At 34.3% G+C, this 72089-nt stretch overlaps 2 protein-coding genes and 1 pseudogene across 2 annotated transcripts; 1 reads left to right on the forward strand and 2 right to left on the reverse strand.

Moving 5' to 3' along the window:
• Nucleotides 1–1066: 1066 nt before the first annotated feature.
• Nucleotides 1067–8393, reverse strand: LOC105761923 (uncharacterized; annotated as a pseudogene).
• Nucleotides 8394–27568: 19175 nt separating this feature from the next.
• On the forward strand, nucleotides 27569–29108 carry LOC105762964 (NAC domain-containing protein 6). Its single transcript, XM_012580965.2, has 3 exons — nucleotides 27569–27979; nucleotides 28077–28345; nucleotides 28460–29108. The coding sequence occupies exons 1-3, from the start codon at nucleotides 27796–27798 to the stop codon at nucleotides 28883–28885; spliced, it is 879 nt and encodes a 292-aa protein (XP_012436419.1). The 5' UTR covers nucleotides 27569–27795; the 3' UTR covers nucleotides 28886–29108.
• Nucleotides 29109–47047: 17939 nt separating this feature from the next.
• Nucleotides 47048–47959, reverse strand: LOC105762966 (uncharacterized). Its single transcript, XM_012580970.2, has one exon. It carries the CDS (start codon nucleotides 47957–47959, stop codon nucleotides 47048–47050), a length of 912 nt encoding a protein of 303 aa, XP_012436424.1.
• Between the last annotated feature and the right edge of the window lie 24130 nt (nucleotides 47960–72089).

Consider the following 72089-nt stretch of genomic DNA (forward strand, 5'->3'; position numbering starts at 1 on the left):
CACCTCTCGCAATATGAGTTGAATTTTTTTTTTTTAAAAAGTAGTAATTGAAAAATACCTCGGCGTGTGACCCGGGGCTCAACTCACCTCTGGCAATATGAGCTGATTTTTGAAAAACAGAAATCGAAAATAATTCTTGAAAGAATCAGGGTTTCAGAAACATCAGGTGAAACTAAAGCCTTCTTCTTCGTTGATTCTGTGTAGCTTTTTCCCAAAATTCCTTGCTCTATTGGTATACCTGTATATGTCATGTATGATGTTATTATGATATGCACATGTTTGTCTTAAATGCTTTTGTGTCTAAATGATCATGTCATGCACCCTGGGCTGTTTATCACGTGCCCCACTTTTGATTTTCGTGAGGATCTGCATTCATTTCCTCGATTCTTGACTTTCTCTCAGGTTTTGTGCCCATCTCCAAGTTTGTTGAGTGACCCACATTTCCTCGTATATCACCTCTTGCCCCCTCGTTGAACTTTGTTCTTGCTTCAGGGTCCTTGTATTTATCAAATTCTCATCCAGGTAATGCTCAACATTCCTTTTGTTTAGAGTATGTCATCTTACCATTTATCAGTTAAATGAATCAAACACGAGATGCATGAAGAATGGTAAAGTAGGCATGAAAGAAATACCTCATATTCAAATTATTTCAAAAGCAACAAAGAAAATTAGCAAGGAATAGTTCAATAAAGAAAGCATCACAAAGAAAGGAAAGTGAATCCAATGGCTACAAATGCTTTAGATATCCAACGCATGAACTTCTCCACGTTTCTTCGTCCTGGATCTTTTCCGAGCACGGTTTCTTGTGTAGAAGATTTCAAGCTTCTGAGAATGCTTCAAATATTGTAATCTCACCATTCGACTCCCCGTTCAGGTCGTCTTGCTCCTTAAGTTCGAATCTGCTTCATTAGGACGCCCTTTCGGGTTTTCATCCTAATCCTTTTGTTTATCAAGACGCCCTTTTCGGGTTTTGATCTTGATTTTTCTTTTTCTTTTTTGTTTTTTTTTTATTTTTTTGTTTTTTTTTGTTTTTTTTGTTTTTTTTGTTTTTTTTGTCTACTTTTTTTCAGGCATAATATTTCTTCACAGCATCTGAGTTCACTGGATTAGGTAATTCTTTCCCATCCATCTCAGTGAGAATCAGAGCTCCTCCTGAGAATGCCTTTTTTACAACGTATGGCCCTTCCCAATTTGGCGACCATTTTCCTCGAAAGTCTTTTTGTATCGGGAGGATATTTCTTAAAACGAACTCCCCTTCGCGAAATTCTCTTGGCCGCACCTTTTTGTCATGGGCTGTGATCATTCTTTTCTGATACATCTGTCCATGACAAATCGCCTTCAAGCGTTTCCCTTCAATAAGGTTTAGCTGATCATATCGAGCTTGAACCCACTCTGATTCTTCTAACCTTGTCTCCATCAAGACGCGCAGGGATGGGATCTCTACTTCGATAGGCAGAACGGCTTCCATCCCATAGACCAGAGAAAAAGGCGTTGCCCGTGAGCGTCCGTGCATCGAGGTGCGATATGCGTACAAAGCGAATGGCAGCTTCTCGTGCCAGTCTTTATATGTCTCAGTCATTTTCCCGATAATCCTCTTAATGTTCTTATTAGCCGCTTCCACTGCTCCGTTTATCTTCGGACGATAGGGTGAAGAATTATGATGCTTTATCTGAAATTGCTCGCATACTTCTTTCATCATCTTGTTGTTCAAATTTAAAGCATTATCTGAAATGATTCTTTCAGGCAGACCATATCGACATATGATCTCCTTTTTTAAGAACCTACAGACTGCAGCCTTTGTCACATTAGCAAACGAAGTGGCTTCTACCCATTTTGTGAAGTAGTCTATAACCACAAAGATGAATCTGTGTCCATTGGAAGCTTTCGGGGAAATTGGCCCTATAACATCCATGCCCCACATAGAAAAAGGCCACGGAGAAGTCATGACATGAAGGGGCGACGGAGCTGCATGAATTTTATCGCCATAAATTTGACATTTGTGGTAATTTCATGCGTAACCAATGCAATCCCTTTCCATCGTCAGCCAATAATAACCAAGTCTCATAATCTGCCTGGCCATGGTGAAACCACTAGCATGTGTTCCACAAATTCCTTCATGAACCTCTTCAAGTATCTTTCTAGCTTCAACAGCGTCCACGCACCTCAGGAGCACTTGATCTTTTCCCCTTTTGTATAGAATATCCCCGTCAAGAACAAATCCAATCGCCATTCTCCTGATTGTTCTTTTGTCATTCTCGTTTGCTTGCTCGGGGTACCTTTGATTCTTGATATACTCCAATATATCATGGAACCATGGTCGTCCATCTGACTCCTCCTCAATACTAAAACAATGTGCAGGGGTCTCATATATACTCATTTGGATAGGCATTATCTCAGTTTCTCTGTTTGCCTTGAACATCGAAGCCAAGGTGGCTAGGGCATCAGCCAGTTGGTTCTCTTCTCGTGGAAAGTAGTTAAAAGTCACTTCTCTGAATTTTTTGACCAATTTCACAATGAGATCGTGATACTTGACTAATTTTGGATCTCTCACTTCCCAATCTCCACGAATTTGATAAATGACTAATGCTGAGTCCCCGTGTACCTCTAAAATTTTGATTTTCCTCTTGATGGCTGCACGAAGTCCCATGATGCAAGCCTCATATTCCGCTATATTATTTGTACAGAAGAAATTCAATCTGGCAGTATGCGGGTAATGGTCCCCTTCAGGTGACACTAAGACTGCTCCTATCCCATGCCCCAATGCATTTGATGCACCATCAAAGCTCATCTTCTATGACTTTCCTTTTGATGACTCGCCCTCTTTTTCTGAAATGCACATCAAATCTTCATCTGGGAACTCAAATCTCAAAGGCTCGTATTCCTCCGTTGTTCAACTTGCCAAGAAGTCAGCTATTGCGCTTCCTTTTATCGACTTTTGGCTCACATATACAATGTCATACTCAGTCAATAGGACCTGCCATCGGGCCATTCTCCCTAAGAGTGCAGGTGACTCCATCATGTACTTTATTGGGTCCAGTTTTGAAATTAACCATGTCGTGTGATACAGCATGTATTGCCTGAGCCTTCGAACCGTCCAAATCAATGCACAACAAAACTTCTCAATTGAAGGGTACTTTGCCTCATATTCTGTGAACTTCTTGCTGAGGTAGTAAATTGCCTTCTCTCTTTTCCCCGACTCATCATGTTGTCCCAGTACGCAACCCATTGAGTTCTCAAACACGGTCAGGTACAATATTAAGGGTTTTTCAGGGGTCGGCGGTACTAGCACAGGAGGATTAGATAGATACTGTTTTATCTTGTCGAAGGCCACTTGGCACTCCTCGTTCCATTCTCCGGACACGTTTTGAAGGAGTGAAAAATTGGGTCACACTGATTGGTAAGTTGAGCAATGAATCGAGCAATGTAATTCAACCTTCCAAAAAAACCTCTGACTTCCTTTTGTGTACGCGGGGAAGGCAATTCTTGTATAGCTTTTATCTTATCTAGATCAACCTCGATACCTCTTTCACTAACAATGAAACCTAGCAGTTTTCCTGAGGTAGCCCCAAATGTACATTTGGCCGGGTTAAGCTTCAACTGGAACTTTCTTAATCTTTCAAACAGCTTCCTAAGACTCCCAACATGCTCTCTTTCTTCCCGAGATTTGGCAATCATATCATCGACATAAACTTCTATTTCTTTGTGCATCATATCATGGAATAACGTCACCATGGCTCTCTGATATGTTGCCCCAGCATTCTTTAATCCGAACGGCATTACCTTGTAGCAGAAGGTTCCCCACATTGTTATGAATGTAGTTTTCTCCATGTCTTCAGGAGCCATCTTTATCTGATTATATCCTGAGAAACCATCCATGAAAGAAAACAGAGAATGCTTTGCCGTATTATCCACCAAAGTGTCGATGTGCGGTAAATGAAAGTTATCCTTAGGGCTTGCTTGATTCAGATCACGATAATCCACGCACATTCGCACATTGCCATCTTTCTTCGGCACTGGGACTATATTAGCTACCCATTCTGGATACTTTGAGACTTGTAGGAAGCCAGCGTCAAATTGTTTCTTGACTTCTTCTTTTATCTTTAACAGCATTTCGAGTCTCATCCTTCTTAATTTCTGCTGAACGGGCTTGCATTCTGGTTTCAGTGGGAGCTTGTGGACCACGATATCCATGTTCAATCTTGGCATATCCTGATAAGACCAGGCAAACACATCCTTGTATTCATGGAGCAAGGCGATCAAATCTTGCTTGTGTTTTCTGAAATAGAAGTCCCAATCTTCACTTCTTGTTTCTCTTCTTCACTCCCCAAGTTCACTACCTCAACAGATTCTTGATGGGGTAGGATTTGTTTCTCTTCTTATTCCACCATTCTCAGTAAGTCAGGAGACGAGACACAATCTTCAACATTTTCGTCAGCTTCGAATTCTCCTAAACAAACAACCTTCTCAAAATTGATTTCAGGATTCATAACGGGATTATTCATGCCATTGATATCTGAACATCTGAAAGGTGAATGGAAAAAGGCTATAGAAGAGTATTGAGGTATTGTAATCAACACACAATGATATGAGATGATATGAGACATATGCCAGAAGAGGATATGAACAGAAGGAGTAGTCGCGAAGTTAATGGAAATGAAAAGAACATGACAATATAAAACAAAATGCATCTTCATTAATGTTCATTGAAATGATAAAGAGCAAACATAAGCTCTTACAAAAGAAACCCTACTGTTTAAGGACACACAAAATGAAGGGTTAACATTGAGCATTACTCTAAAGGGACTTAAAAACTACAAGGAGGTCCACAGCAGTCCAGTTGTTCAAAACATATCCTGGAGGACAAGGGCGTATCATTGAAGCATTCTTAATTTCATCATTCTCATTGTCAATAGCATTTAGGCTGATATTCTGAAGACCCTTTTCAATCAATAATGTGACTTGCGAGTTGGTCTGCCCTGGGTACATCACTCCTACTGATGTAAATGTTCTTGACAAATGAGGATACACTAACGTCTCCCATCCCAATTCCTGGCCTGAAGCCCTTGCGATTCTTCTCTTCCGATCTTTCTGCAATTGTTTTCTTCTTTGATGTATATTTGGCTTGAACCCCAGACCGTATCGACCCTTATGGTGCGTTGGTTTTAAGGCTCTAACCATCCCTTGTTGATATTTTCCCAAATCTTTCATCGCTCGAGCTCCTTTTCCCACAGTCAGCTTAATTCCTATCTTGGTATTCTTTGACAGTTTGGGAACGGGGATTTTATTCCCTTCAGCAACAAATGCAGCATTGATAAATTCCAAGGAGCGAAAAGAACATTCTACTGCATCCTCGCTTATTTCGATATAGGGTGCATCAGTAGAGATAGATGCGATGATGTCTTCCTCACCATCAACAGTAATCAAATGGCCATCCATGATGAACTTTACTTTTTGATGGAGAGATGAAGGAACTGCCCCAGCAGAATGGATCCAAGGTCTTCCTAAAAGGCAATTGTATGAAGGCGTGATGTCCATGACCTGGAACTCGATATCATATACACATGGCCCCACTTTTAAAGGAATTTCGATCTTTCCCATGACCTCTCGCCGTGTCCCATCAAATGCCCTTACTATAGAATGACAAGGCCTCAGATAAGACATATCAACCGGCATCCTAGAAAGCGTGACCAAAGGCATAACATTGAGTGCAGATCCATTATCGATGAGCACATTTGGTAATATGTAACCTTTGCAATTGGACGTGATGTGCAATGCTTTTACGGAGCCCCTACCATTTGGCGGTATTTCGTCATCACTAAAAGAGATAAAATTATCTGCATTCAGATTGTTTGCCCACCTATCAAGCTTTTCCACAGATACATTGTTCGCCACATAAGCTTGATTTAACACTTTTAGCAAGGCGTTTCGATGTGGCTCCGAGTTCAACAATAGAGATAGTACTGAGATTCGGGCCGGCTGCTTGTTTAATTGTTCTACAACGCTATATTCACTGTGCTTAATAAACTTTAAGAACTCATGTGCTTCCTCCTCATTCACAGCCTTTTTAACTTCTTGCTCAAGTTGTGTTTTAACATCATCCTCAACCTCATACATTGGTGCTTTTCCTTTTTGGCTCGGGCCAACAACCTTCTTCTTTGGTTCAACTGTCTCGGAAGAATAACACCTTCCGCTGCGAGTGAAATATCCTACTTCACTAACATCTTCATTCATAACTTTTGATTTTTCCCCTTCAGGCACAATGATATTGACATCATACTTCTACGGCACTGCTTTGTTGTCCTTGTAAGAGAAAGGAGCAGGTACTTCGATTATCAAACTTGGTTTCACTTCTCGACTAACCTCTTCCTTCTTCGCCTTGTAATAAATCACCAAAGGTCTATCGGCGCTATAAGGGGAAGCCATCGATTGATTATCAGAGGCACATATTTCTCCTTCTTCGGCCCCCTCCACTCTATCAAAGACCTTGACCTCTTTGTTGTCCATCATGTCCTGAAGTAATTTTCTAAATTCCCTGCAAGATTGGATGTCATGCCCTTGGACGCCATGAAAATCACAGAAACTCTGGTCTTCTGTACTTTGTTCTTTGAGAATCTTACTAGACGGACAGAGCAAGCCATTTTCGATCATCATCTCCCATACCTTCCACAAAGGTGTCTTTATTTCGGTAACATAACCTTTGGCTCGCCAATTGTCTTCATTTGTCACCGCATTTACATTGCCACTAGTATGGTTAGGAAGAGGATTCCCCGTCACATTGCTAACACCATCGAACCGCAGAACACCAGCATCGATGAGACCTTGAACCCTCCTTTTAAAGGCAAGGCAGTTTTCTGTAGAATGCCCCTGATTTCCAGCGTGATACATGCAATTAGCGTTAGGATCATACCACTTCGGAAATGGAGGCTTCAGGGGTGCCATGTAATGTAGGGAAATTAATTGTTTTTCCAACAGCTTCGGGTATAACTCTCCATATGATACAGGAATTGGAGTAAACTGAGGTCTTTCGGGATTGGGTCTTGCTGGTCTTTGTTCATTTTTGGGTTGGCTTTGTGCAGGCATGGTGTTTGGCGGGAACATGGTGAATGACCTTTGGTTATTCACAGCATAAACAGGGTAAGACGGAGGTGCCTGGTAGTAAGGACCTTGAAGAGGAAAGTAGAAGTTTGAAGGTGGGCGGTAATGAGGTCGTGATTGGGCGGAGTACGAAATGGGAGCACAGTGGCTCTCGGTTCCAACCATATGGGCCTCTGCCTCCTTTTTCTTTACAGGTACCACCCTCTTCGAACTCTCGGGGCCTTCCATTCTCCCACTCTTGACGGCGTTTTCGATAAGTTCCCCGGATATTACAATATCCGCAAAGTCCGTTGTGGCGCTTCCTACCAATTTATCGTAAAATGGCGCTTTGAGAGTATTAATGAAGAGGATTGTTATCTCTGTCTTAGTTAACGGAGGCTCTACCTGAGCCGAGATATCCCTCCATCTTTGTGCATATTACCGAAAAGTCTCTGTCGGCTTCTTTTCCATCATTTGTAAAGTTAGTCGATCAGGCACCATATCTGATACATGCCTATATTGCTCACAGAATGCTGAAGCCAAATCCTTCCATGATAGGATTCTCTCTCTACTGAGTTGATTATACCATCGAAGGGCTGAGCCAACCAAACTATCTTGAAAGCAATGCACCAACAATTTATCATCGTTTACATAACCAGTCATCTTTCGGGAAAACATGATCAGATGCGCCTTTGGACATCTTGTTCCGTCATACTTCTCAAAATCAAGTGCCTTAAATTTTAGGGGTAGGACCAAATCAGGTACCAAACTGAGCTCTTTGGCACTCAAAGCAGAGAAAACTTCAGCGCCTTCTACTGCCTTGATCCTCTCTTCCAGGATCTTATACTTATCCTGAGCGTTATTGTCATCAATTCTCACCTTGCTACTTTACGAGGATCATCTAGGTGCGGAACAATTGGATCTCAAGGATTAGCCCCAGGGTTCGATACAAACATTCCTTGTCCTAAATGAGCAGATGGAGCAGGATGTTGTTCCAGGCCTGTAGGTTTCCTTTGGGGGTATCCTCTTTGCATTGCGTGGACATGAGGTGGAGTAAATCCCGGGGGATAAAGTGGGTCTTGATTAGCTCTTAACTGAGGCGGCTCTACGACATTAGGGCTCTGCATAGGTCCCTTTCCTTTGACCAAGGCCGTCATCATTTCCATCATTTTGGCCATTTGATCCCTTTGCTCGAGCGATTCCTCTCGAGATCTCACCATCAAATCTCTTGCCTCTTGCTGCGACTTGGCCAGTTGCTCCTGCAACTCTCTTTGGGTTCTTTCCATCCTTTCCATCCTTTCATTGAGTTCGGCATCCATAGTTCTAGCTCTTAAGCGCGTCCTATAGGAGTGACGTGATTCCAGACTCGTAGTGTGGTAACTGTGGATTAGATGGTTTTAACCTTAGCGAATGATTAGGGAGATATGAGCATGTAATGAATGAATGAATAAATAATTAATGAATGTTAATCATGCATAAATATGCAAAAATAGGTGTTGATTCCAAAATGGCCCCATACTTGGGCGTTTCATTTATCAAAAGAGTCCATTACAAAAAGTTTTACCATATTAGTTTTACAGTTACACAAACTTCTTAGCCACATCGCCTTGCTTCTTTATACGTTCCAGGAACTCCGATATGCTTGATCTTTGGCTTGGAGGGTATTGGCAACTGAGAACTTTCGCTTCATCTGACAAATGTACTACATGCGCAGCCGCCCTACGAATTTCATTGATCAAACTGCCGATATGCATATCCTTTTCTTGGAGGGCTCTTTCATAGGCGCGAACATCTCTGTCATGCTAACCATTCGTCTCTTCTAAAGCTCTCAAGAGGTCATCCAAATGTTGCTGATGAGCTTGCAGTGTACTTTCTAGACTTCAATTTTTTCCTTTTAGCTCTTGATGCTCAGACTGACTAGCCGTTAATTCTGCAGTCACAGTTTCGTATTCAACATTCTTTTTCCTCAACTCTATCATAGTACGTGCAGCTTTTTCTTCTTCTTTCTTCGCCTTGGCTTTCCAGAATTCCATCCCACCTTTGATATTGCTTAATTCCTCCTTCCATTCTGCTGATGCTTTGCCCAATCCACTATTTCTTATAGTGCCCCTTAATTTCTTGTTTTCCAAATGAAGGTCCCTTAAATCCTTTCTCGTAACTTCAACCTCTTTTTGGACTTTTTCGGTTCTGGATTTTTCAATTTCGACATCAATCTTCAGCTGGTAGTTCTCCTCCTGGAGAGAACTAATATCTCGCAACAGTTTGGCTTTTTCACGTTCAAATTCATGTTTTGCAATTTCTAGCTCGGATGTGATTTTCTCTAAGAACGGATTCTGGCAAACTTCATCAATCGATGGGGTTACTTGACTCTTCACTCGTCGTTGCCTCCATAGGTCATAGTCTACAGTGATAGTATCAGCATAGAGAGCTAATTCCATTAGGTAGATTTGCCTCCAAGAATTCGCAGTATCTCGAACCTTTTTCATGTAACCCTCACCCATAAAGGCAAACTCTGATTGTGCCAATCCATGATGAATCGGTACAAACCGTCATGTTTAACCTGTCTTTGAACCAACAATGAAGCATATCCAACTCCTCCCCATAATCCTAGTAAAGGCACCCAGTCTTGGTTTCCACACTTGTATAATAAGACAGAGGGACGAATCCAATGTGCTCTCCAAGTTATATCTTCGACACGGAGGTTCTGAAAAACCGAGACCCAATGTTGTTTAGTGACATCCTTCGGCCAATCTTTTTCAAGGTGTGCTTCCAACGGGGCGAATGTCTTTGAAAACATGTGGAAAGGCGTGCGCTCCACCTTCCAAAAATGGCTAAAGATCCAAACATTCAGTAACTGAGCGCATCCGATAAAACGTCATTCCCCTTTTCTCTTACAAGCATTTAGAGATCTAAAAGTCTCAGCCAAGATGGTTGGGACCGGGTTGACTCTTTGCCTCAGCTTTTCAAAGAAATCCACAACCGCAACTTCAATATGCCGAAGAACCTTCGGGAAGACGACTAGTCCGTAAATGGCCAAGGCAAATAAATCCACTCTTTTTAACACATCTGGATGATTCTGAACTAACTCCCGCAGAGAAAACCATGGGACACAACTGACTTCATTCTTTTTCTTTATTTGTTTTTCAGCCCATGTATCAGTCATCCCCGTCAACTTCATTAGCTTTTTCTTGAAGGTCATTGGTTTAGGCTCCTTCACATATATCTTGTTGAGTTGCGCATTATCGATGCGAAGCAAAGCGGCATACTCTTCTATGGTCGGAGTCATATCTTCCTGATTGAAAGTGAAACAATGATAGGCTGGGTCCCAGAATCGAACCATGGCTTGGATCAACTGCTCGTTCACATCGATTGCTATCAAGTGAGCTATATCCCCATACTTTTCAGTGAAGATGCTTCTAGTATCTGAGTCCCACTGCTTCCAAATCCTAGTCAAGTCTTCGAGATCATTCTGACGAGCATTCAAAGTCACACGCTAGAGAAGATAAGAGGTGTATCCTTCTTTCAAACTGTCCCCTTTCACTTTTTGAGTTCTCAAAGACCAATCTCGGACTACAGCATTTTTCTCGGTTACTCGTGTAATTGACTCCTCCATCAGAAACCCGTTTTTGGCAACCAATATTTAACCAACACCTTCCTAATGAGATGTCTACGATGCATGATGAAAATAAGATGAAAAACAAATAATCTTGGTTAGAGATCACAAGATGTAAATGTAAGAAAGAAGAAAAATAAATACTATGGAAAATTTAACGAATTAAGCTATTCAATCATGCGATTTGGAGGAACAGACCCACATTTTCTTTTTTTGCCCCAGCATGCTTTACAAAAACCTACCCCACATACTATCAGACAATCTACCCAACCCAATTTATTAAATAGACTCAATTCATTTGCAAATAAGTGTAAATGTAAAAGAAATAAAAGGTAAGAGGCGTTTCTCCCGTGTACTTATTTTGGTGACTATTCAATGGACAGAGGTTCGGCATGGCTCTAATTGGATGGCTCGTACGGTTCACTACATGTGGTTCTGGTTCTAGAAAGGTACTCGAATTGTCCATACTGTCACCTACTAAGGTAAGTATGGAGCCTCGGTTATCGCCTGTCAGGGCTCGCGAGCTCAATTCGAGGGATTACATTTACTTATGCCTATGCGGAGGGACGAGTTAACTCACGAAAGCATAAGTCGTATGTAACCCGGAAGTATTACACTAGCCTGTGCGGAGGGACGAGTTAACTTACGAAGGCGTAGCGTTTACTTCCACTTAAACGGACAGAGCCCGGGTAGAGAGCTCATGTTATGCAAGAATGCCAGTGCACGGTGTGTGGGGAGAAACTCACAAACCTTTTTATTTTTATTTTTACTAAAAAAAAAACTAAAACCATAAAACTTAAAGCTAAAAAAAACGCGAAAATAAAATAGGTTAGAAAAATATTAATTTCAAAACCGGATGCAGATGCATGATTTTTCAAAACAAAATTCAAGGATCACGATTAAAATTAAATTGAACAAGAAGTTTTTAAAAATTTTGACAACACGCGTTTAACACGGACTCGACTCTCAAAAGTCCCGGTGGACGGTGTAGCGACCTAAAATTTGGGACAGTGCAGGCGCTAATTGAAGTGATTATTGAAAATTTGAAAATTGAATCTCGATTTTATTTGAAAAAGAATTAGCACCGATCTTTTTTCTAGGTGTGATCGGACACCTACAAAATCCTCATTTTTAGAAAACTTTATTTTAAACTTTTCTAAAAAGAGGTAATTTAGATCTGCGTGAAAATCGAGAGAAAATTAGGGTTAAGAGTCGATTCTGTGAGGAAGGTATTAGCACCCATGACGCCCAAAATTGGTATCTCGTTAAGCGTGTTGTCTTCATTTTCAAAATCGAGTTCAATTTAATATTAGTCGTGATCCGATTAAAGCACGAGAATTTTAAAGCACAACAACTTTTTTTTTTTTTTGAAAACACAAATTTTCGTTTTAAAAAAAAGAGTTTCGTGTTTCTAAAATGCTTGTATTTAAAAAAATTTGTGTTTTCAAAAAAAGTTGTTGTGCTTTAAAATTCTCGTGCTTTAATCGGATCACGACTAATATTAAGTTGAACTCGTATTTTGAAAATGAAGACAACACGCGCTTAACGAGATACCAATTTTGGGCGTCATGAGGGTGCTAATACCTTCCTCACAGAATCAACTCTCAACCCTAATTTTCTCTCGGATTTTCACGCAGATCTAAAATTACCTCTTTTAGAAAAGTTTAAAATAAAGTTTTCTAAAAAATGAGGATTTTGTAGGTGTCCGATCACACCTAGAAAAAAGATCGGTGGCGACTCCTTTTTCAAATAAAATCGAGATTCAATTTTCAAATTTTCAATAATCACTTCAATTAGCGCCCGTACCCGTGTCCCAAATTTTTAGGTCGCTACATCTATCTTTGATCTTCAATTTAACAAGTACAGCAGTTTGAACTCAAGACCACGTTACAACTTTTGAAAGTCTATCTTTGATCTTCAAATTAAAAAATAAAGCTTTCAAAAAAAACTTAACAAAGGAAATGATCTTCAGGGTGAAAACTTATAAATGGGCAATCTTGAGTGACCCCAAAACAAAAAATAAAAAAAGAAGACATGAATTGCATCTGGGAATAATGAAGATCCTCAAAGAAAATTGATCCCTTGCTTAAACACACACATTAGCCTATCTTAGCCTTTCTTTGGCAACCAAAATCCGAGCCAATGTTACATACTTTGAAATACCATTTTAATTAATTGTGAATATATACTTGAATTGAAGATTCATTTAGTGAAAGAGAATATGATTTTGATGCAAGCAAAGCATGAAAGTTTGTGTAGGATAGGGAGATCAACTTTTTGAGGATGCATTAATTTCGGAGATGATTTGAATCTAGATGTTGTGGGGTTGTTTCTACTTGGAAAAAAACAAAGGAGAAGAAAATGAAAAATAGGTGTTAGAATAAAGGAAAAGAATAAATTTTGAAAAGGTAGTCATTTTTTTTCCTTTCTTTTGGGCATAGTACCAAAAAAGGCCCATTTCCTAAATTATTTATAAAAATGGACCGTTCCAAAAAATAATTACTAGAATGAACCGAAAATATTAAAACGCGTTGACATGGACACGTTTTTAAGGGAAAACACAAAAAAGCATGCTGACAAGGATGCATTTTTTCCCATGTCAGCAAAAGCACATTGATGTGGACATGCTTTTGCCCGTGTTCAGACTAAATTTTCAAAAAATGTCATTTTTTAAATATTACAAAAATAGACATTTTTTAAAAAAATTACGAGGATAAGCCTTTATAAAGACCCAAAGTGGCAGCACCATTTTTTTTTGTGCCACCAATTAATGTGAAAATAAAACTTACAAAACAAATCTTTATATAAACCTAAAGTTTCATTTCCCTTGTTTTCTTAAGTAACGTGGGATGCAAGATATGTGTATATATAGACTCATGAATAGATTTGCAGCTTGTTCTTAGACAATGTGGGATTCATTCATCTTTTAACTAACAACATAAAGATTAAAAGGTTACATTATATTTTATATATTTTTTTACAAAACAATTTCTTTTTTATATATATATTTTGTTAACATTTTTCTCATATTATAAAATTATCTTTTGAGATCTATAATCTTGTTGCATTTTAAAATTGTTAACATACACAAAAGGACCATTAAAAAATAGAAGAACAAATTGCATATATAAAATTTGTACATGCAGTAATCTTCTATTCAATTTTAAATGTTTTAAGTTAATATTCATGCAATTCTAATTTTTAAAATAATTTTCCATTATTTCAATTTAAAAGTTAGACTTTTAATTTTTATTTTATTTTATGTTATGAATGTTTGATTAATAAATAAATGGTGAGTACTTTGGTACTCAAATAGTATTTTTTGTAATTTTAAAAATTGATATCTCTTTTTTAAATATATTTTTTAATATTTAACTATACTCATTAATTTTTAATCCTAATTTTAATTTAATTTTCATCACCTAATGAATGCAGATAAAATTATTTCGATGTATTTTGACTAGATAGATAATCTATTAAACATAGTATATAGTTATGTTAAATAAGTTTTTATAGAAATATATAATATACATAAAATATAATAGTTTCTTTTCATATTTTTATATCTAGATTAAATTACATTAGTAGTCACTTAACTAGGGTTTTTTACTAAATTATTATAAAAAATATCCAAAATATTATAAAAAAATTTTATTTACCAAAATATACCAAAAAAAAAACAAAAAACAGAAAAAAAAGCTGCGCCGATGTGAAAGGACCCTGGTGGAGGGTTTTCGATTGGCGGCACCGATGGTGCCATACTGGTTGGCGGCACCGATGGTGCCATACTGGTTGGCGGCACCAACCTTATAATGGGGCCGATTGGTGGGGGGGAGAGAAGGAGAGGGAAAGAAGAAGAAAGAAAGAAAGAAAGAAAGAAAAGGAAAGAAAAGGAAAGGAGAGGAAAGAAAGAAAAAGAAGGAAAGAAAAGGAAAGGAGAAGAAGAAAAAAGAAAGAAAAAGAAGGAAAGAAAAGGAAAGGAGAAGAGAAAAAAAAAGAAGAAGAAGAGGGAAGGAAGAAAAAAAAGTAATTTTATTATTAAATTAAATTTTTGTAATATTTGTGTGTTAACAATTTATGTTATGTACATTATCGTGTTTTATTATTTTATTTAGCATATATATTTTATGAAATATATTTAGCATGAAAAATTCATGGTATGTACATTGTATGTTGATTAGAATTTTTTATGAAATTTACTTAGGATGTTGAAATTATTTTTTAGGAAAATAGCATTAAAAGTAAAATGATAAAAAATATATTTAAGAAAGCATAAAATACGAAAAGAAGAAACGGAAATTGTACATTCACGAAAGTAATAAAATGCGAAAAAATATATATATTTAATAAATTTCAAACATAATGCCTTTGAAATAATGTAAAATGATAAAATTAAAATTACGATATTTTTAAAATAATATAATGCGGATAAAAAATACGAACAAATGGTCAAGTAAGAGTGTATTACTAACTTTTTAAAATTCAGAAATAATTAATACAAATATTTCAAACAAAATGCAATGAAATCATATAAAATAATAAAATACGAAAATAAAATATTTTTATTGAAAGTAATAAAATCGAGAAAATAATATGAGCAAAGGGCAGGGATAAGGGTTTTTTCTTACACCAAATTAATTTAAAAAACACACTAAATTAATAAATTTCAAACAATGTAAAATTATAAAATTAGAAATTAAGATATTTTTAAAGTAATAAAATGCGGAGAAAAAAATACGAACAAATGGCCGAAGTAAGAGTTTTTTACTAACTTTTTTGTTCAACTTGCAGGCATCGCAATGACTCCATTGATTCGAACCGATAGACACATCTGATGCGGCTAATAATGCGGTATGATTTATTATTTATTAATCATGGGTTCTATTTATTTAAAAAGGATATACGTAGTATATACAAATAAATCATGTTATCATAATATTTTTTTATAATTTAACACTATCAGGATTCGTACCGAGTATTAAGGGGCCGTGTGAGAGGTTTAAAGAAAGCTCCGGATGCACGATTGATGCCGTACCTGGAGCAAGCTGGATTTGGGTCAGCAGCATTGATCCGGTCCTCCGACTTGCGCTATGATTTATTACCTGCGCTAGTGGAGCGGTGGCGCCTGGAGACCCACACTTTTCATTTTCCGTGCGGGGAGTGCACGGTGACCTTGGAGGATGTTGCAATGCAGCTTGGGCTCCCAATTGACGGGAGTCCCGTAACGGGAGTATCTTCATTTACCGATCCGACTGCACTTTGTTATGAGCTCTTAGGGGACTCGCCAAGGGACGGTTAGTCAAATTTTACGGGCTTACAATTTATACGGCTGAAAGCCAAATTTGGACAATTATCAGCGACTGCCATTGAAGGTGAGTTGATGTGCGCTGCTCGAGCGTACATCATGCATATCGTAGGGGGAGTACTCATGCCTGATGCAAACAAAGACAATGTGCCTTTGATGTACTTGCCCCTGTTAGCTGATTTGTCCACTGTTAGCTCGTATAGCTGGGGCTCTGCCGTTCTAGCAGTGTTGTACTGGGAGCTTTGTCGGGTGACAAACCCTGATGTTGTAGACATGGGCGGATTCCTCACACTGCTGTAGTCCTAGGCGCTTTATCGGATGCCATTTTTGGCATCCGTTAGTCACCAACCATATGTCTATCCACTGCTGAACATGTGATAAAATATAAATTTTCATTATTTGTAGTCATAATATATTGACTAATGTTACCAACCCTAAACCCTATATTTTTTTTTGTAGGTGGAGTGTTCGTCCGGGCATCGGGAGGTCGTACACTGTCCCGATATACCGCCTCATGATCGAACAGTATGCCAGAGAAGGGGTAAGCTGCTATTCTAATATTCATGACATCTTACTTTCTATATCTTACTCACACGTTATGGCTCTAACTCGTTACAATGTTATTAATCATGCAGTTTATATGGATGCCATACCGTAGGCCAGAAATTACAAATGTGGTACCCTCGTCCGCATACGTTGATTCCCACATATAGTGCACTAACGCACCAATTATCAATTTCAACATGGTCGAGTGGTATCACGGAGATCGAGTGCTACGACAGTTTGGCTGCATCCAACCTATCCCAGATCCGCCGTGCGAGGTGGGGGAAGTTCACGACATGAATAAGAGAGGAAAACCGATGTTGGATTAAAGAATTAAGCACCGAAAATTTGTGACGATGTGGAACGATTGATTGTGTCGAAGACCTTAGATGGTTATGGCTACTGACCCGCAACCATCATTAGAGTATATACAATGGTACTATAGTTGCGGGAAGCCATATATACTTGGAGGCCAGTCGACTGTAGTCCCCCAGCACGTGCAACAACCTGGGGGATCGACCGCAGCGGGCCCGATGGATCCGGATCCTGTGGAATATTATTCTCCGCAACCACCAGAGCCCGAGCAGGAGCCTCAGCCAAATCCTGAACAATCACAGTCACATGTGGATTCAGATGGCTATCATTCAGATTTGGCAGGCGGTGACTATTTTTTGAGCTTCTCAAGGGGCGAATACGCCATGAGTTTGAACTCTTTGGATCCTACCCGCCGCAGTACGGCATGCCCGACCCGTCCGACCCCTATCTGCAGCATCATGGGACTCATTTCGGATCAAGTTCATCGGTGCTGAACCAGCCACAAGATTTTTCCTCTATGTTTGCCACACCCCCACCTACGCCGAATGATGATGTTGGTCGTCGCCCAGAATATGATCATCGACCTCCGAATAGGTATATCCCTAGGACAACACCATCGAACCATCAATTTTAGGGGTTTAATGCACTTTTTGTATAAATTTAATATTTCTAATTTAATCTTTGCTTACTTCTGAACTTTTTTGTATAAATTTAATTATTCTATTTTTTCATTATATTAAAGCTGAATCCAATTATAAATGCCTCCATTTTCGATATAATTTTAATAATTCCAAATGCGCACATGGTATTTTATAACTTAATTTGGATACAATTTAAGCATAAGCATAAGCTGAATAATAAAAATTATTTCAAATGAATTATACTTTTTATAACACTATACATAAAAATTTTACAACACTAGGTCAATTCCGACCCGATCTGGACGACTATCCAACATGAAAGTTTCGGTTAGGGCATTTATTCCGACTATGACCACTTAACTGCATATTCCATAACGCTTTCACGATTTCTCCTAATGTCCATCTCATTACGGATTACGCTTGATCATGCAGACGACCCTTGGATTCCTCCAGTAGCCCTCATGTCTGGAGAAGCTCGAAAGTCATCGGCGGCACCTCCCACGTAGATAGGTCAGGCAGGACGGGGAACTCATTCTCCCAGACACGCAATGTGCGCTCCAGCGTGTACACATCATCGACATATTGTTCAACATCAAGGTTGACTTTAGCACACGCTACCACGACATGTGCATAGGGATAATGAATTGTTTCAAACCTTCTGCACTCGCACTGTCTGTTCCGGAGATCAACTCCGTAGGACCTAGTTGGTATACCAGGTCGAAGACTGATGGTCTCAGTAACTTGAAACGTTTCCAGTCGTCGTGAATATATTTCTACATTTATTGACCTCGCCAACCGACGGTTTGAGACCATTGCATCCCTGACATGTTTGACAAACACGTATCCCGCTTGAATCTACTCGACTTGCTGCTGACCCATTCTTAGCATCAAAGTAGCCAGCCTGTAAAAAGTAGCAGAAAATACAGATGCAATCGGAAGATGACGTGTTTTCAACAAGACAGCGTTGATCCCCTCGACTAAGTTTGTGGTCATTTGGCCATAACCAAAGCCCTCGTCAAAACTTTGAGCCCACTGCCACGGCTCCATTGTGCCCAACCATTGTCGGAAAGATGTGTTTGTCTGCCCCTCCATGTCACTCTCAAGTCGGATCATTCTTTGTCAGAAAATATGTGGCTCTAACTCGTGCGCTGCATACGTATTAAGAAAAAATAAGTTCTAGTAAGTCGATAACATAAAACATTACAACTTATATTGAAAATATAAGGTTATCATTTACTCATTGCCACGACTTGTCTCTTCCAGTCTGCATTCTTATAATCTTTGTGAAAGTTAGCCGCAATGTGACGGATGCAGTAAACGGATCTCCACGGTACACCGGAATGCCTAATAGCTGTAATTAAACCCTTCCCTTTATCAGAGATGATGCATATGTTATCGTTGCTAATAACATACCTCCGTAGATTTGTGGGGAAGAATTCCCAAGACTCCATGTTCTCTTTATCTACGATAGCAAATGCTATCGGGAACACGTTTCTGTTGCCGTCTTGAGCAACCGCAAGAAGTAGGATCTGTGTATATTTTCCATATAGCCAGGTCCCATACACCTGCACAAGTGGCTTGCAGTGGGGAAATGGCTGCACACATGGATCGAACGTCCAGAACATCCGATGGAAAATCCTTTTTGCCGGCTGTAACTGGTCGTTCGGGCCGTAATATGGCATTGTCTGCAACTCAATCACAGTCTCCGGTACGTACTCTCGCATAACAGCTATCCAACCTTGAAGCTCGTTATACGACGAATCGTAATCCCCATACAGTTGCTCCATCGCCATCTGTTTAGCTATCCATGCCTTCCGATATGAGACTCGTCATCGAATCGTGCTTGCATTTGGAAACCAAGATCAAACTTTAATGGTCGGCATGTCCTTCACCATTGGCATGATACACGTCTGAGATAGTTTTGAATCAAGTTTTCCATTATCTTCATCATACGTGTTGATGTGCATGTATGAGGACCAACAAATTTTCGTATCTCCCAATCGAGAACTTCTAATAAATGCATTTCGTACCGCCAATTGCGACCTTCATTTGCCTTCTAACACTCCCCAACATATATTGTCGGAGTAGACACTGCGACTTTATAATCCACCGATATGTTCATACTGTACCGTTTAATGGCATATACGCACTCTTCTTTACAGCTAAATCTCTGGCCTATGAACAACTCCTCATCATCAGATGTTACGGCCAGCCCGTGAGGATGAACTATTTCAGGGTACTCCGGGAACTCAGCTACATACGCTGCGTCGAGGTCTATGAGCGACATGTGTGGCCCAGGATTAGTGTATCAAAATACGCCGCATCTGCTCCCCGATCGAAGAAGCGTTAATACCTTCAACGTTGTTGACATCTTCATCGTCAATATCATCAGGTACATCGTCCACATGAGAATCACCGTCACTATCGACCTCTTCATCCCAATGATCGCCGCCACCTTCTTCTTCGCCACCACCTTCTTCTTCACCACCAACCATATCAACATCGTGTGTAATATTCAGGTCGATATCAATCCCACCCATAGTCGATTCACTATCAACGTATGATATTGGAGCCACCATCCACGGTTCTTGAGCTCCGTGTTCTTCATCAAATACATTGACATCTTCATTTTGCTCCATATCGGCTAACTCAGCAAATAAATGAATCAGTGCATTCTTGTCAGTCTCATTCCCACAGTAGAGATCGACCATTGTCTCCACGTCTTCGTCGTCTACAAGTTCCATTTCGACGAATTTGACTGGATTTGTCGAAACTGGAAACTTGTAGAAAATTTTTGATATCCTTCTCCCACAACGTCTAAGAATTTTTGCATTAATCATTGCCTTCATTTCATCGAACTAGACAATTCTATTAAATCTTATTGCTATTTGTTGCCGACATTCAAATACACAACCAACACTTGTTGTCAAGATGACTTCATCGAAATAAACGCATACAAAAAACTTAGCATCCATCTTCAATATTTAATCTGTCAAAAAATAAATAAAATCTCATAAAAAATCTCGAAGCGGTAAATAAATTACTTAATAAAAATTAATGTTTCAATATGCAATTTTGTACATGAAAACCGTTTAACCACTAATCCTAATAACTAACACAATAATAATATTAATAATTTTATACTCAAAATAATACTAACTAAAATTATTAATTAGGGTTTTACTAGAAATGATAGCTAACTAACTATAATAATAATACTAGTTTTTACTAACTAGTTTATTTTGGTAAATAAAAATAATAACTAACAATAATAATAATACTAGTTTTTTACTAACAATAATACTAAGTAACATTTTTATACCTTAATAACATCTTAATACTAACAATAATAATAATAATAATAATAATAATAATAATAATAATAATACTAATACTAACTAAAACTATCAATTTGAGTTTTATTAATCTTAATAACTAAACTAAACCAAAAAATAATACAAATTATACAAAACAATAACAACAAGATAATCAATTATTTTTAAAAAAATACGTTCTTTTTCTCTTCTTTTTCTCTCTTTTTCTCTTTTTTTCCGCAGCACCTCTTCTTCCTCTTCTTTTTCTTCTTATTTTTCTCCCTTCAGCTGGACAGAGCTCGTGTTTATAACACGAGTAGTCCCGCCAATCAGTATGGCACCATTGGTGCTGCCAAGCAGTATGGCACCATCGGTGCCGCCAATCAAAATCCCTCCACTAGGGTCCTGTCAAATCGGCGCAACTTTTTTTTTCTGTTTTTTGTTTTTTTGGTATATTTTGGTAAATAAAAAAATTATAATATTTTAGATATTTTTTATTTTTTTATAATAATTTAGTAAAAACCCACTTAACTATGATTTTTTGGCCATCGAATTATAAAACTTACAAAATGATCACTCAACTATTAGTAATTTTTTAATATTTATCTTTTAGGAATGAAAATAAAGAAAATGAGACTTTGAGTCTATATAAAAATCTGTTTTGTAAGTTTTATTTCCATATTAATTGGTGACACTTTATAATAAAAAAAATATTTCGCTCCTTTGAGTCTTTATAAATGCTTATTTTCGTAAATTTAAAAAAAAATAGTTTGTAATATTTTTAAAAAAATAACCTTTGTTAAAAATTTAGTCTAAGCGCATCCACATCAGCGTGCTTTTGCTAACATGGGGCAAAGCGCATCCCTGTTAGTGTGCTGTTGCTAACGTGTTTTAGTATTTTGAGTATTTCCAATAATATTTTTTGGAGCAGCCTATTTTCATAAATAATTTAGAAAATGGGCCTGGCCCTTTCTTTTCCCTGTATTAGTCTTTCAAAAATTTGGCATGCATGGTCGAATAAGGTAGTGGGAGTCTCTGATGAAGCAAAACCATCGGGCTTCGTGAGGAGAACAGGAAAAAAAAAAAAAAAAGAGAAGGAAAAGGAAGAGGAAGTTAAGTTTATTGTTCAATTTTGTTTTCGAAAAGAAAGATAACAAGAAGGTTTTCGTTGGAAAAAATGAGAAGAATTTTTTAAAAAGTTTTGCAATTTCCAGCTACCATAGACGATGCTCCACCACGGGAAGCCAGGGACCCTTGGGTTCTTTGGCAACAAAGCCGACCAACAGAAACGGAGGAAGCACAGAGGAAAGAAAAACAAGTTCTCTCAACAATGAAGGAAGAAATTAGAAAATAAACTGGGTTTTGGGCTTAAATGGTGGGGAATGGGAAATTTTCTTCTCAGTCCCTCGTGTTTTGTTTAAATTTTTAAGGCTTTTCACCTTTTGAAATTACTTCATTGGTCCCTGCACCTTTTAATTTAATTCAAAATTTGAAATTCTGACTAGGAAATTTACCAATCAAGTCTCTCTTCTTTTTACATTTTTAATTTTTAAAATCAAGCCTTTTTATTTTTAATATTTGGTTGAATTTAATTTGGTTTTTTTTAAATTCAATTTTAAATTTTAAATATTTATTTTAAAAGGAACAAATTTTGGTAATTAAATAAAATTTAATTCCTCTTTATTTTGATTATTAATATTTATTTTAAAATTATATTTTTGGAAATATTCTTGGAATTTTGGTAATTTGTTATTAGTGAGATTCTTATTTAGATTTTAGGTTTCTTCATATTTGATTTAATTTTTATTTTAGACTTTAATATCCTTAGATTTAATTTATGTTTGATATAAATTTTAAATATTCCTTAGATTTACTTATTTTTAGATTTTAAATTTTTGGTTTTAGGTTAAATTAGATTCCAATTTTAGAATTTCAAAATTTTCCTTTATTTAGATTTCATTAGATTTTAGTTTAAAGGTGGATTTATTTCATTTCTAACCGTAGAATTTAGATTCTAGGTTAGAATAGAATTAACTAGATTGTTATTTTAGAAATTGGGTAAGCTTATTTTTTGTCACATAATTAAGAAAAGTTACAAAATAGTTAATTAACGATTTAATTTTGTATTTTGGTCACCCAATTATCTTGGATTTTTAGTATTTCCATTTTACGTTAGCCGTTAGTGATAAAAAATAAAATTAAATAATTGGATGATTATTTTATAACTTTTTATAATTGAATAAAAAAAACTATAATTAAGTTCTAGGATTGTTTATCCTTACATTATTCACGTTATGAAGTATATTACAAATACATCATTTTGTTTATATATTTAATTATGGATATACAATTGTTAACACTTCAATCTTATCAAAATCTTTGATCATAAGTAACATGTCTTGGTGGCTTGGCTTAAAGGCTTGTCTGAAAAGTGGGAGTAATTGGGTAAAAATATAGGTTCGAAAAATAGATATGGACAAAAAATAAGACTCGTTTAAAAAATGGGTCGGGCCTCGAGTAAGGTTTTTTGGCCTGACCCGGATATGCAAAAAAAAAAAAAAAAAGCTGCTGCTTTTCTTTGTTGTTTTTTTACTCTCTTGTTTTATACTATTTTCTTGTTATTTTTTCACTATTTTGCTATCATTTTACTATTATGTTGTCATTATTTGGATATTGTATAGCTCTTGTTTTAGTGTTAATTTTATTACTATTTTAGAGGCATTTGCTTGTTAATTTGCATCAATCTTAGTGTTATTTAAAAATACATATGTATATTTTAATTTATTTTCAATTTGTTGGGAAATATTTATTTTCATATTTTTAATATTTTTGATGTATTATATTTTTTAAAAAAATTTGTATAATAAATAATATAAAAAATTAATACAGGCGCGCCGGGCTGAGCCTTGATTTTAGCATTTTATTCGGGTTGAGCTTAGACAAAATATTAGGCCCATTTTTCGAGTCGAGTCTAGGTCTAAAATTTTGATTGGACCTAGCTCGGTCCATAGACACCTCTAATCATAAGTAAACATATATAAACAAAAATCCATACTTAAACATCAAAACAATTAGCATAAAATTTAAGCATTTGACAATATTTTATTTAACTTTTTTATTAAAAATATTTTTTGAAAGTATTAAAAATATTGATATTTCAAGCACAAGTAAAAAAATTGTATATCGAGTTGTTGCTTCAACAAGAATATTATCCATGTAGACAGACTACTTGACCTAATTTTTTTTAAATAAGATCGTGCTGATAATAAATTATAAAACTAAAATAATAACAACAAAAATAAGAGAATATTAGACAAAATGAGATGGTAATCTTCCTTTTTATTTGTATATTGTATGAGCTTGTACATGATCAAATATTATAAAATAAAGCAAAAAATTTGAAAATGATATCCCACCTCGATTAATTACGGGAATGGATTGTTTGGGGGGTGGAAGGTGGTGTAGAGGCGACACTACCCATTTTTTTTTGACAATGACAGAAATCAGTTAACCAACAAAATAATAATATTATATTTATGGAAGGTAGCTAGTAGGCAGCACCAAAATAACCCGTATAACCCAATACAACCTGAACTGGTGGTGCCTACTTGACAAGCGGCACCAAAAGTGTCTACTTAACAGGCGGCACCAAAGCCTAAATAAGAGTAGGAGATTTTATCAACCTTGGATCTATTTGAGAAATTGGTCCTCAAGAACATATGTTTTCTCAAGGGTTTTGCCAATCAACTTCTCCTACAGGGCGATGAGCTCGTTAAATGAATAGGTGTTCTTGGAAGACCTGATGAATAGAGTCTTGTTCAATGTTCTGGGGTCATTGGCAACTTTGATGGTGTAGGTTCCAATGTCAGCTTCATGGTTGAAAACAACTGCAAATGGTGATAGCAGATGTTTTGTTTAATCTCTAAAACTAAGCGGTCATCAAGTTTCTGATTAGAAATGCTTTGTTTACCTTAGGCTTTGGTGCTGCCTGTCAGGTAGGCACCACCAAATCTCAGGTTGTGTTGGGTTATACGGGTTATTTTGGTGCTGCCAACTAACTACTCTCCATCAATATAATATATTTTTTTGGTTAACTGATTTCTGTCACCGTCAGAAAAAATAAGTAGTGTGGCCTCTGCACCAATATCCACCCCTAAACAGCCAATTCCCGTAATTAATTGGGGTGAGATACTGTAATAGGCCATTTTAGCCCGGGCCCAAATGCATAAACCTTAAAATAAAAATACAATAAATTACAGACCCAATTTTAAACCCAATAACACACCGACCCAATAACTGAATTATAAGCCCATTTTTTGACCCAATTACAGAGTGGCCGAAACAAAACAAAATCAGAAACCCTAGCAGTTAGCAAGCCGGCGCCGCAACTGCCCACGTTCTTCCCTCGTAAACAACGCCCCACGTCGTAGCAACTCCCACACCTGCATATACCTGCAACAAAGAAGCCACGAACAACACTAAGAGGATATACACAGCAAAAAAATTGTAAAAAAAGGGGGGATTTCGGTTGTAAATAGGGGGAAAGGTTCTTACCGGTGGTAGTGCGCCGTCGGGGTGCCGTCGTCGTCGTGGCCGGTTGGGAGCGGATTTGGAGCGGAAGAGAAAAGGGGATAACGGCGCAACTTCAAATGGCAGAAGGGAAATGAGTTTAGGGTTTTAAAATGGGATTTTATAGGGTTCAAAATGGGACATTTGCGCGTGTTTAAATTACTCCCTTTCTTATTTTTATTTTTCAAATTCAGCTCTCAAATTCCGTTTGGTTTTGAAACTTAATTTATAATTTGTTTTTTTAGTTATTTATTTATTTATTATTATATTGTTTATATTGTTTATTAGTATAATTATTACTATATTATTATTGTACGTATATATGTGCGCATATATATATGTTAATATATATGTATATTCTAAATGTTTTAAATACATATGTAGTACGTATATATTTTATTATCATATTATTTTATTTTTATAGTTTATATATTTTTATATACATTCATTTTTTTTATGATATTTATATTTTCATGTTTTATAATTCATATGTTTATACATTTTTATAACGTGTACATATATTTTTGCTTTCCTTTCAAGGCTATTATAAATATTTTCCATGTTTTTATATTTACTAATACATTATACTTATACATTTTTTAAATGCATTAATATATTTTATATGTATTTTATCATTGTTTTTTTTTGACTTACGTTTTCCTCTCATATCCATATACATATTTGCTAAAATTGTTTATATATCATACTTATGTATACACATAATTTAAATTAAAATATTTGTTTCATATTGCATTAACCTTTTAACATATTTTAAAATACATTTTGATTTTGTCAAAACATTAAAATCATTTTTATGATTCAAAGATTTTCAAAATAAAAACAATATTCAAAGTTAGGGATTTTCGAGGAAAATTGAGCCCTAACGTATTGGGTTCCGATTTTCTTTGTTAATTCCAAATAACCGAGAATATTCGTTATTTAAAATATATAAACAAAAATCATTTTCGGGAATTCAATATGTTATGTCCTAACGCATTGGGAATGACATATTGCTTTCTCGAAATGAAGATTTTCTTTAAAAAATTAATGGAAAATCGATATTCAAAATTCGGGGATTTTGAGAAATTGTACCCTAACGTATTGGGTCTCAATTTCTTCGCATGACTTGAATAATTGATTATCCTTTTCAGATTTCATCATTTGAGTTTTTTAAAAAAAAATCTTTTTAACCCTCGACACTAAGACATTAAATAATCAATTTGGTACCGATTTTTGGACGTTACAAGGGTGCTAACCCTTCCTCGTGCGTAACTGACTCCCGAACCTGTTTTCTCAAATTTCGCAGACCAAAATCGTTTTTAAGGTGAGCCGATCACACCTCAATCAAGGATCGGTGGCGACTCCAATTTTTGTTTTCAAAGTCGATAACCTATTTTTGTTTTCAAAAAAATGGTTTCGACAGATAGCATTTTTGAATTTTTTGTTTTATTTTATAATATTTTGGTTAAAAAGCTGGTGAAACTTCTATTTTCTAATGTGTGCATGTTACCAAAGTGTTCAATGACTAGATTTATTATACGGATTATTATGAAAGTGTATCTTCTGATTTAAAAAGTGCGACTTAATTTTCTCTTCAATCTCTATTATTGTATTTTATTCTTTAGAGTTGTAATAATTGTATATAAACATTCTCCTACATAAAATACTTTTATGTTCTTAATATTTAGAAAGAAACAAAGTAGCAAGAATAATTAATTCTAACTCAAGTTTAATTGTAGAAGTTTGGAAGACTAAAAACAACCGGAGGCGAGCTAACAGTAGCTTTTGGCTACCTTAAAATGAAAATATTTGATTTAATCTTTTAAAATAATAAATTAATTTATAGTAAAATTAGATTTTATTTTTTAAAAATTTTAAAAATTCTACCTTTCTCACTGTATCTAATATTATTTCAAAGATCAAAGTATGCGGTAGAAATTTCCTTTCAAAAACCTTACTATTATGGCTTGGAATTTCCAAGCAAAAGTCCACATTCACAAAAATAAAAGGCGAAAAAAGAAAAAGGAGGTCAAGCAAGACCTGAGAAATCAGTCATGGTCTACCTCACACAAATCTAGCAAAGATTAATCAATTGCGACTTTATTGTGTATAAGCGTGTGGGTTCCACCATTTGTGAAAGACTTCAGTTTCCATTTTGTACAGTACTTTTAAGTTCTTTCATGATTTTCTTTGGTGATGACTTGGTCTTAGTTTTGAAGCTTTTTCATCACAACATTTTAAACTGATACTTCTAATCTTTCACTTGTCCAAAACATTTATAAATCAGCAATTTCATCTAGCATCCTTCTAAATATCCACCCAAGCCGGTGTCTTTTGCATGCAAAATCACTTTCTTTTTTCTTTTAATTTCATCTTCAATATTAACCCACACTGAAACCCTGTAAAAATACTTATACCTCAATGACCTGCCAATCCAATTCTGATGATACCACCCTAGAGATGGAACTTCCGGGCTTTCGATTCCATCCAACAGAGGAAGAACTCCTTGGTTTTTACCTCAAAAACATGATTTACGGCAACAAGTTGCGTTATGATGTAATTGGATTTCTCAACATTTATCACCATGATCCCTGGGATTTGCCTGGTACATAAGTGTTCATTTGTTTGTTTAACCACATAGGAAAATATGATTGTTTAATATATGTCTAATTCGGATGTTGTTCTTTTTTTTTTTTTTTTAGGATTGTCGAAGATTGGGGAGAGGGAATGGTATTTCTTTGTGCCTAGAGATAGGAAGCATGGCAATGGAGGGAGACCAAACCGGACGACTGAAAATGGGTACTGGAAAGCCACTGGTTCTGACCGGAAAATTGTGAGCTTATCAGATCCAAAGCGGATAACTGGCCTGAAAAAGACTCTTGTTTTCTATAAAGGGAGAGCTCCACGAGGAAACAAGACTGATTGGGTCATGAACGAGTATCGCCTCCCAGATGGTTGCTCCTTGCCTAAGGTAGCTTTTTTTTTTTTTTTTTAAGTTAATTTGCATTGAAACAGGATTGCTTAAATTACATTAGCAGACTTAAATGGAAGGTCTTGGGTCTTATTCTTCTATGATTGAATGCAGGACATAGTTTTGTGCAAGATATACAGGAAAGCTACCTCCTTGAGAGTACTGGAGCAAAGAGCAGCATTGGAAGAAGAGTTGGAGGCAACGAACACAACAACTTCTTCTCCATTGTCATCCTTAGAGACCATCTCCTTTCGCAGCCCAAAAGAAGATTTGGTGCCATCAATTTCTGAAACCAGAGAATTCTTCAAGAAAGAAATTGAAGAAGAAAAAGAAGCAATGGTGGAAGAGAAAAAAGATATAATAGCAAAGGAGAACAAAGTTTCTCCAGCATCTCTGCAATTTCCTGTAGGCAATGAAAAATTGGCAGAGCTTCAATTGCCCAAAATTATAAATGACTGGACCCAGGATCAATTCTGGACTCAGCTAAATAGCCCTTGGTTTCAGAATCTGACACCATATGCAAACATCCTGAATTTCTAATACCCTAAGTTATTTTGCCAAGCCAAGCTTAATTTAGACTCTGATGTAGTAAATAAGCTTTAATCAGCTACTGCTATATCTCGGTACTTGGTTAGGTCCCCTCGGCTCACATTGAAGTTTTGGATGACCATTTCTTTTACTGTGTTCAAGCTTTAAATGAAAAAAAAAAAAAATGCACACATGTTCTACTTCGAATTGATTGAACCTTGAAAATGTTTGACCATGGGCCAGCCTTGGTAAGATTGTCTTTGGATTCGGAAGAAAAGAAACCCAAAGATGAACTGAGAAGAATGATGATGGATGGGCCTATGTGGTTCAATGGGAAATGCAAGGGTATCAGTTGCGTGATGGTCTTGCCTTTGTAAATTGTAAGGGTCCTTAATCTATTTTAGGGATAATAACGGTTTGATTCGTTCGATATATTTTTTTAAAATTTTAAATCATTTATTATAACTTGATTCGGTTTTTAATTTTTTATATTAATTTTTTGTTTTAAATTTTTAATTTTATTTTGACAAAATTAATTTTATTTTTATGGCTTTTGAATATTATTTGACAATATTTTAAAGCTTTTTCATAAATATTTCTAAATAACAATAAATTTTCAAAAACTTTTACATTATTTGCACCATTTTAAATATAAATATTTATTTTATCATAAAATTAAAATTAATTAAAAGTAAATAAAAATAGAATTTAGTTCAATTTCGAGTAACTGTAATTTTTAATTTACATTTTATAAAACGTCTAAACACCTTGGTTTGGATTGATTTGTTATTAAAGACTTAACATATTTCACATTTTTCAACTACTTATGGGGGATTTTTCATGTCCAATAATTAAGGGAAAATAACGGACAATAGACAATGTTGTTAATTAAAGTGAATGATGCATTTTTAGATGTCACTCGTTGTTTGTAACAAAAATTCTCTAAGATACCGAAAAAAAATAGAAGCAAACACAAAAAATAAAGGAGCACTAATCGAACAGAAAAACCACAAGGAAGTTAAGCACACCAAATGTTTGAGTAGATGCTTTCAAAATGTATTGTATTACTCAAGAATGAATTGAAGTGATTACAAATGAAGGGGAATAGCTCTATTTATAGTTGAGCTCCCCATGATCCAACGATCTACTTTAAAATACATCAGTGGTTGAGATTAAAGACAATCTACAAAGTTGAGATTCTCAAGGGATTTACAAGATTTCCTAAGATTACAAAATCTTCTAAGATTACAAGATATTGGTAAAATAAAATTATTGGAGTGTTTACATATTCACCAAACTAAGTAGATGAGCCTTCAATCTTTCAAAGTAATGCGTAGTCTTGTTAGGCCAAATGACCCTTAGTCGCGAGCTCCTTTGCACAGCCTGTGACACATGCACATAGAAGATTCAGTTTAAATGAATATAAATTAGATTTGATAAAAATTTTAATTGAGAATAATTATTAAATAATGCTTTAATTTTTGGTTAAAGAAACATTTTAGGGAATTATGGAAAGAATATCATTTTTTTTTGGAAAATTCCTTAAATCCCTTTATGAAGGTAGGTCTTGTCCCATTATTTGGAGTTACCTGAAATTTATCTTTGACTAGCAGCAAAGAGTATTTCCAAAATTCTCTTAGAAGTTTGGAGTTTTCTTTCGAATGGATCATGTTGAGGCTAGGATGATTTGATGCCAGCTACGATTTGGCATTTTGATAGAGGCTTTACCTACTTAGATTGATTTGGCATATTTTTGAACTTTTTCAACTTCGATCCTTGCATCACGGGCCTATTGGTGTTCCAACAAAGATGAGTTTCCTCCTTGTTAAGTAAAGTCTCCCAAGCGGCCAACATTTAATTACCTCATTTTAATCACATTCAATGGTTTATATTTGTTTCATATATCAAATATCTCATTAAAAAAAAAGATTATTTTCACTATAAAATACTTAAGAAATGATTAAAATGCCCTTATATAGTAAAATTACCATTTTACCTGTATTCACCTATTATTTCTCTTTCTTCATAATAAATGGACATTTATCAAACGCACATCCCTTAATTCATAATTAGCTTTTAATATAAGTCCCTAAGTGGTGAAAATTGCAATTTTATCATTTTTCAATAAAATAGGAAATTTACAATCTAATCCATGTACTTTCAAATATTTTCCAGGTACAAAAGTGATTTTCATCGCATCAACATACATTCCAAATTATTCTCATGTAAAATAATCAATAATAGCTCAAACTTATCTTTTGATCAAATTTACATTTTAACCCTCCAACTTTTCAAAATTTGCAATTTAATCATTTTGTCACATTTTCACATGCGCCATTTTTAAGTTAAGTTAGATTCATTTCGCTTTAGTAAATCTTAGGTTTTAATAGATTAAATTAGACTTTGACTTTGACTTTGACTTAGATTTTGGTTTTATTTTTATTTTTCTAACTTGATTTGAGATATCAATAGTTTTTATATTTAATTTTGTTGTTGTTTTAGATTTTAAATATTAGATTTTTAAAATTTTAAAATTTTTAGTGTTAACTGTGAAGTCTTATGATTTTAAGTTAAATTTAATTTTATACTTTTAAGTTAAACTGATTGATTTTCAATTTTGGTATAAATTTTAGAATTAATTTTTCTTTTAATATCCTATATTAATTATTGGATTTTAGTTTTAGCTCTCTTTTAGTTTTTGAAGGTAGGTGGTATATTTGAATTCGTGCTTAGAATTTTGATTTAGAAACCCTAAACACCAAACTTTATAAGATTATCTTTGAATAGGCGTTGTAGGGGTTCTTAAATATTCCACACACGTAATCGTACTCTTGAACCTAGATTTTGGTAACGAGACCGGGGCGTAGCATTTAAGTTTTATTTTTCCTTAGATTCATCTTAAGTTTAGTATTCAAACATTAGGCAATAGGTGGTTAACCAAACTAGCTCGAATTGGTTAGTTGTGACACCACATTTTTAGGTTTTCGTGCTTAGCTTGCTAGGTTCTCGACTAGCACGTTATGATAGCTAGGCGACTCCACTTGGAACAAGTTTTGAGTGTAATGCCCCAAATTTTTGGATTTTTAAGTGTGCATGATTGTCAAATAATTTGATTTGGTATGGTAGTTAAGTGCCTTGGATATTTGCATTGGGTCTTGAGATTGAATCTTGGTGGGAACACGAGGAATGTTTTTGTTGCTTGTTTTGCTAGTGTTTGAGTCCATTTTGAATTACAATTCTGGTGGTTGAATTAAAGATGTTGGGGGGATACATTGTTAGCTAAAAATATTATCTTATTTCTTTATTTTTATTTTTAATTTAATTTTCAAATATACCTAATTTGTTTCCTAAAGTAACTTTCCCAAAACCCTCATTGTTCCCATGTTCAGTTTTGTTTCCTTATTGTTTCTATTTTGTTTTGTTTTCTTTCTCCTCTGTTCCTCTTTTCTTTGGGTTATTCTTTGAGGATTCTTGGTTGTTATTCATTAAACCTTATTGTGTGTTGTGTGATTATATCTCTCGCATAGAAATTCTTTCGAAGGGTAAGTTTTATTCGATTGTTTTTATGGTCATCCTATTCTTAGTTTATTTTTGGTAAGGTATTGGTTGCTTGGTTATAAATAATGTTCGAAATTGTGATTAGTGTATTTCTGGCTCTTGTTAGGCGAAAAGGTTGTAAAACAAGAGCCCCCAACAGAGTAGGCTCGGTTTTGGACGCTATTTCAAGAAGTAAGTAAGCGAATTGTATTTTTAGGAACTAAAAAATTTATGTTTATGGATGTGTTCTTGGATGGATTTTCTTGTGATTAATTAGTACGATTTGATGAATGAGTGTAGGTTTCGTGTTTCTAGACGTCTGGTTAATCAACTCAACAATCAATTGTGTTAAAATGACCTTTAAACTCGATAAAAACTAGAAAAAACGTGAAACATGGGGTATTTTTCGAAACTGCCAGTGCCACACGACCGTGTGGTAGGCTGTGTATGGCACATGGCCGTGTGAAGCTCTGTAGACTGTGTGGCTAGGCTATGTGTGGCACATGACGGTGTAAAACTTCATAAACCGTGTGGGTAGATAGTGGGACCACACGAGCTAGGTTTTGGGCCGTGTGGGCCTTTTAGCCCAATTTTAGGGCCCAATTAGGGGCTATTTGAGGGACTCAAAATTTTGGTCCGTAGGCATCGTATGGGGCTAGAAAAGCCTAAGTTTCTTGACATAAAAGTATACGATTAAGTTTAGGAGGTATGTTAAGTAGGAAATTTACCATTTAATCATGTGATATGTTATGATTGGTATGAAAATATGTAAGTATGCATGCTGTATGATTTATGATACATATAAGTATGATATAAGATTATAATTTGTTTATGTTTCGGGGTGGGATATGGTATGATGGAGGAAGTGTTATATGGCAGTTTATACTACAATTATGGCGGCTAGATCGCAAATTTATGTATGGCAGCTCAGTTGTAACTATATGAATGACACGCCGCCACATACTGGTGTGATTGGCTGGTAGGAGATGGTGTGTAATAGATGGAGGTAGGACTTAATGTGATATGATATGTTGTGCTATGCTTTGCTACGATATGGCATGACATGACATGATACGATATGATATGACTAAATATACTTCGATTGAATTATAATATGCTATGAAACATTTTGTTGTTTATATATACTTGTACTATCATTGTGGGCTTAGTCACACATTGGGCTTAAAGCTCACATTTTTGCTTGATTTGTTTTAGGTGACCCTCCGACTTAGGTTTGGACGGCGATTCGGGAGCTCGACTTTTCACGTTTTTTATTCAAGTGCTATGGGCTTTTTCTTTTTTGTTTACTATGGACATTATGGACATTCTTGGGTTTTGTTTATTTTTGGACATTTTATGTTCTGTTTAGTTTTTGGGATTATTTTGGTATTTATTTCTCAAAAGCCTTAATATTTTAAAATGACGCTTGACTTAAGATTACTAAAGATAATAAACCATAGTTTTATAAACAATACACTATATGGTTTTTCCGCTGCAAGGCCAACTGAAATTCTCTAAATGTTTTTGCTTGAAAATGTTTTCAAATAAATTGGTTTTGAATTTAGTAATGAATTCGGGAATTGTTATATTCTACAATATTAGTTGATATCCTTGACTATAATTCAATATTAATTGTGGTTATTGATACATATATATTTTGTTGAAATGAAATTAATCTATGTGGAATAAAATAAATCTCTAGAACGATTTTGATGTATCGAGTAAAAGTTTTATACATGAGATTTCTTTCTGAATTTCTGATCTGGACCGAGTACTTACATGTGTTGCAGACTTGGATTAAAATGAGACTCAAATTTAGCCTTAATTAGCTATCCGTTGTCTTTTAATACGTTTACCTAGCTCTGGCCAAGCTAGTTTATCTGTGTTATCATTAGTTTAGCTCAGACGGGTAACCTGACACATTTATTCTGTATCTGATTATCTCTTATGTGTATTATCCATTTCTGGACTTATGTATTGAATACTTTTACAAAGATCCATAAGAAAAATAAGGGTTATTTGATACAGAATTATTTTACTGGAGTAAACATATTACAAATTCTGAATATATGTATGTTTAAATGTTTAATGACTTGGAAATTGTTGAATCATGTTGGAATAAAGGAAATATTGAAATAACTATATGTGTAAATTGACTTATGTAAGGAATAATAATGAAATGGTTATATAGTATCAAGCTTTAAATGGAATGTGTCACATATTATAGATTGAGAGGTAATTGAATTGCATTTGTTTTTATAAACATTTTATGATATGCTATGTTTTAAGTTGTTATTTATGTAAAATGCAAAGAATATATGCTTTTGCTACATGGAATCAATCACTAAAAGAGAAATTAAACATGGTTTAATAAAATGGAATATGATTTACCACTTGAATATGAGTTGAATGAATTGATTGGTAAACATGTTATCTAAATGTTTTTGCTATAGTAGGCTCAAGTTCTATTTATATATGTGAATTCACTAATTCGTAAGATTTGTTGTGTGTATAGGAAATGAATGAATTCATAAGTTTGTTAATGAGATTATACATGAAATGTACAAAATGATTCAAATTTGGTAAATTTAGTTTCCATTATATACGATGTTACTAAGCATTGATTTGCTTACGTCCATTGTTTTCTTTCTTTATAGATCAATGGAAAGCTCGATCTGTTGGAATTTCATCGAAGCAAAATCACATTATCCAATCATCATTTTGGTATTTTTGGTTACTTTGGTATAAGGTTATAAATGACATGTAATAGGGTTTAAGTGTTGTCTTGGTAAATTGGTTGTTTTGAATTTATGCCAAGTTCATTTGTGTCTTATGCCTTTTGTTGATGGCTTGTAAATAAAGTGTAAATATGGAGTATTTAGTAATTGAGCATGCCTTTTGAAAGTAGTAAGATAATGGTTGATTAATATGTTTTTGATATGATCATGGTTGATTTGTGATTGTGGTGCCTTTTGTTGGCATATTGGTTAGATCTTATAGAAAAGTTCTATTGCTATGTTTTGGAGTGTGTTTGATTGTGTTTTTAAGGTTTGGAATTGGCTGATTTTGATTTGGCTTGGTACCTAAGTTTTGGATGAAAATGTGCCTTGTTTTGCAATCTTTTTAAGGTACACACGGCCTGGGACTTGGGCTGTCACATGGCCTACTCACACGGTCGTGTACCTTATTTGTTTTCAGTGCAGGTTGGTCCACACAGGCATAGAGAGTTACATTGCTTTGAGACATGGCCGTGTGACCCTGAGCTACACGGGAACAGTTAGTTACATGGTTTGCATACATGAGCGTGTGAGATAGCCGCAAAGTCTGGGATCTGTCACACAGTTGTGTAACCCTTGCTTTCAAAGATTTTTAATTTTTTTATATTTTTCTGTTTTGTTTCAAAATGACCCTTAATTGTTTTTAAATTATTTTTAGGGCCCCATAGGCTCTATTTAAAGTCCATAAATGTATTTCTACCCTGATTTATATGACTTATTGAATGCTATAAGATAATTTGTATAATCGTTTCTATTTGCATTTAAATGTTCCGAATTGTACTGTAATACTCCATAACTCTAATCTGGCGACGGAGATGGGTTAGAGGTGTTACATAAACATTGACTAAAGACACAATTAAAAAATCAACAGAAAATAATTAATTAGACCAACAGACCAAACATAAGCAACATAAACAATGTTGGTGTTGCTGCTTTAACATGATATAATGATTTAAAACCATCATTGTCTGGCCAATCAAGATGATAGAATATGCAAAGAGTAAAAACCGTCATTGTCGGGCCACTTGAGATGGTAGAATATGCAAATAGTGAAAGTCATCATTGTTGGGCCACCCGGGATGGTAGAATGTACAAGTTCTACATGAAATGTTGATACAATTAGTATATCATGATAATTGTGTATAAGTTTACATATAAAAGTTAAGTTCTTTTTTAGATTTTATTTATTTAAGTGTTTAGATCTTACTTAAATTTGATAAGATCTAAGTCCCATTTAGATTTATTTAGATTTTAAGTTTTAATTATAATTTTAGGTCTCTAGCAAATTTAGATTTAACTTTACTTTTTGATTTATTGATTTAGCATTTTAGGTCTTAACTTTTTGCTACGCGATTCTGCTCAAATGCATAAGGTGTTGTGCACTCTTTGTTTATTCCATTTGCTTCACAAAAGGTGTTGAATTCATAAAGTAAGTCCCATATGAACTTGGCAGAAACAACAACAAATAAGATGTCGAGGACTAATCTATAATTTTGCGTTTTCCTCAATTATCCTTTGATATATTCAAATCCCGATCTATACGATAATCTATTTCAATTTATCAATTCCAAATACCTTATTTCATTTTATTATAAAAATAAGTCACTTCATTTTCACTTTTCAAATATTTCCTAAAGTTTTGAATTTAATTCAATTTAGTCCCTAAAATTGAAATTACCATAACTTTCAAATTTGAGCTTCGATTTTGAAATAGGTCTCAATTTCATCCTTTTATAACCCTATATTATACAAAATTGTAGAAATATTATACCATTTTCTAAATTCATGCATTTTAGTCCTTATTTTCAAAAACTAGGAATTAAACTTTACAAACTTGTCATTTTTCACTTCTAAAATTAAAATCAAACAATTTAGCACCAAAAACTTCAAGAAATCAAAAATGAAAAATTTTGAAAACTTTAAAGGTTTTACAAATTGGTACACAAATTAGCTAAATCAAGCTTCTGGGACCTCAGAAATATAAAAATTACAACAAACAGACTTAAAGTCACTTACCAATTTAGGGACCAAAGTTTGAAAGCTTTGAAACCCATTTTCTTCTTCTTAGATACGATGGGGAGAAGATGAACATGAAAAGTAACTGTTTTTTTTGTTTTAACTTATCTTTTATACTAAGATTAAACTTTAATTAATTATAATTAATTAATTAATTAATTAATTAATATTTAACTAATTTTAACCTTAATTAGCCAATTAGGTGGATGGTAGTTGTCCATCACCACCGTTCACTATATTAAAAAGGGTTTAATTGATCAAGTGGTACACAAATTGGTATACAAGTTAGTTAAATCAAGCTTTCGGGACCTCAGAACTATAAAAATTACAATAAACAGACTTAAAGTCACTTACCAATTTAGGGACCAAAGTTTGAAAGCTTTGAAACCCTTTTTCTTCTTCTTAGATACGATGGGGAGAAGATGAACATGAAAAGTAACTGTTTTTTTTGTTTTAACTTATCTTTTATACTAAGATTAAACTTTAATTAATTATAATTAAATTAATTAATTAATTAATTAATATTTAACTAATTTTAACCTTAATTAGCCAATTAGGTGGATGGTAGTTGTCCATCACCACCGTTCACTATATTAAAAAGGGTTTAATTGATCAAGTGGTACACAAATTGGTATACAAGTTAGTTAAATCAAGCTTTCGGGACCTCAGAACTATAAAAATTACAATAAACAGACTTAAAGTCACTTACCAATTTAGGGACCAAAGTTTGAAAGCTTTGAAACCCTTTTTCTTCTTCTTAGATACGATGGGGAGAAGATGAACATGAAAAGAAACCATTTTTTTCTTTAACTTATCTTTTATACTAAGATTAAATTTTAATTAATTTTAATTAACTTAATTAATTAATAATTAACTAATGTTAACCTTAATTAGCCAATTAGGTGGATGATAGTTATCCATCACCACCGTTCACTATATTAAAAAAGGTCTAATTGATCAAGTGGTCTTCAATTAATTAAAAATTCATAGCGATACAATTTTACCACTTTTACAATTTAGTTCTTATACCATAATTAACTATCCAATTGAAAAATTAAGGGATCAAACTTTAATTAAATTTTATACTAACCTCATAAATGTTAAATAATAATATTGAAGGACTTGAATATCAAAAATGGGGTTTCGAAACCATTGTTTCTTACACCACTAAAAAAACGGGTTGTTATAGGCTCTGCCACCAGTTGCATGCTTTCGCTTCTATTCACCATCTCCCGCGGGTCTTGGCCTTACAAGTACGACATTATACATGTATACCAAGTGTTGTAGTTTTGATTATTGAGTTTCTTAACTCCACCGATGGCATAAAGGCCGCTGATTTTGCCAAGAGAAGACACAAAAAACAATATAAAAACTTGGCTTAGATACCAAAATGAGGAACACACAGCAGATAATAGAGGAAAACAATAAAAACAAGGGAAGCTGAACTAAGCTGATCGGTAATTTTTGAAATCAATTGAGTGCCTTATATAGGTTTACACCCCATTACACACCGCTACCCTTAAAACTAGGGACACATCCCATGACAACCCACTATGCTAGAAAACAAGAACAACTGATTAAATTAAACATTGACTAAAGAATCAATTAACAAATCAGCAGAAAACAATTAATCAGACCAGTAGACCAAACATAAGCAACAAAAACAATGTTGGTGTTACTACTTTAACATGATATAATGATTCAAAACCATCATTGTTAGGCCACTCAAGATGATAGAATATGCAAATAGTCAAAGCCATCATCGTTGTGCCACTCGGGATGGTAGAATATGCAAATAGTAAAAGTCATCACTGTTGGGTCATTCGGGATGGTTGAATGTACAAGTTCTGCATGGAATGTTGATGAAATTGGTATATTGTGATAATTAGTTGAGTATAAATCTACATCTAGAAGTTAAGTTCTTTTTTAGATTTGAGTTGTTTAGGTGTTTAGGTCTTAAATTTGATAAAATTTACGCCCATTTATATTTATTTAGTTTTTAGGTTTTAATTAGAATTTTAGGTATTTAGCAAATTTAAATTTAACTTTAGACTAAGTTATATATATATTTTTTGGTTTATTGATTTCGCAATTTAGGTCTATAACTTTTACGGTAGAAATGAGAATTTTACCATTTAATCAATGTACTTACCATTTTTGAAGAGATCTAGTCTCTATAGACTAGAAGACCAAGTGGTGCATAATTACAATTGCATATTCTACTATTGTGACAACTGTTTCACCATGCTTCTACACATTTCAACAACAGTGCAGTTTTTGCGTTTTGCTACATGATTTTGCTCAGATGTATAAGGTGTTGTGAACTCTTTGTTTATTCCATTTGCTTCGTGAAAGGTGTTGAATTCAGTTGATAAAAACTCACCTATCATATCTGTTTGGAGAGTCGTTTTGTTCCTACTACAATTCAACCATTTGTAAAAACAAGGGGTTTGCACGCAATATGTGCATGTTGCACATGTTGGTAACAAACAGAAAAATGGGTAGAGTTTATTATACGATTATCTTGTTGTGGCGGAGGGAGGCAATATCTGCATGCAAGCTTAATAATTTCTACACATATTGCCAACAAATAGAAATAAAGGGTGGAGTTTAATGGTTGATATTTGGCAATAAGTCGGCCTCACCATTTTCATCAATTGAAACGTGTGATAGATTTGAATATAAGCTTCTTTGTTATCACTATTAATGCATGAATCCGTGTGAATGGATTGATTGTTGTTTAATTTAGAGACAAAAGGAATCCTACCACCTCAAACTTGATAAATTAATTGCATCATATTTAAGAAGAAAGTAAAATACAAAACCCAAGGTTAACTTTGTTTCATTACTATCTAGTTCTTGTTTTATGTAACTTTTTGTTTTCTCTGGAAGAAAAAAAGGTTAAAACAAATGCTACTGAAAGAGGAAAAATAACATGGAGCTTTTGTCGTATGGAAATGGAAAAGATTATTTCATTTATATGTATGTATGTATGTATGTATATTTGATTTCTATACATGATGTAATCCAAAATTGGGTTTGGTTTTTTACAGGGTAAGGATGTTAAGAAGTGAGACTCTTGCTTTGATCATACACTTGAAGAGGCATTCAAGTCCATCTTCAAGATCTTGAATAAACAGCTCCAAGTCTTTTAGCCGGTTTTGCATCTCAAGATTTATGATCTCAGATTTGGTTATTCCGAAGGATTTCAAAGCAACATCAACCTTTTCAAATTCATTCACGTTACTTCTAGCATTTTCGCACGCTATTCTTCTTTGATGCAATAGATTCGAAATTGATAACAAACTTCTAGGATTTGGTCCGGAGATGAGAGATAACAAATCGTCAAACATAGAACAAGTCACTGCTTCAATCTTCTTCAGCATGCTAATTGTTTCTGACGGTGAGACTGTGGTTTTCCTTTGTATGACCTTCAAGTTTCCCAATGCCTTGTAGATAGTCTTTTTTGGAAAATTTCCTGGAGCTCATGTATTTCCTCACTTCACTTGCGATCTCGGCTTCACCGATTTTCCTTCGACGCAAAGTCGATTGAAGTTCACTTGCGCTTTCTTTTGTTTGCAGCATAATGTCTTTTGCAGTGCTGCAACGGTCGAGGAGTGTAAGAGAACCATCCAACAACTCATCAGCACATTCGTGGGCTAAAGCATGGTGGGACAGAGGTGTTGAAGTCAGCTCCTATGTAGCAGTCAAGGTGGCCATGCAGGAGTCAAGGTGGCCATGCAAGGAACGTGCCTCAAGCAGAAACTGAAACTGTTTCATTTTGTTACTTAAATGAGCATTTTGTATTAGTTTGTTTTGAACTTAGTTGGTAGCTGTATTTTGATGTAATTAGGTAATGAAGACAAGTTTAGGTAGCTTGGTTAAGTATTCAAGCAAGTTTATCAAGTTACTAGGTAAACTAGTGGTGTTAGGTATATTATTAGGTCATAACTTGTTGATTTTGGGTTTGTTATCTCATATATGTAATGGCTCAATGCCTTATTCTCTTTCTAATGAAAAATCTTAGTTTTTTTCATTCAAACTTTTTCTCTCTTTTCTGTTTTCCTCTCGCAAGTTTCATTTTTCTGTTTTGCTTCTAAGTTTGTTTCTTCCGCAAGGCTCGAGACTTGCTTGCCAAGAAAGATCAAAGCAGCCTGTTGTTGCACTAAACACCAACAATTGGTATCGAGAGCTGCATTCTTAGTGGACCTGTTGCATCAAACCAAGAAAGCTGAATGGCTTCCTCAAGTTTTTCACCAACAGCCCCACCACTCTTCAATGGAGAAGGCTTCCACATATGGCTGGTAAAGATGAAGACCTACCTACAGGCCTTTGATCTGTGGGAGGTTGTCAACACAGATGCTGAGCTAGCACCACTAAGGGCTAATCCCATAGTAGCTCAGATCAGACAACATGCTGATGAGAGGACCAAAAGGCACAAAGCCATGTCCTGCATCCAGAACTGTGTGTCAGATGTCATCTTCACCAGAATTATATCCTGTGAGACTCCAAAATAGGCCTGGGACAAGCTTAAGGAGGAGTTTCAAGGCACAGAAAGAACAAGGCAACTACAGCTGTTGAATTTGAGGAGAGATTTTGAGAATCTGAAGATGAGGGAAGAAGAAACAGTGAAGCAGTATGCAGATAGAATAATGGCAGTGGTTAACAGCATAAGGCTCCTAGGTGAGCACTTTGATGAGGCAAGAATTGTGGAGAAAGTCCTCTCCACTTTGCCTGAGAGATATGAGGCAAAGATATCCTCCTTAGAGGACTCAAGAGACCTAGATAGCATCTCCTTAACTGAGCTGATTAACACCTTCTATGCTCAGGAACAAATGAGAGCTAGTAGAGCTGAAGATCACCAAGAAGGTGCATTTCAAGCCAAGGCCAAAGAAGCCTCGAACACCAATGCTTATAGAGGCAAAAGGCCCTGGAAAAACAGGCCTAAGCCTGATGCTGCAAGGAGCAATGATCAGCCCTGCAGATATTACAAGAGGTCAGGAAATCAGAAGATAGATGCTGGTTTAGGCCAGATGCTATGTGCCAACACTGCAACAAGAAGGGCCATGTTGAAAGGGTTTGTAAAAACAGAAACAAGCCAAGGCAGAACCAATTTCAGCAGCCAAAGGTTGAAGCTCGTGTGGCTGAAGATAGCAGTGATCAGGAAAAGCAGGTGTTTGCTGTTTCTTGCTTAGCTACTGAGAAGAAATGTTCTAAAGGCTGGTTATTGGATAGTGGTTGCACTAACCACATGTCACCAGATGCCTCATTGTTTAAAACCTTGGATAGAAGTTGTAAAGCCAAGGTCAAGGTTGGAAATGGTTAGTTCATAAGGGCTGAAGAAAGAGGAGAGGTGCTGATATATACTTCTACAGGCAACAAAGTCATTCCAAATGTGCTATTGGTGCCTGAGATTGACAGAAACCTTTTCAGCATAGCTCAACTGCTCGAGAAAGGCTATTCAGTTGTGTTTAAGGACAAGCAGTGCAAAATTGCTGATCTAAGTGGATCAAGCCTTATGACAGTCACAATGACTGACAAATGCTTTGAGATTCCTTGGCCAAATGACTCAAAGTCAGCATACATAGCCTCTGTTGATGATTCCAAGCTTTGGCATCAAAGGCTTGGGCATGCCAACTTCAGATCAATGGCTCGAATGGCCAGTGAGGGCTTGGCTGAAAACTTCACCAATTTAGTGGAGTATGATAATGTGTGTGAAGTCTGTCAGATGGGGAAACATGCAAGACTGCCATTTCCTAAAAACTCAGCATGGAGAGCCACTAAAAGATTGCAGCTGGTGCACTCTGATGTATGTGGACCTATGAGAACTGAATCACTCAGCAAAAAAAGGTATTTCATTCTCTTCATTGATGATTTTACAAGGCTTTGCTGGATTTTCTTCTTGAAACACAAGTCTGAGGTAGCTCAGGTGTTTGTAAAGTTTAAAATTGCTGCTGAGACAGAAACAGGCTGCAAGCTGAAATTGATAAGGTCAGATAATGGCACTGAGTACACCTCAGCTTAGTTCCAAGCCATTTACAATGATGCTGGCATCAAACACCAGCTAACAAATGTGTACACACCTCAGCAGAATGGGGTATCTGAAAGGAAGAACAAAAGTCTGATGGATATGGCCAGATGCCTATTGTTTGAGAAGAAACTACCCAAGACCATGTGGGCTGAGGCAGTAAACACTGCTGTCTACCTTCAGAACAGGCTTCCTACCAAAGCTCTTGCTTCCAAGACACCTTTCGAGGCCTGATTTGGATTCAAGCTTTCCTTGGCACATCTGAAAGTGTTTGGTTGCCTGTGCTATGCACAGATTCTAGCAGCAAAGAGGGACAAGCTTTCAAAAAGAGCTCAACCAGGTGTCCTAGTGGGCTATAGCTCAGTTAAGAAGGGATATAGGGTTCTGGATCCCTTGACAAGCAAAGTCCAGATGAGCAGAGATGTTATCTTTGATGAAAAGGCTTGTTGGAATTGGGAGAAGAATGAGCCAGAAGCAGTTTCAGAAGGCCTGGTGCCTAATCAAGCTGAACTCGAGTAGCTTGGTCCTGAAATAGATGTGGATGATGTGCCTGTGAGAGGGACAAGGTCCCTAGGTGAAATTTATGAAAGGGGACAGGTTGCTGTAGCTGAACCTACATGTTTTGAAGAAGCTGAGGCAGATGAAGGCTGGAAACAGGCTATGGTTGATGAAATCAACATGATTGAGAAGAACCAGACATGGGAGTTGGTTGAAAAGCCAGCTAACAGAAAAATCATTGGTGTAAAATAGGTCTATCGAGTGAAGCATAATGCAGATCGAAGTTTAAACAAGCTGAAGGCCAGTCTAGTTGTGAAGGGCTTCAGTCAGAGATATGGTCTGGACTACATGGAAACATTTACTCCAAAGAGCGGACTCGATACAATTAGATTGTTGGTTCAGAGTGCCGAACCGATGGACAATCCACCAAATGGATGTGAAGTCTGCATTTCTCAATGGTCTCTTAGAAGAGGAGATATAAATCGAGCAACCTTCAGGATTCACAATGCCTGGTAAGGAACATTTGGTGTATAGGCTAAGAAAGGCCTTGTATGGCCTAAAGTAGGCCCCTCGAGCCTGGTATGCTCGAATTGACTCATACCTGGTTAGTTTGGGATTTGAAAGGAGTGCTAGCGAGCCAACACTCTATGTTAAAAGAAATCGAGCTAAAACACAGCTCATTGTGTCACTCTATGTTGATGATCTTTTAGTGACTGGAGGAGAAAAATTCATATTGGCTGAGCTCAAAACAAAAATGAAGGAAATGTTTGAAATGTCAGATCTGGGATTGATGACATACTTCCTAGGAATGGAGGTTAATCAAGCAGATGAAGGAATTTTCTTGGGACAGAAATCATTTGCTTTAAAATTTTTAACCAAATTTTCAATGAAGAACTGCAAGCCAACCAGCACACCTATGGCTGTTGGCATGAAACTATCGAGGCAAGAAGATCATGAACCTATCTATGAAATAAATTACAGAAGTCTTGTTGGCTGTTTGCTATATTTGATAGCAACGAGACCTGATGTTCTATTTGCAGTAAGCATGTTGTCAAGATTCATGCATTGTTGTAACCAACAGCACTACAAAGCAGGAAAAAAGGTGCTGAGGTACATCAAAGGTACCTTGAACCATGGAATACATTTCAGAAGAGTCGAGGAGATGAAATTGATTGGCTACACTGACAGCGATTGGGCTGGTTCAAAAGATGATATGAAAAGCACCTCTGGTTATGCTTTTACACTTGGCTTAGCCATGATTTGTTGGAGCTCAAGAAAACAAACAATGGTGGCTCAATCGACAGCAGAAGCAGAATATGTAGCAGCTGCTAATGCTGTTAATCAAGCTCTATGGCTAAGAAAGATATTCACTGATTTGAATCTACAACAGAATGAAGCAACTAGGATTTATTGTGACAACAAGTCAGCTGTTGAAATTGCCAAAAATCCTATCTTTCATGGCAGAACAAAACACTTCAACATTAAGTTGCATGTGATAAGAGCAATGGAACAAGCTCGAGAGATCGAGCTGATTCACTGCAGTTCTGAAAATCAAATTGCTGATATCTTCACAAAATCACTTGGTACATCGAGATTGCTAAGCTTGAGAAAGCAACTAGGAGTCTGCAGCATAGAAACTGAGGAGGAGTGTTGAAGTCAGCTCCTATGCAGCAGTCAAGGTGGCCGTGCAGGAGTCAAGGTGGCCATGCAAGGAACGTGCCTCAAGCAGCAAACTGAAACTATTTCATTTAGTTACTTAAATGAGCATTTTGTATTTTAGTTTGTTTTGAACTTAGTTGGTAGCTGCATTTTGATGTAATTAGGTAATGAATGATAAGTTTAGGTAGCTTGGTTAAGTATTCAAGCAAGTTTATCAAGTTACTAGGTAAACTAGTGGTGTTAGGTATATTATTAGGTGATAACTTGTTGATTTTGGGTTTGTTATCTCATATATGTAATGGCTTAATGCCTTATTCTCTTTCTAATGGAAAATCTTAGTTTTTTTCATTCAAACTTTTTCTCTCTTTTCTCTTTTCCTCTCGCAAGTTTCATTTTTCTGTTTTGCTTCTAAGTTTGTTTCTTCCGCAAGGATCGAGACTGGCTTGCCAAGAAAGATCAAAGCAGCCTGTTGTTGCACTAAACAACAACAAGAGGCAACTGAAGAAACTTAACAACACAGTCATACAAATCTTGAAAGCCATTTAGTTTATGGCTTATTGATGATGATGAAGTAGATGCCTCTTTAGAAGCCCTCAATCTATTCAAATGCTCATTAACTTCTGTTGCTAGTGGGTGTTGTCTAGATGAGCGGGGGAAACTGTTGGATCGAGTGGCTGCCATTGTTTTTGTTCTGAGCAAAGAAGCCTATTTGTTGAATCAACGTTTCTTGCAATTTTCACTGAAATACTAGGCATCTGCTCCCAAGTTATATATATGTATATGCATATCAATCCATGGAGACAAAGGGAATCTCAAATGCTTCTTCTTTCTGCTAATGTTGACATGATTAATTAAGATCTCGATCAAAGGGTGGCAGCAATGTTCATGCAATGTCTCCCCTCTACCATCTCTCCAGCTCACAATCCAAGCACTTCAATATATATATCCTTGCCGTTTCTTTGCACACGTTGAAACCATCCTAGTTGCCAATGCACGGGAGTTGGTGACATTTTTCTAATATATTAAGGAAAAACAGACAACCAATTCATTATTTCCACGTGTGTGTTAGCACTTACCATTATTTTTCATGCAATTTGATAACAAAATAAAGAAGGGTTTGAAGTTGAACAAGATCCACTTTCTGATCCTTGCTTCCTTTTCCCCTAACATAAGAAAATTTTATGATTAACATAATTTCAAATTAGCATCTTTTCATTGCCATCTTCCATGTGATAAACTGACGGGCATGGAGTTTTTAATTTTTAGCAAGTCTTCCATTGTCTTCAGTGGGGCAAGAGGAATCCTGGCAGCTCACATATTCATACAAATGTTTCATGAGATATTCCAAGACACCAGTTGTGATGATGAGGCTCTATAATTCAACTAGGGGACAATTAAAGGTAGGTCTAAGTTACTGGGATTCGGGTGTAAGTTTTGGATATTAGCATGTGCTGGATAAAAGTATTTTTCAAGTTTTTTCTTGTTCATGGTTGAATATGTCTGAAGTAAAAAATTACTGCAACCATTTTGGAAATATAACTAAATGATTTCACAAGAGGTAGAATTTTGAGAAAGAAGATTGTATAATATTTGTATTTCTTTTCTATTGTATAACCTCTGTAAAATTACAGTATATATGTACAACTGCGATGCCAATAGTTAACAGCTGATGATATTAAGAACAGTAACTCTAGTTTTTATCATATGCCTGGAGAGGGTTTCAAGGCCTTCTTCAAGATCTTGGATGCTCAACTCTGAGCTTTGAAGCTCCTTTTGCACGTTCTCGACATGCTTCATGTTTTCGGATTTGATGCAGGAACGCACTGCAGCTTCAGCACTCAAAAATTTATTTGCTTTCTGTTCTTCCTCGCACATTACTTTCTTCTGGTGCATTAGCTTCAAAACCAGCGACCAACGGCTCGATTTTGATTCTGCCTCTGGCCCTGAAATAAAGGACAATACGGATTCTAGCACGCTGATGGTAACTGCTTCTACATCTCTTAAGACGCTAATCACAGCTCCATTCTCGCCAGGAGTACTGAGTTTATTCTGTATATGCTTCAAGTTCTTTAAGGCCTTGCAGATTGCCTTTTTCATGGCTTTCCTAGATGTCAAGTATTTCCTAAACTCATTAGCAAGCCCTTCGGCTCCACGTCTTCTGCGTAAAATTGATTGAAGCTCTTGAGTGCATTCCTTTGTCTGCAACAAGGCATCCTTAGCAGTGGTACATACATCCAAGAGCATGAGAGATCCATCCAAAAGCTCTTCAACCATTTCCCTTTGCTTCTCTTGGGCGAGAGCTTGTTGGGTGAGGGGAAATTGAAGCAATACATCAACACATTCATGCAAATCCTGAAGACCACTTAGGTTGTGGCCTATCAATGATGATGTAGAGGCTGATTGAGATGCCTTCAATCGGTTCAAGTTCTCGTCGATTTGTGAAACGATAGGGTGTTGCCTTGAGGGCAAGCTGTTTGATCGAGCATGGTAAGAGGCTGCCATTTTCTTGTTATGCAAAAGCGATATGTGTTTCCAACTCTGCTTAGCTATTTGCTGTAGTCCCCTCACCATCTGCGCAACATATATATTACAGGTTGAGGGCAGACACGAGGAATCTCAATCATTTTAAATATCAATTGGAAGCAAGCAACATGAACTAACTCGATCTCGATCCCCACAACTATCGCCAAAATGTTTCTGCTGTGTCTCCTCTCCACAATCACAACAACTCATCACCCTTCGGTAGCAACAAACACTACTAGTTTTCAATGCCATTATATCCATATTTACAAATATTATATAATAATGCGCACGGTGGAACTACATTCAATGCCTTGTATTAATGAATCATTTGCTTTTAACTTGTCTCGTCTTCTTCTTGTCATTGCTGTCTTGTTGATTAGGTTCTGCAAGGAGGCAAGATCCGCTTGCTTCTAACAATTTATTTATTTTATGCAGCAACACAGGTATGGGAATGAAATTATTTCTTTATTATTATTACTAGTATTTTTTGCCAATACGAGTCCTTTAGCTGGTTTTGCATCTCAACATGACGTGTTCATCTCCTGACCCACAACCAGCATCAACATTTTCAAATTCATTAATGTCTCTTCCTGTTTGCTATTCGATTCTGGAAACTAACAACCAGCTGATCTTCTTTCATTGTTCTTTTGGCCCTGAGATAAGGGACAAAAAATTCTCAAACATGGAACAAGTCACGGTTTCAATCTCCCTTACCAAGTTAACCATGGCCTTGCTATTATCATCATCTCAACAAGAGAAAAACATGTTCTGTTTCCGAGCCCTTTACATTTTTCAATGAATTTTGGATATGGATTCTACTAAATTTGGTGCTTCATTGGTTATCTATCTTCTACTATATATACAAGTACCAACTCTCTATATATAAATGTAAGTCCAATTACTGGGAATTTCAAACGTCTCCACCTTTATTCCTTATTTCCCATTTTAATTGAATTTTTTTTTTGGTATTTTTCATTGCTTACTATTTTATCAAGTCTAGTTAAATTTCAGTCTAGCCTAAGGCTAACAAAAACTTGGTGTTGGAACTGTGAGATTTGAAACCGCATTCATCTCATGTTTGCCTTGATATTCACTTTTTTCTCTAAATTAGAAGAAAGATAAAATGGTCTCTTAGCATTGCTTTTGGCTTCATTTCGAGAAAGACTCCTTGTTCGATGCTTTGAACAATACACAGTTGTTAAATATAACTTGATCCGTAATTGTCATTTTATTTTATTGAAGAACAAATCAGCATGGTTTGATTGGGTGTGCAATTCGATGATGTCATAGGAACTAGCTATGTAATTTAAATGGTCTGCGCAATTGATAGTGTTAATTAGAGTTAGGTTTTTCTCCTTCTCAAGGCTGTCGAATAATTTAAATGTCATCAGCCCGTCGAAAACCTTGACGGAAATGAAAAACGACTATGAACATCTTTTTACTTTTTCGATTGAGTAGCTCGAAACGATCTAGTCATACTCTGTTTACTGGAATCTTGGAGCTTCGATTTAGCTTGTTTCTTTTTGTTGCACATGTCTTCCATCTTTTCTGTTGTTTCAGATAAAACCACAATCTTTTTCAATTTAAGTGCTCCAACTAACATTCAGATATCTTTGTTCAGACCCCACTTGAAACGGGTGCACATTTCATCTTCTGTCGGCATAATCTCTCGGGCGTACTTACTAAGTCGGATGAATTCCCATTCATACTTTGCCACACACATGCTCCCTTCCTTCAATTTTAAAAATTCTCCCTTTTTTCTTTTTAAGGTGCTGTCACTTGATATATTTCTTTCTGAATTCATATAGAAAGAAATCGCAATTCACCTGGTCTTTCGAAACGACTGATATCAAAGTAGTCCACCACTTGTAAGCTTCTTGTCTCAGTAGTGATATGGCACATCGTTAACTATCCTCGGGTGAGCACATTATTTCATCGAAAACTTGCTAAGTATTTTCCAACCAGTATTCAATTCTAGCTGGACCGGATCATCATCCTTTCTACCTTTGAATTCTTAATCCCCACACTTTCAAATCGTATCAATCGAAGGTCAATGAACACTTACTGTATTTTAAGGACAATGGGGTGTTGTAGGAGGCACGATCGGGGGTAGAGGTTGCGGAGCCAAGGGAGTAGCTCCCATGAATTGTGTACACCATTAATTCATCATTTGGAAGAAGGGATCTCGCACCTCACTTTCAAGCCCTTGCGGAACAAGCATACTATTTCCTGCTCCCTAATTGGAAGAGGGAACGTTACTATCTACTTTGTTAGATACAACATGATTTAATTCAGCCAACATGATTATCTATTAGGAAAACATAGTCAAATTGGATTTGAAGGCATCACAGTACCACAGGTTATTGTGTCATATATTTCTAGACTTGTACGCGCTATGCTTTAGTCCTAAAATTGACTAAATTGTAGCTTTGATACCACTAAATGTCACACCCCTTAATTGACCTGATCTTTGAGCCCGAGTTACAAGATGCTAGAACTGTTTTCGGAGCAACTACCGTCAAACATATTGTAATTATATCATTTTAAACAAACATTCATGTCTTAAACACATTTATAATATAATATACAATTAAATTCGAGTTTGAATCAAGCTTATGAAAGCTCTTTTATTGACCCGAGCATGAAATAGAACCAAATTATAAAATTTTGAAAATTTAGGGCTGACGTCGTAATGTGACATTCTCCACGTCATGACATCGCCAAATAGTTTCTCACATCACGACGTCAAGCCACTCGACGTCACAGTGTTGCTTACTGCCAGTCGACGTTGCAACAATGAAATGTGGTCATTAAGATAAGGACTAGGTTTTTGGTACAAATGAGGTCATTTGGTACCTATTTCATGTAAACCTAACCATTTGCAACTTTGATGCATTTGTGCACATTCAAACCCGCATAAAGCTTGATCAAACTCATACCAAACATTACATTCCAACTGATTTATATCATTCAATACAATATTCCCCAATTTGGCACTAAAACATACAAACTCAACCTATTCAACTCCATTTATACTATCATGCCTTTGAACAATTCAACATAGACATTATACCATTCCATTTCATGAACAATTGATAAGTGCTAAAAGTAACATGTTTTAACCTCATTCTTAATGCGTTTTTGGGTGATTATCCGATGTTAATTGTGAATTTTGTGCCCTTAGTCCTCTAAATTCATGTTTTTATACTTAATAGGGCACTTGGGGTCAAAAGGAACAAAAAACATGTAAAAACCAGAAAATCGGAGCAAGCTACAAGAGCCACAAGGGCTAAACCATTCCACACGCTATACCACATGGCCGTGTGGTAGGTTGTGTCGATTTCTCAAAATTACACACCGAACATCAAAAAATCATGACTTTTAGGTTTTTCGGGAATTCTAAGACATATATATGAAAAAATAAGAAGATAAGAGTGAGCCGTAAAAGAATATTCAAGAAAACAACTTGAAAAACACCATTGAAGTTGATGTTGAAGCAAATTTCCGTCAAGATTGAAGATTTGAAGTTGATTTCTTAGGAGATTATCAGGAGTTTCTTTATTTCTTTCAGTTATTTTATATCTTGGATGTTTTTATTTTCAAGCATAAACTAATTTTCAAAATAACTAGGGAGATGAACCCTACGATGGATTCTGTCATATGATTTTTATTTTATTTTAGTTTGTTTACTTATATGTTTTAGTTTTTGTTTAGTTTGTTTACTTATATGTTGTAGTTTTTGTTTAGTTTGTTTACTTATGTGTTTTAGTTTACTACTATGTTGTATTGCTTGTGCTTTGTGTTATTAGATATATATATTTTTTCAGATTGATAGACACACTAAATCTAGGTTGCTTAATGTTGCCCTGATCATATTTCAAATGTGGTGCTTTGTTGGATTTTAATGACAACCTGTTTAGTTTAGTCTATTGTGCCTATGTTGTTGAGGTTGCTCATGTGTACCATTTAACATTTTGTTAGCTTGATACATTTTATTGTCAATTCTTATTTCAGTACATAATGCCAAACATACGAGGCAAGAGTAAGATACGCACTCAGTCCAAGAAGCAAAAGGTTACTTGGACTTCATCTTCTTCCTCTCTGACCGCAACCACTCGACACATATATCTCACATTTGACCATCCACGACATGAAGAGAGACACCAACACTTGAAGGATAGGTCATTGGGTTTGGGTCGGTACATCGATTGGGAAGCCCTTGAGATAGTGGGTCTATCCACATGGCTTCATGCGTTATTGGATGAGACATTGTGGAAACAGTTCTTTGCGATCGTGGAGCCGATGTATGTTAACCTTACCTTGGAGTGTTTCACCACATTTTTCCTATAGATTGTGTTGTCGTTAAGGGATGAACCTCGAGTGATCTCATTTCGTCTTGGGGGTGTCACTTGGTATTTGAGTATTGAGGGATTTGGAGTCGCTCTTGACATATATTATGATGACTTCTTAGCTACACTAGAGTTCTCCATCCTCTCGAGGCATGTACATCGACTGGCCCCTTTTTGCTAGTCTGACATCTCTAAGGTTGCCACACTGTACAACCCGAGCTAGTCCAAGGCTTAGTGCATACCTTCGGATGGAGAGTATGAGTGTTGTGGGAACTTTAGATGCATACTTCCTATGGAGCATGCATGAGCAATACCTGATTGATCTAGCCCATTTTGTGTCCGAGTGTTGTTGACATCAGAGTGAGCAACTACAAAAATGACCTATTTGTATGGGTCCATATACAACATGTCTGGCCTATTACTTCAGCCTTCTCGAGACCCTTGAGAAAATTGACACCCTCAGTCTGATTGGGGACATGGCACCACAGGGTTTAAGTATAATGAAACATATGAGGATGGTTGCTCGTCGGTTCGGAGCTTTTGGTGATCAATATTTGTTGCTACATCCAACGCAAAAGAATGAGGATGATGAGCATCTACACAATGACCTCCCACCATCACCACTGTCACCCATTCCTAGTCCTCCAGCCAGTCACTTTACTACTACATCTGCGCATATGGTTACACTTAAGGATATCTATCGTCTTCAAGAGCAGCAGTCAGAGCGGATTGATCGCATTAAAGAATATCTGTAGCGGATGTGCCAGTATTTCCATATTTCTTCACCCGATCCTACACCTCACGATCCTGACATCTCGCACAATGCCGATCACTGATTCTATTTAGTTTTATGTTTTAGTTATTTCTATTTTCATTTTAGTTGTACGTTTATTTTTATTGTTAGTTGTTTACATTTTATTTTCGTTTATTATGCACTTTATTTTTATTATTTTGTCGGTTGTTTTCTATTTTGTTGTCTGTTTATCGTATTTATTATTGTCTATCTTCTTATTAGTATGCTCAGAACATGTACTTCATTTAGAATCTCCTACGATTCCGAATTTCACTATTTCAGCGAAATCATCCAAATTCAGGGCAGTTTCAATTATGTTCCTCCTGTATGATATTTTTCTTATTCTGTTTATATCTATTTCTACATTGAGGGCAATGTCCATCTTAAGTGTGGGGAGGATGTTATATGTTTATACGATAAAGCCCCCAAATTATTATTTGAGTTTAAGTAATTTTCTTAAACCTATCATTAAATTAATTATCTTAATTTGGAGTTTTTATTGATTATGTTTGGGTTTAATTTGTGGATTTTTGTGCATTGTGTGAGTTATACTTTAAGACACGAGAGAATTAAGCATGATAAGTTATTTTTCAGAAATTATCATTTTAGGTTGTCTCCTTGAACTGAAGCAGTATCTTGAGATTTTAAATCTACAAGTTTGACATCAAAACCATAGTTTTTTGTGAGCTTTTGAGCCTATAATAGCATATATTTTTTGTGCTCATTTTATTTTTGATTGTGAGTATATAAACTAAATTTGTTATTTTAGAACTTGTTTCGGTTATACATGTTGAGACCACATTATTGATTTGATATACTAAGATGATATAAGCACTTAGGATTTAACCCGCCTAACCTTTAAATAGCTTACCTATTATATTATCCCTTAGTAAACCCCGTTGATCCGAACATAATTTTTTTAACAATCATTTATGTTAACCCATAAACCACACTAATGTTCTAAAGCTCTTTTTATTGACCCCCTTTTTGTCGAGATTCGATTTGGTTAATTGCCTGACTATGTTTCTCCATTTGTATTGTTGAATTTCTTTTCTTTGTAAAAAAAAAAAACACAAAAAAAGAGAAAAAAATTTAAAAAAATGAAAAAGAAAAAATTGAGCTTGAATCGTTAGCCTCAGCTTTTGTATATAAGCTCATTTCCTCTCTTTATTTCTTTTTGATGCAAATTCTTTTAATTCAACAACTGATTTTTCTAGTTTGGTAACTTATAAACTCGGTTCTTGATTGTAACTACCTCTTTTGACATTTTCCATACCCTTAACCTAAGCCTCATTACAACCTTGTAAAGACCTCTTGATTAGTGTGTCATCTCAGTTTATAGTGGTAGAGATTTGGTTTTCAAGCAAACTTATGATAATAGCATTTCTTGTTCGACTATTGAGTGCACATTATTTGAACCTTAAACAATTTGAGTGGTTTGAGTGAACCTTAGCGAGAGTGTTAATCCTTATTGAGTTTGAATTTTAGGTAATTATTGAGATAAAGGAGACACCTATGTTTTTATGATTTAAAAATCTCTTCTTGGAGTACTTGTGTTCTTTAGTGTCATTTTAGGTTGAATTTTCAATGTATGATTATTTGTAAATTATCTTAAGACATTATCAGTGAAAACAATAAATCGAGGGAAGTTAACTTGAATGCAGGTTGAGAATTTTACTTGAGGGCAAGAAAATGCTTAAGTGTCAGGATATTTGATAAGTGCTAAAAGTAACATGTTTTAACCTCATTATTAATGCATTTTTGGGTGATTATTTGATGTTAAATGCGAATTTTTTGCTCCTAATCTTTTAAATTCATGTTTTTATGCTTAATTGAGCACTTGAGATCAAAACGACCAAAAATTGAAATATCGGAGAAAGCTATAGGAATCATACGGATTGACTCATTCCACATGGCTAGACCACACAGCCGTGTAACCCTCATGGGCTAAACCAATCGACATGACCAAACCCACATAGCCGTGTAACTCATATGGGCTTGTGGTAGGCCGTGTTGGCGAAATTGTGCACTGTACAACAAAAAAAACACAATTTTTAGGTTTTTCGTGCATTCTAAGATGAATATATGACAAAAATAAGAAGATAGATAGGTGTGAGCCGTCATAGAATATTCAAAAAAAATAACTCGAAAAACACCATTGAAGCCGATTCTGAAGCAAATTTCTGTCAAGATTGAAGATTCACAATTGATTTCTTAGGAGATTATCATGATTTTCTTTATTTCTTTCAGTTATACTGTATCTTGGATGTTTTTATTTTCAAGCAGGAACTAATTTTCTAAATACCTAAGGAGATGAACCCTTTTATGGATTCTGTTGTTTGATTTTATTTTACGCAATAAATACTTAGTTTCTTGTTCTCAATTATGTGTGCTTAATTCTTGGTTTACTATTTCTATATTATTAATCCATGTTTGATGTGCTTAAATCAATGGTTGAATAGACCTTGTTTAAGAGTAGATCTTGCGTAATTGAGTGGAGTTGAATACAATCCTAGAAATAAGACAACATAAATCTACCGAATTAGAGTCAAATCTAATAGGAAAGTTAAAGGGTTTGAATTATTTGAGTTATTCGAATTCAAAAATTCAACTCGATTCGAATTAGAAATTTGAAAAAAAAATTGAATTGTTTTGATTAACTCGTTTTACTTTATTAATTCAGTTCGAATAATTCGAAATTCGAATATTTTTGATTTTTTTGAGTCGCATCAAATTTTTCTCATCCCTAATCAAAATCATATCTTTGATCCTGGAGATCGTTTTGGTGCACAAGAAAGCTTAGGTAAGTATTTGTTTACTTTTATTGTTATTAATTCTAACCCCTTTTCTTTTTTCTACAGGTAAAGATTTGAGGATGAATCTTCTTGAGGAATGGGGGAATGATACAAGTCTCAATGTCTAATTTCAGGCCCATGGATGTGATGGGCTTACACTACCTTAAGGCCCAACAACAAGGTCAAAGACCAGACAAATCAAATCAAGATTTGACCAAAGCCAGTATGTGAGGATGAATCTTTTCAACGAAACCAGGAATGATACATGCACAGACTAGGTGAAATGTATTAAAGTCAATTCAACCAAGAATGATACATGCCCCTTTAGATTTATTTAGTTTTTAAGTTTTAATTAGAATTTTAGGTCTTTAGCAAATTTAGATTTAACTTTAGACTTTTTTATATATTTTTTGGTTTATTGATTTCGCATTTTAGGTCTTTAACTTTTTTTCTTGTTTCTTTGATTCTAGAATTTTACAAATTTAGGATTAGATAATTAGATTTTAAGTTAAGTTAGATTCATTTCACTTTAGTAAATCTTAGGTATTAATAGATTAAATTAGACTTTGATTTAGATTTTGGTTTTTTTTCTAACTTGAATTAAGATCTCAATTGTTTTTAGATTTAATTTTGTTGTTGTTTTAGATTTTAAATATTAGGTTTTAAAATTTCAAAATTTTTAGTGTTAATTTTCAAGTCTTAGTATTTTAAGTTAAATTTAATTTTATACTTTTAATTTAAATTTATTAATTTTCAATTTTGGTATTAATTTTAGAATTAAATTTTCTTTTAATATCCTATATTAATTATTGGATTTTAGTTTTATCTCTCTTTAGTTTTTAAAGGTAGGTGGTATATTTAAATTTGTGCTTAGAATTTTGATTTAAAAACCTAAACACCAAACTTTATAGGATTATCTTTGAATAGGCGTTGTAGGGATTCTCAAACTTTCTGCACTCGTAATAATGCTTCCGAACCTAGATTTTGGTAATGAGACTAGGGCGTAGTATTTCAGTTTTTCTTTTTCTTATATTCATCTTAAGTTTACTCTTCAAACTTTAGGCAATAGGTGGTTAACTAGACTAGCTCAAATTGGTTAGTGACGACACCATGTTTTTAGGTTTTCGTGTCTAGCTTGCTAGGTTCTTGACTAGCACGCTATGATAGCTAGGTGACTCCACTTGGAACTAGTTTTGAGACTCGATTTACTTAGGTTTTGGTATTTGGGTTTCCACTTGTATATGTTGTGAATATTCTGTTTTTTAAGGGATTGTGTATATTCTTGAGAAATGCCGAAAAACCCTTTTGGCAAAATTTACATTTTACCTTTTAGATCAATTTCTTCACAAAAAATAATTATTTAGCCACTCAAATCTCATAACTCACATTCAACCTTTAATATGAATTCATTTTGGGTGAAAATTACATCGTTGCTCTTTTACGTTAGAAATGAAAAGTTTACCATTTAGTCACTGTACTTACCATTTTTTAAGAGATCTAGTATCTACAGACTAGAAGACCAAGTGGAGCATAATTTCAGTTGCATATTTTGCTGCTGTTGCAATTGCTTCACCATGCTTCTACACATTTCAACAACAGTGCAGTTCTTGTGTTTTGTTATGCGATTCTGCTCAGATGTATAAGGTGTTATGAACTCTTTGTTTATTCCATTTGCTTCACGAAAGGTGTTGAATTTAGTTGACAAAAACCACCTCCTCTATCTATTTGAAGAGTCGTTTTGTTCCTACTACAATTCAACCATTTGTAAAAACAAGGGGTTTGCATGCAATATGTGCATGTCTCACATGTTGCGAACAAATAGAAAAATGGGTGGAGTTTATTACATGATTATCTTGTTGTGGCGGAGGGAGGAAATATTTGCATGCAAGCTTAATAATTTTTACACATATTGCCAACAAAGAGAAAAAAGGGTGGAGTTTAATGGTTGATATTTGGCAACAAGCTGGCCTCACCATTTTTCATCAATTGAAACGTGATATAAACATTTTGAAAAATATTGCTAACTCCCCCTATCTTAAACATTATTTTCAAAATAAGCTCCCTTTTTGAGAAAATATTTTAGACGTCATTTCATTTAAATTTCCAACTTAAAGAATTTGACTTTAAGATTTAGTTGAAAATTATATTATGCAAATTTTGCATTTTCTCCCCCTTTTTGTAATATGAAAAAGAATGCATGCTTGAACAAGTAGGGAATCAATGCACAATACTTAAACATTTGGAGACATAAGAATAAAAAATAGAAACAAAAGAAAAATGAAGCAACCAAAGGCAAACAAAAGAGAAAGCAAACAATGGCAGTACATTTGAAATAAAAGCATCCAAAGGCAATGAAAAGAAAAACATCCCAAAGCAACCAAATATGCAATCAATATAAATAGCTCAAATATCCAAAGAAACAAAACTAAACAACCCAAAATAGTGATATAATCCAACCAAAAAGCATATAAAAATCATATAATACCATGTTTAAACAAATATCTACAAGAAAATCAAGTAAAAACATGCTTGGAGGCAATCAAAAGGTGGAAATACATTTACTAACATACTCAAATTTTGATCTATGATTTAAAATACTATCTAACTTAATTATATCACATATTAACAACATTTCAAACATATGAGAATAAAGTGAAATAAGGAATTTATAAGTTTACAAGTATAATCAATTAATGTACACAAAATATGCATAAAACAACACAAGTGTCTAAGAATGTCAAAAAGATTTTACAAGAAGCTTATGAAGGCATGTTCATTAGTCCTAACTCTCCCTGAATTATCCAAAATCTCTCCTCATCTAAAGGCTTTGTAAAAATTTTGGCTAATTGATGCAAAGTATCTACAAACTCTAGAACTATGTCACCTTTTTGTACATGATCTCTATTGAAATGGTGTCTTATCTCTATGTACATTGTTCTGGAGTTTTGGACGGGGTTTTTGGTTAAGAAAATAGAATTAGTGTTACCACACCTTATAGGAATGTGATCCATACCAATTCCATATTCAACTAATTGTTGCTTCATCCAAAAAATTGGAGCACAATAGCTACCTACGACAACATATTCCACTTCGGTTGAGGACAAAGCTACACTATTTTATTTCTTAGCGAACCAAGAAACTGGCATGTTTCCTAAGAATTGAGATGTTGTGGAAGTGCTTTTTCTATCTAACTTGTATCCTCTAAAATCCGCATCAGAGTAAGCATGCAAACTAAATGATGAATCTTTGAGATACTAAAGTCCTAGATTTGGAGTGTCCTTAAGGTACCTAAAGAATCTCTTAATGGCTTGTAAATGTGACTCCTTAGGGGATGATTAAAATCTAGAGCATAAAAAAACACTAAACATTATATCTGGTCTACTTCCGGTAAGATAAAGCAATGATCTTATCATAGACCTATAAATTTTAGTGTCAACAGATTTACCTCCTTCATCTTTATCAAGTTTTGTTGAAGGGCTCATTGGTGTTGATTTAGGCATAAAGTTCTCCATTTTAAAGTTCTTGAGCATTTCCTTGATGTATTTGGCTTGATTGATGAAGATGTCATTTTAAGTTTGCTTGATTTGGAGCCCTAAAAAGAAGTTGAGCTCACCAATCATGCTTATTTCAAATTCGTCTTGCATAATTTTAGAAAATTCTTGACAAAGAAGTTCATTAGTAGCACCAAATATAATATCATCAACATAAATTTGTACTACTAAAATGTCTTTGTCTTTAGTTTTTATGAACAATGTGGTGTCCAGTTTGCCTCTTCTAAAGCCATTTTCAATTAAAAATTTGGAAAGCCTTTCATACCAAGCTCTAGGAGCTTGCTTCAAACCATATAGAGCTTTGGACAATTTGAAAACATGAATTGGAAAATTTGGATTTTCAAAACCAGGAAGTTGTTCAACATAAACTTATTCATTTATGAAATCATTTAAAAATGCACTTTTGACATCCAGTTGAAAAAGTTTGAAATTGTTTGAACATGCAAAAGCTAATAACATCCTAATGTTTTCTAACCTAGCTACCAGTGCATAAGTTTCATCATACTTTATACATTCCTCTTGGTTCCTTTGGAAACTAATCTATCCTTGTTTCTAACAATGTTACTGATACATGCATGGATGGGGTGAAATTTATTAAATTTCATTCACCAAAACTACCAATTTTCGAGTTTGAGAAATCAGCAAACTTGCGACAACTTTTTGGATGGTATCCAGACATTTCTGGGTTGAGATGTTTTCATGGCATTCGAATATCTATTCTTAGCTTCAAAATGCACTTGGAATCACTCGATTTCGAGTCCGGGAGCTCTAGTTATAATCGTTTTAGTGAAGACTGCGAGTGCAGAATTTCTGGACAAGATTATGACAAGAATTACTAGTTTTGGGACTTTAACTCGAGTTTAGATCATGTTGGGTTTGGGTTTTGGGCTTAATTTTTTTATATATAAGCCCAATATTATATTTATTGACTCTTATTATTTTATTATACCGAAATTTTAATAAATATTAAGTAGTTTAAGTTATTTAGGAGTTGTATGTCAAAAAGAAAGTTTAGTTTAAAACTACTTCTTGTTTAGATTAATTAGAGTTCTAGTATACTTAAGAGTATTATTTAGATTTATTTAGCTAGCCTATATATAGACCTTTGCATTGTACACAAATTAGACAATTGTTTTCATTAATAAAATTTTTAACTCTAGGAGTTTGTTTATTGTGCAAGATTTCTTTCTTGTGGGTTTTAGAAGTAGTTTTCTTCTCAATTTTCTTCAAGGAGTCGTGGGAATCTATTCTTCACTCTTCAATTTGCCAAAGATTATTTTTTAGAGGGTTGATTAGAGCCATTAATTGAGTTTGTTGGGATTTATATCTCAAATGGTTAAATTGGACATTTATCCTTTTATCTATCATAACTATCGGTTTATTCACTCTATCTTCCACTTTAAATTTCATTTATTTATTTATTTTATATTATAATTTATATTTCTTATTTTTTCTTAAATTTCTTCTTTTACTATTTTGACTTCTTTATTACTAAATTTGTTTATATCTTTTTTCAGATTAGATCCAAATCTTTCATTTTCGAGTCAAACAACTTGAATTTGATCCTCCCGCTTTTGCCTCATTCCATATCATTTGGTATCAGATTCGGGCATTTTAGGTGTTCTTTGTGTTCTTATAAACTAATTTCCAATGAAAAATCTCAAAATAATTTTTTTCTTTTTATCCAGAAAGTTTTCAGGAAAAAATAATTTTCAGTGGGTAAACGCTTTTCAAACAATCTAAAATTTTACATACTATTTTTGGCACCATTTTAGAGTATACAAAAATATTTCCCATAAGAAGAAAGTGATCTAAAAATATAGAAAAAAGAAAATACAAAAAAGAAAAAATATTAAAAAATTCTTTAAGCTAAAATTTTCTAAATCAAATCTACATTATTTGAGGAGGCTCCATTTAAATTTTGAGATTTTTGAAAATCGGGAGCACCTCGAATGAAAAAAAATTCGAGTTCTTTTTCCATTGTTTCGGGTTTTCGATTGGGTAGTTTATTTTATTTGATTCTAGTATTAGGGTTTCTTTTGTTTTAGCTTTTCTTATTCTATTACGCATTCTAACACATTTTCGTTTCTTATGTTAATAGGTACCAAAAGAGTTGCCTCTCATTTCTCTGTGTAACTTACTTACTTTGGAGTCGAGTTTTTATTTGGCTTTTTAGAGCCTTAGGTCAACTTTGTTAGAGAGTGATCCCACATATTTTTGAATATTATTGAGTTTGATTACTCTTTAAAAGTTACAAGCGAGAAAATCTTAATTTATTTTCTTTGTCTCTTAGAGTTTTTTTATTGTGAGTGTATAATGGCGAGGTTTAATTTTCTTTGATCAATTTTTTTAAATATTTTTATTTCAGCCTCTAATAATGATACGCAAACATAGTATGGAAGAGGTTTTGGAATCTTCTACTGATGGGGACGATTTGCTTGAGTTTGATTGTCTTGTAGTGCGACAATCTTCTAGCATTCAAGAAAGGGATGATTTTGACGAAGTGCAAATGACTAACATCTTCCACTCGAGGTGCTTGATTTAAGGAAAACTGTGTTCTTTTATTGTTGATAGTGGTAGTTTTGCCAACATTGTGAGTAGCTTTTTAGTGGATACTTTATCTTTACTTTGTCAAAATCATCCTAAGCCATACCACTTACAATGGCTTGACGAAAGTTCGAAAGTTAAGGTAGTTAAACAGTCCTTAATTGCATTCAAAATTGGAAATTATTCTGATAAGGTTTGGTGTGATGTAGTTCCCATGCATGTCACCCATTTGTTTCTTGGAAGACCATGGCAATATGATCGTGATGTGGTACACCATGGAAAATTGAAGTATTACTCCCTTGTGTTTAAAGAGAAAAAAATACACTTTAGCCCCTTTGGAGCCCAAATATGTGTATAAGAACCAATTGAAAATGATGAAATTCTATGAGATGATTAAGGGGAAAGAAAAAATTGAAAAGACAGAGAGAAAAGAGACCTTAAGTGATAAAAGTCTACTTGATGATCCACTTTATTGAATGAAAACAAGTATGAGGTAAAATTGGAGAGTTCTTAACTAGGAAGAGAAAATGAAAAACAAGAAAATATCCATGCAAAAGTGAGGAATTATTATGTTTTAACTAACAATAACTCAAATTTGTTTAGCGATGCTTCTTTGTTACAGAATTTCAAGGATCCAGTGACAAACTTCCAATTACATTACTCTACCATTGATAAACAATTTTACTTGTGGGAGAGAGGTAAGTTGAACATTGATAATTTTCCACAACTGCTATAAGGTCAGAAAAGTAAAGATACATTGGAAATTGAAACATGTAGACATACCTTGAATGTTTTTTTATAAGTATGCTACTGATTTTAAGTTTCCTTCGACATGCTTTCTCATTGGTTAAGGTTCAATAAACTTTGGTTTACAACTTCAACTAATTTTATGAGTTTATCTAGATTTCTAAAGTTTAAAAATAGTAATTATGTTGCATTAAATAGGTTTATTAAAGCATTTTATACATTTGCTCTTGCAACAAAATTTTCTATCTTGACCATTAACAATGAATTTTTACATAATAAGCTTAACCTTCTTGATTATTATTGTTATGTGAAATTCTTGACTCATTATTGGAAATTCTTATGGATGACCTTGCATATTCAAAAAAAGTTACAATACTTGAAAACTCATGTACCTAACACTTCTTTGTTTAGTGTTGATACATTGTTTTTAAAGTAGACATATATGATCGAAGTTGAGTTGAAGGATCAAAAAAATGTCTTTGATCCCTAAGATAGTTTTGGCACACAAGAAAATTTAGGTATGTATTTTTTTCATTTTATTGTTATTTATTCTAATCCTTTTCTTTTTGTGCAACTGAAGATTCAGGGACGAATCTTCATGAGAAAGGGGGAAATGATGCGAGTCTCAAGGCCCAATTTTAGACCCATGAATATGATGGGCTCACACAACCTCAAGGCCCAACAGTAATGTCAAAGGCCAAGCAAATCAAACCATGATTTGATCAAAGACAAGATTCAAGGATGAATCTTTTCAAGGAAAGGAAGAATGATACATGTACAGATGGGGTGAAATTTATTAAATTCCATTCACCGAAACTGCCAATTTATTAAATTTTTGGATGGGATCTAGGTATTTTTGGGTTGAGATGTCTGCATGGTGTTTGAATACCTATCTCTTATCTTCAAAATGCATTTTGAATCACTGGATTTCGAGTCTGGGAGCTCAAGTTATGACCGATTTAGTGAAGACTGTGCGAGCAGAATTTCAGGATAGGATTATGACGGGAATTATGAGTTTAAATCATATTGGGTTCAGGTTTTTGGCTTAATTTTTATTATATATTAGACCAATATTGTATTTATCAGCTCTTATTATTTTATTATGCCAAAATTTTAATAAATATTAAGTAGTTTAAGTTATTTAGGAGTTTTATGTCAAAAAGAAAGTTTAGTTTAAAACTACTTATTGTTTAGATTAATTAGAGTTTTAGTATACTTAAGAGTATTATTTAGATTTATTTAGCTAGCCTACATATAGACCTTTGCATTTTACACAAATCAAACAATTGTTTTCATTAATAAATTTTTCAACTCTGGGAGTTTGTTTCTTGTGCAAGATTTCTTTTTTGTGGTTTTTAGAAGTAATTTTCTTCTCAATTTTCTTTAAGGAGTCGTGGGAATCCATTCTTCACCCTTCAATTTGCCAAGGATTATTTCTTGGATGGTTGATTAGAACCATTAATTGAGTTTGTTGGGATTTATATCTCAAAGGATTTAATTGGACATTTATCCTTCTATCCATCATAACCATCGGTTTATTCAATCCATCTTCCACTTTAAATTTCATCTATTTATTTATTTTTATATTATAATTTTTATTTGTTATTTTTTCTCAAATTTCTTCTTTTACTATTTTTGACTTCTTTATTTCTAAATTTGTTTATTTATTTTTTAGATTAAATCTAAACCTTTCCTTTTCGAGTCAAACAACTTGAATTCAATTCTTCTTCCGCTTCCTCCGTCAGTTACCACTTTCATCAAGTTTATTCCTAAAGACCCATTTAGTTCCTATAGTTGGATGATCACTAGGTCTATAAACTAAATTCCATACTGGATTTCTTTCAAATTGATTTAATTCTTTTTGCATAGCCATTATCCAAAATTCATCATTTAAAGCATCATTAATGTTTTTAGGTTCTATGTAAGAAATGAAAGCAACATAATTACAAGTATTTCTAATTAAAGATATTATAATTACCCCGTTAGATGGATTGCCAATGATGTGTCCATCCTCAACATATGAAAGCTCTCTTGGGTGGCTAGATTCTCTTTCAACATGAGTTGGTTCTTAGAGTTCATCAATTTTAAGTTCTTGAACCAACTTACTTATGCCTTGATCTTCATGTGATGCTTGATTTTGCTCAACTTGATATATTTCGACATCATCAAAATCAATAGATTCCTTTCTAGAAGGAGAGTTAGATTCATAAAAAATAACATGTATAGATTCTTCTACAACAAGGGTTCTCTTGTTAAAAATTCTATAAGCTTTAGAATTTTCTGAATAACCAAGAAAAATACCTTCATCATTTTTGGCATCATATTTCCTAAATTTTCTTTTCCATTATTCAAAATAAAACATTTACAACCAAAAGGATGAAAGTGGCTTATGTTAGGCTTTCTTCCTTTAAGAGGTTCATAAGGAGTTTTTTTCAAAATAGGCTTAACCATAGCACTATATGTAATATAGGAGGAAGTGTTTATTGCTTTTGCCCAAAAATATCTTGGCAAATTATTTTCACATAACATGGTTCTAGCCATTTCCTCTAAAGTCCTATTTTTCCTCTCAACAACTCCATTTTATTGAGGGGTTCTATGTGTCGAAAAATTGTGACTAATACCATGTTCATTACAAAAATTATCAAAGCTAAGGTTTTCAAATTCTTTTCCATGATCACTTATTACACTTGAACTTGAATATCCCACTTGGTTTTGAATCATTTTACAAAAAAGTAATAAATTTTTCTAAAGCTTCATCTTTTGAAAACAAAAAGAAAACTCATGTATATCTAGAATAATCATCAATAATAACAAATCCATATTGTTTACCTCCTAAACTGATAGTTCTAGTTGGTCCAAAAAGGTCAATATGAATAAGTTAGACTATTGTAGATGTAGAAACTATATTTTTAGATTTAAAGGATGCTTTCCTATGTTTACCTTTAGCACATGCATCATATACTTTATTAAAGTCAATAGGAAAGTTAGCCATGCCAACAACAAGTTTATTTTTAATAAGCTTTGAAATAAAACTCATGCTTGCATGTCCTAATCTTCTATGCAATAACCAACTTACATTTTCATTATGAGCCATAAAAAAAATATTAGAGGAAGATATGTCATCAAGATGCACCATAAAAATATTACCTACCTTATGTCCTACAAAAAGAATCCTATTATTTACAATATCTATAGCTTTGCACCCATTAGACTCAAATATTACTTTGAATCCCTTGTCACAAAGTTGGCTAATGCTAAGGAGGTTATGCTTAAGACCATTGACATAAAGCACATTTTTAATGTGAGTGGAAGAATTTATACCTATAAAACCAATACCTTCAATAAGCCCTTTGGAGTTATCACCAAATGTGACTTCTCCTCCATTCTTTGGCATTAGTTCTATGAAATGACTTTTGTCACTGGTCATGTATCTAGAGCATCCACTATCAAGGTACCATGAGTTCTTCTTAGAGTTGTTTGCCTTGAAGCAATGCTCTTTCTCCTACAAACACAAAGTTAAACTTTGGATTTTGGTACTCAAACTTTCATGGGTCCATTAGTATTAGTCTTAACAATTTTTGTCCCCTTAGGAATCCACTTCTTTAAAGCATCCTCATTTGATATGTGTTTACTTCTTTTAGAATCCACACACTTTTAGTGAGTTTTCTCCTATATGTGAGCTTCCTTAAAGAACATACTTGTCTAACATGCCCCTTTTGTGACAATGTGTGCATGAGAGTGAGGCATCATAAATATAGCTTGGTTTCTCAAAGAAGCTTTTAAATTTTCTTTCTCTTTGTAAATTTACAAAACCTAAGCCCGTCTTGTCAAAGAAGGCTCTTTGATATTCAAGCATATTATTTAGTTTTTGTTGCCCTATATGAAACATAGAAAAGAAATTATGCAAGTTCTTATTCTTTAAAATAAGATCATCAATTTGAGCTGGCATATCATTAAGTTTCTTTTATATTTCCTCTTTAGCTATGATTAAAGACTTATTTTCCTCATTTAATTTTGAAATCATTTTCTTATATTTGGAGTTCATAGTTTCAAAATCTATAGCTAATTCATCAAAGGCATCTTGTAATTTTTCAAATGTATATTCATTTAATTCACTAGAATTTAGTATGACCTTTGGTTCTTTAATAGCCATAAGACATAGGTTGGAAACTTCATTGTCTTCATCACTATGGGATAAATTGTTATCGCTCCAAGTTGTCATCATGGCTTTCTTCTTTTGACTTAATGCCCCTTTCTTCTTCAATTGTGAGCAATCAAATTTAATGTGACCTGACTTTTTGCACTCATAGCAAATGATTGGTCTTTTTCCTCTTTCTTGGTTCACCCTTGATGATGTCTCTTATTGGGAATCTTTTGGCTTTATTGAACTTCATGAATTTTTTGAATTTCTTTGTAAAAATAGTTATCTCCTCCTCCTCATCATTAGAGTCTTCATCCTTTTCAGTTGTTAATTTGAAGGTAACTCCACTTTCTTTGGAACTTCTTTGATTTCTTTTGCGTTGTGGTTGATCTTCATTTCATATGTCAACAAGGAATCAATGAGCTCATCAAGGGAAAGTGAGTTGAGATCCTTTGTTTCTTCTATTGTTATCATGTTAGCTTCCCAAGACATTGAGAGACTATTCAGCATCTTCATCATCATCTCCTTGTAGGGATAGATCTTCCTAAGGGCTGTGAGACCATTGATGATGTGGGTGAAGCGATCGAATATCACTTTGATTCCTTCTTCTGGTTTTCCCTTAAAAAACACATAATCAAGAGTGAGAAGGCTTATCTTGGACTCCTTAACTCTACTTGTCCCTTCATGGGTGACTTCAAGCTTGTCCCATATTTCTTTTGCATTGTCACACAAGGAAACTCTATTGTACTCATTTGGACCAAGATCACAAAATACAGTGTGCATAGCTTTTTGCATTTAATTGCACCTTTTTGATATTATTGTCATCCCATTCACTCTCTTTCTTTGGGACAATAACACCATCGACCTCTTTATTGAAATGGATGGTCCATTTGTAATCATCCTCTAAAATTTATAGCCATTAGCTTGGATGAATAACTTTATTCTTGTTCTCCAATATGAGTAGTTGGTGACATTAAATAAATGAGGCCTTATGATGGAATAACCTTCTCCCAATATGGTGGAATTTTACTCCAATGCCATGAAGCAAATTTATTGACTTGTGGCTTCCATCTTAGGTATCTTGAGGATCTTCTCTCTTAGTGGTAAAACTGTCTCTAGAGTTCTAGCTCTAATACCAATTGTTGATATCGAAATACACCAAGAGGGAGGTGAATTAGTGTATTAAAACATTTTCAGGAACAGGTAAAAATAAAATGACTCAAGTATTTATAGTGGTTCGGCCTCAATTGTCTACACCCACTACCTTAGCTTTCCTTAACTAAGGATTTCCCAAATTCACTAGATTTTAGCCTTTAAGAACAATGTTTAACCTTACAAATCCCTATATTTTCAAAGGTAAAATAAAACCACTTCTCCTTAAGGTTTTCTACCTAAAACCTTAAGTAACACCTCACAAATGAGAGAAAAAAATGATGAATAAGATGATACCTCTAAAGGTAGATAATAAAAAATTAAGCACTTTTACACAAAGTTACAACACTTGAAAGAATGATAGAAAAGTTAACCCACAAGTGTGTACAAGAAATATTTAGTAAAAGATGGAGAAAAATTTGGTGTGTCATTGAAAGCACCAAAAATAACCTATCCCTATGAAACAACGAAAAGAATAGTATAAGGGAAGTAGGGTAAAATTCTCAGGACTGGATTGCTACAACTTCTTGTTCCTCGAAATCTTGGGCACAGTTGTGCCCAAGAAAAATGACGTACCTAGGAAAAATAAAAAAGACAGAATTAAAAATATGGACGAACTAAAATTGTATGAATTGCAATTGAAATTGTAAAAGGAAACAGAATTGAGGAAAAAGATTATTCGGTTTAAGGGATTCTTGCCTCCGGTTATCTCGATCCTCCTTGGATTCAATCCTAGGCTTTTAGGTGATCCTTCTCAAAATAGAATAAGCCAGTTATAGTGGAAGAGGATGCCTAAGACCATGTAACACCCCTATACCATGTTCGACTTAAGGAACTTGATATAGGAATATTACATTTGGTGCCAAATTAATTCTTGGCTAATTACTAATATAATTGAACATAAAAAAAATACTTGGAACATACCTAATATTTTTCCTAAGTACATGCCATTCTAATAAAAAACTTTAAAACATACCCTGCTATTGCTTGAAGATGTGATGAGATGAGATGAAAACTTGCAATCTCAAATTCAACTCTTCAAAAATTTCTGTACCTAATCTGCGCACGGAAACAAACCGTACGTTGAGTATACACCCAGTGGTATTACTATAATTCAAATACTTGAGGTAAAAACAACATATATATATATATATATATATATATATATATATACATTAAATCTTACCACTATTTTAACATTAATAAATCATTCATGCATTTAAACTTTAATTTTTATTTCAAAAGTATGTATTTTAAATAGCTTCTCTTCATTTTAACTTATTTATCTTCTTACTATATCAAGATCTATTTCATGCATTTCATCAATAACCATTTCATAAAATCATTATTTCATATATTTCATTTCTATATCTCAATTCAATCACTTATTCTATTTCATATCTAAAACCTTACAACATTAGTCTTTTAATAACTATTTCACATTTATTTCAATTTCCCATTCCATTTTAATAATTTATCAATCATAAATTTTCATTGTCAATTCGTTCTTTTATAATCAATTTACAGTTAGAGTCTTTAAATACTCACTTCATACATTAAATCCATAAATATATTTTTTCAATACCTTGTATTCAATTAAATTCAAATATTATTTCACTATTTCAAATTATTTCATTTTCACTTCTCATTTTACATAATTTCATATTATCAAAATCTATTTCATAAAACTTATCCTTATCATTTCTTGAACCATAATTCTTACCTTTCACATATGTCATATCATTGATTTAGTTTTATCAAGAACTTTGTTTCATTTGCCCCTATTAACTTGACTCGGACTCGGCGGATACACGGATTCCAACCAAACACACCAAGAAGCGAAGAACAATGAATAGTAGCAAAGATAATGAATAAAGATTCAACACACAAAGTGCTGAATCATAATAAGATATGATAACGATTTCGACACACAAAGTGCCGAATCGAATAAATATAAGAATGAAGAATAATGATTCAACACACAAAGTGCCGAACCAAGATAAGATATGATGAGTCGGCACATAAGTGCCTAATCAGTAAGCTGGCAAATACTCCGTACTCTTCCATATCCTATGGCATGCCAACTATATCCGACTAGCCCGACTAGTTAATAGGGTATTTAATTCACTTTCCAGTATAAATTTTCATCTTAGTTTAGTATCGATTATAATTCGTTATTTCAATCAACTTCACAGTATTGCAATAATTCGTTACTTCAGTATTTTTGCAGTTCAATGCAGTACACATAACAATATTCAGTATTCCATAATTCAGTTCAGTATCAGTCTCACATATCAATTTCCACTTTCTCAATTTCAATTCCAATAAAATCCATATCAATCACCAATTTCAATATTCCAGTTTAATTCGATAATTCAATTCAAACCATTTCATTTTCTATTCAATAATCACATTTCAATTCAAATTCACTTTCCACTTTCTAATCTACCAATACATATTCCAGATATTCACATGTAATTATACTTTGATCCAATTCAAACCACTTTTCAATCAATACTTAATTCAAGTATTCACACTTATTCATAATTTAATTCACTTTTATTCAATTCATATATATATATATATCTAATTCATTTTCCAATCAAATTCAAATCACTAATTACTTTTCAGTCAATATACATTTCAAAGATTCACATATTTATTTATTTTTATTTATTTATTATTTATTCAATTCAATTTAATTCAATTACTTACTTCCAATCATTTTTTAATTTCTAATTTGTTCTCCTTCAATTTCAATAGCCATAATATTTTGAATCAATTTCATTCAATTCAATATTATCATTTCAATTGCTTACTCGATTTTACCTACCATGTATTTTAATTAAAATATAACAATTAATAATAAATAGATTTGAATTATAGTAATACAAACCGTGATCCTCGTGTCTACTCCTCGACAATCTCCTCTTTTCCCTTCCGTGCCGATGCTTCTAGTTCTTTGCTAGCTACGAAAAATTAAGATAATTTTATAATCAATAATACACTATTAATTTATATCTAATTAATTAAATTTCTATTCAATTTTCTACTTTAATTTCAATTTAGTCTTAACTAAATTCACTTATTTTCTATCTCAATTCATACTTTATTTCAATTCAAATTTTAATCAAACTTAGACATAACTATCTAAATTTCATCATAAAACCATAATTTCGAAATTCTTGAAATTTAGTCCCTACTATGTAAAACTTATAGCTTACTTTACAATTTAATCCTTTAATCAATTCTAATCAATAAGTCTATCAATTAAACCCCTAATTCAAACATTTGTTCAACATGAATTATACTTAAAACTTATAACTTCCAAAGTCCCAACTTAATTTCATCAAAATCTTTATTCTAAGACTTCTAACACATCAAAATTAAGTAAAAAGGGCTTGATTGACTTACCTATTAAGGTTTAAAGCTTCAAAACCTGAATTTTCCCTTTTATTTTTCTTTTCTTCTTTCCTTTCCCCTGTTTCGAATTGCTCTGTGTTTCTTTCCTTCTTTGTTTTGTTTCTTTCTTTTCTTTTATATTACTTTATTTTATATATATATATATATATATATATAATAATGATAATAATATAAATTTATTACTTAAAAGTAAAAATGTAATAATTACTAACATATGTATTTTATTTTTCCACATGTCATCATATACACCATACATTTGGCACAATATAATATCATAATAATAATATTAATTAATAATATAAATATCTTTTACTTAAATTTTAAGCAAATAAATAATTTTAATACAAGTGTATATATATTCACATATTACACATGTACCACTTATCACCCTACATTTGTTATGTCTTAATTAATTAATTAATTTATTTCATAATATAATAATTAATATATTTTATAATTTAATAATAGATAAAACCTTAATAATAAAATCATATAAAATCTTAGATTTTAAAGGCTTATGCCGCCTCACTTATGCTAAATGGCTTATTTTCCATTTTGGTCCTTTTTATTTTCTTTTAATCTATAATTAGACTTTCACTCTTTATTCAATTTGATTCTTTTTCCTAATTACTTTAAAGTGGGCTAAATTCACTAAATAAAAATCTAATTAAGCACACTAT

Source organism: Gossypium raimondii, chromosome 12, assembly GCF_025698545.1.
Source record: "Gossypium raimondii isolate GPD5lz chromosome 12, ASM2569854v1, whole genome shotgun sequence".
NCBI lineage: Eukaryota > Viridiplantae > Streptophyta > Magnoliopsida > Malvales > Malvaceae > Gossypium > Gossypium raimondii.

What these genes read in the sequence shown, in the direction of transcription:
- LOC105762964 (XM_012580965.2), top strand. Translation starts at nt 27,796, where the DNA reads ATGACCTGCCAATCCAATTCTGATGATACCACCCTAGAGATGGAACTT. An exon ending in TGATCCCTGGGATTTGCCTG is followed by an intron (nt 27,980 to 28,076) that starts GTACATAAGTGT and finishes TTTTTTTTTTAG; the next exon opens with GATTGTCGAAGATTGGGGAG. An exon ending in ATGGTTGCTCCTTGCCTAAG is followed by an intron (nt 28,346 to 28,459) that starts GTAGCTTTTTTT and finishes GATTGAATGCAG; the next exon opens with GACATAGTTTTGTGCAAGAT.
- LOC105762966 (XM_012580970.2), bottom strand. Translation starts at nt 47,959, where the DNA reads ATGGTGAGGGGACTACAGCAAATAGCTAAGCAGAGTTGGAAACACATA.